Source organism: Zootoca vivipara, chromosome 3 (genome assembly GCF_963506605.1).
Source record: "Zootoca vivipara chromosome 3, rZooViv1.1, whole genome shotgun sequence".
Classification (NCBI taxonomy): Eukaryota; Metazoa; Chordata; class Lepidosauria; order Squamata; family Lacertidae; genus Zootoca; species Zootoca vivipara.
The window spans coordinates 10742533-10806829 of NC_083278.1; the positions used below are offsets into that span (position 1 = coordinate 10742533).

A 64297-nucleotide genomic window follows, 5' to 3' on the forward strand; every position below is an offset into this window, starting at 1 on the left:
TTCAATAGCCTTCAGTGTCTAATGGCTTCAGGATCAAATGCAGCGTGTTTCTGAATAAGTCACCAAGGAACACTAGCATGTTCTACTTATCCTCATGTTCTACTTATCCTCTTCCCATAAGTACCTGGTTGGTCAGGTGGGTGCGAGAGATGCTAACCTAGATAGGCGTTTGGTCTAATCCAGATGGGCTCGTCTTGCAATTACAATATGTATCTCCCATGGTTATTTGAACCCCAAATCACACAAATATCATACCATTTCCTGGTTTGCTACAGGCACCAACAAGAGGAAGAGCTCACTACCGTAATTATGAGGTGGGGGAGAAAAGAAGATTCCGATGTGCAACCCTTTTCATGCTAAGGCTGCCTGAGAACTTCAACAGGCTGTTTAACATTGTGTGTATATTTTTCCCCTCTCTCTTTTTACTGTAAATTTGCAGTGGGTTGTAAAAATGCCACGTGGCTTATAAATGCTTCCAAAACAGCACTTTTTTCTCCTTAAAGAAACAGGTGCCAGTACTCACCATGAAGTTGTTACAGGTTTTTTAACAACAACAAAAAAGAGGTGCCCCCCCCTGGGGGGAAAAAGCACTGCATCCAAGTAAGTAAATAGCAGCAGCTCCTTCCCTACTCTTCTAATCAAGATTAGGATGGGGAGGAAGAAACTCTCCTGCCCTTGGGCGGGTGTGCGAAAGCAGCTACAGTATTTGGTCTCTCTTTTCTCTATGACTTCAGAGAGTTTTTCTAAAAATAAGGTTAGGTACAATTTACAAAGACTGTTGGAAGACAAAAGACACACTTGCTTTCAAATGACAGGGCAGCTGGGAATTAATAGTAGCAGGATGCACTCAATCTTCCCTGCTCCTGTTCCCTTAGTCTTCCATAATTCCTCGTTCCTCCTCTCCATCATTGCTTTTTGGACCTCCAGGAATTTTGACAAATGGCAACATCCTTTAGAAGCGCATGCTATTGCATTCAAGTAACGGATGTGTGCCAAGCACTGCTCACTTCCACCTCTTTCTTTCTTCTTTTGGCTGGGTTTCTACATTTACCATTCTTCTGACAGGAGGATGTGAGCCATTGAAATGAATGTGCATTGCTAACCCATAAATTGCGTTGGGTCTGGTCTATGAGTATTGGAAACAACCCATCACAATGGATTGCTTCAAAGTCATTTCATTCTGCATCATGTAAAGCGATTTTTAGACCGCTGCCCCATTTCCTCCTGACTTGTGCCTAATTTTACCTGACCAAAGATGGCAACCCTTTGGTTTCCATGGGTTTTGACACCCCCCTAATTTAGCATTTTACTGCTTTCCCATGCTTAATGGTGCAACTGTTTACTCCAGCAACTATAGCAACACAAATATATATATATTTAAATGTTTATAACTGCAGTATTTCCCAGGTGTCAAAAAAGGTTATTTATGTACCCCACTACTGCGGCCCGTGGAATTTGTGCAGCTTGCATATAGAATAAGAAGAACATATGTTTAAAGAAGACTGGAAAATGTTTATTGAATACATGGGGGGGAAACACTTGAAAACGTTGGCAGCGTTAAAATAAATTCAAGAGCGTAAATAAGTTTTGGTGGATGTAATAATGGAATGCTGAATGGTTTAGTTTATATAACATATGCAGGGATTTAATTTATGTTACGCAAAATGAACCATGGAAAGAGAAGAAGGGAAGTCACTGACATTTTAAGTCAGTGTGGAGCGCACACAGCGCGGGCGGAAAAGGCTGCTGCCAGCAGCAAAAATGGCTCCCGCGGCGTCACTTTCCCCGCGAGAAAGATGTCGGGGGCGGGTGCTGCGCTGTCATTTCGGTTCCTGCCTTTCCTTGCTCTGCTACGGTGGCCGCCGAGGGTCACGCGGAGCGTTTTCCTACCCCGCTTTGAGGGACGATGCAAAAAAGGAAAGGAAAGAAAGGTCCGCTCAGTTTCAGCTCCGCTTCCTTCACTCCGCCCCGGGAAAGGCAGCAGCGCTTGCCTGTCATAATTCAAAAGGTATTCTGCCCCTGGATGTGGAGGTTCCACTGGTAGAGCTCACCGCTTGTTGCTGGGAGGGGGCAGAGGGGAGGGGATACGTCCTTGCAGATCTCAACGGGCAGGGAGTGCTAGGCGCCGCTGCACTAAGCGACTGGGCTCTTAGTGCAACTTCAGACTGTTAGAATCATAGAACTGTAGAGCTGGAAGGGTACCAAAGGTCATCTAGTCCAACCCCATGCAGTGCAGGAATCTGTAGAGCATGATGTCTTTAATCTCAGGGTCGTGGGTTCGAGCAAAGATTCCTGCACTGCATGGGATTGGACATTCTGTGTTAACTGTGAATTGACTGAGAAAGTGAATTCATTTATTTCTTTTAAAAGTGGGGTTTTTGTACAAGCCAATGTATCACCATTCTTTGACACCCCTTCTTTTTGATAGGATGGAGAAAAAGAAAATTTTAATGAAATCCAACACGGCTGCTTCCAACCTACTGAAAACCTTACATTCTCTCTATCAGTTTGGCCACTTCTGTGACGCAATAATATACACAGACCAGTTTGGCATCCAGGAGGAGTTTTTTGTTCACAAAGTCATATTGGCTGCTTCCAGCAATTACTTTAGAAGCCTGTTTCTCACCGAGGAGATGCTGAAAGCCAGAGATTGTCGGGTGACTCTCCAGGGTGTTCGCACTGAAGAATTTGCCTGCTTTCTAAAGTTTGCCTACACAACAGAAGTAGAAATTGAAGAGGACAAACTGCACCGGATAAAGGAGGTAGCCGAAAGACTTGAATGCCAAGATCTGCTTGATGTTTTTGAAGAAATGAAGGCTGCAGGAGAAGACTTGGATCTGGGTGTTCATTCAGAAAGACATGAAGGCGGTAGGTCTGTCTGCAGTAAAACAGAACAAGTAGAGAACAAGGAACAGAGTGCTTTGTCCCGGATTTTGGCAACGCCCATGAAAAGACAGCTTTGGGACCGAAAGAGGCATACAAAACTAACTGCCGTCTATGATGGTAGTGAAGGTAAACCTGGCCATTCTGGCAAATATGGTGTTGTGTTTGAGGGGCCCAAAAACAGCACAGCAGCGTCAACTGGATGTCATAAAATAGACCTGCACAGCGCTCATACTATGAAGAATGTCAGCCCGGCGGAAAATGAGGCCAGCCATCTGTCACTAAATCAGGCGGACTCCGAGGAAGCCTGCATTGTTACAAGCAATATACTACCCGGCCAGGAGGAGGGTGAAAACGGCTTGAATCTTAGCGAAACCAAACTCAGGAAATCGCCGCGCAATATATCGAAAGTCTTGCCCCAAATATACACATGTGACAAGTGTTGTCATTCCTTCCATTTTGCCAAGGAGTACCAGTCGCACATGGAACAAGAACATGACGCAGATCTGGTGGTACTCTTCCCCAGTTGCCAGAACCTAAGTCAACATAGGCTCACTGTTCACGACGAGGAAAAGCAGTTCCCTTGCTTGTTGTGCGACAAAAGGTTTAAGTGCCAGAAAGACATCAGCCATCATATTCGGAGAGTGCACGAGAAGAAAAAGAATCCCCAGAGGTGTCCCTACTGTGACAAGGTGATCAGCTCTAAATGTGGGTTGACAGTTCACATTCGAACACATACGGGAGAGAAGCCGTATAAGTGCAGAGGCTGCCCGGCGAGTTTTGCTCAGAGATCTGCCTTCACTACTCATGTAAGGTAAAGTCTTTGTGCATTTCAGTATATTGGGAGATGGTTTTCCGTCTTCATCTCTTTGCTGTTAGAAACTTTATCCAGAAGCGAGTAGAAGTCTGCCACCTTTAGAGGATTTGCTATAGGTGTAGTGGTTAAGAGCGGTGGACTCGTAATCTGGTGAACCGGGTTCGCTTCCCCACTCCTCCACATGCAGCTGCTGGGTGACCTTGGGCTAGTCACACTTCTCTGAAGTCTCTCAGCCTCACTGATCTCACAGAGTGTTTGTTGTGGGGGAGGAAGGGAAAAGAGATTGTTAGCCGCTTTGAGACTCCTTAAGGGGAGTGGAAGGCATGATATCAAGTCCAAACTCTTCTTCTTCTTCTTCTTCTTCTTCTTCTTCTTCTTCTTCTTCAAAAAGGTAAAGGACCCCTGTCAGTTAAGTCCAGTTAAGTCTCGTTTTACTGGCCGAGGGTGCCGACGTTTGTCCGCAGACAGTTTTTCCGGGTCATGTGGCCAGCATGACTAAGCCACTTCTGGTGAAACCAGAGTAGCACACAGAAATGCTGTTTACCTTCCCGCCGGAGCGGTACCTATTTATCTACTTGTGCTTTGATGTGCTTTCGAACTGCTAGGTTGGCAGGAGCTGAAACTGAGCAACGGGAGCTCACCCTGTCGTGGGGATTGGAATTGCCGACCTTCTGATGGGCAAGCCCTAGGCTCTGTGGTTTACACCACAGCGCCACCCACTTTGCTGCATGGCTTCCACATCCAGTCCATGAAGCCTACAGGCAGCACAAGAAACTTTTCTTCCTTCCTTTTATAGCCTGGACAACATGTGGCTCAGCAAACCAAACTTAGCCACCGTCAGACAAACAAAGGTGCTGTGCTTCTCAGTTTGCTCTCCTTGTCAGCCAGCTTGTACAAACTGCCTTGGAGTCTTTATGCCCTGTGCGTTGCTAGGTGTGAGCAGCATATTATTATTCTCAGACTTTATACTCGGCTGCTGCTGCTACTCAGGACAAAATTATGAAATGACACTTTTCATCACAGTCTCCAATGCATCTCTTACTGAGAATCATTGCGAGAGGTGAGGTTGCAGGGAACCAGCCTTCTCGGTAGTGGCACCCGCCCTGTGGAACGCCCTCCCAGCAGATGTCAAGACAATAAGCAATTATTTTACTTTTAGAAGACAACTGAAGGCGGCCCTGCTTAGGGAAGTTTTTAATGTTTGATGCTGTACTGTTTTTAATATTCTGTTGGAAGCCACCCAGAGTGGCTGGGGAAACCCAGCCAGATGGGTGGGGTATAAATAAATTATTATTATTATTATTATTATTATTATTATTATTATTATTATTATTTATGAGAAGCAAACCCCACTAAGATCAACCGAACTTACTCCCAGGAATGTGTTCTAGAATTGCAGTCTCTGTCTTTAACTTTGCCCTCATGATGTGCATTTGTCAATTTCCATTTTATTTTTACTAAGCATTTCTACCCCATCTTTCTAGAAAAAGAAACACATCCATTGCGGCAGATGGTAAGATGGTAGCAAACAGTAATTAAATACCATACCTGGAAATGCCTGCTGGAAAAAATAATAATCTTAGAATAGCATCTAGTGATGGGGGCAGCAATACCCTATGCATGTTGACTTAGAAGTACGTCCTACTTAGGTCATTGGGACTTACCCCATAGAAAGGAAGTTAGGATTGTGGCCTTACATGCTTTTCAATTGAATTTGCCCGTGTATGAATATATGGATTATCTAGTATAGCCTGTGGAAAATTGTATCTAATTCACAGGTGGCATTACTCCCCCCCCCCCCCAACAGAAAAATACATGAATCAAGCCAAGACAGGAAATTCGTGCCAGATTACTGGATGATAGCCCCGCCAACAAAAAGACCAGATGTTACAGATGGCGAAGTTGACATGAATAGCAAAACATATCCGAAGGTACCAAACAGCAACTTGCAAAGAGAGCCTGTGGATGAAAAAACTCGGGAGCTTGAGGGAGAATCCAGGAAATCTCCTCCGTCGTTGGAAGCAGAGTCTGAGAGTAAAGAGGAAAGTCGGGAGCAATGTGGTGATGCTGATATTCAAAGAGAAAAACCAGGTGGTCACAGGACTTTGTCTGCAGAAGACTGTGTAAAAGGAGAAAGGGACTGTGAAGCAGAAGGAAGGGGCAGGGAAGATAATGAGGCAGTCTCTTCTGAAGACATCGATGAGAATTCAAGTGATCAAGACACTGAAGAAAGCAAACCGAACGCTGGTTGCAAAGCGAGGGGCGTTGTGAACAAAAGCAAGGGAGCCAAAAAATCTGCCTACGTTATAACGTGCAACAAATGTGCGGAGAAGTTCGTTTCGCGGAAGAAGTACACCGACCACTGCAAAAACGTCCACCATTCTTTGCCTGGTAAAATTTATCAGTGTGACGTTTGTAGCAAGTCCTTCGCGAGTTACAACAGCTGGAAGGAGCACAGGGCGAGCGTCCACACAGAGGACAGGCAGTTTTCCTGCACCCTCTGCAACGCCACTTTCAAAAGGAAAAGGGACGTGAGGACCCACTATATGCGGAAGCACGAAGGGAGAGTCAAGCGTCCCCTTTGCTCTGTCTGCGGGAAGATCTTGAGCTCAAGAACAGCGCTAGTGTTTCACATGAGGACCCATACAGGCGAGAAGCCGTACCAGTGCAGCATTTGTTGCTCAAGATTTGCTCAGCCATCGCAGCTCAAGATTCACACCAGGTCAGCCTGTTCTCTTTCTTTCTCTCTTTCTCTTTCTCTTCTGTCTTTAGTTTTGCAAATTCTGCATATTGCATAGTTTTGCAAATTCATATTGACCATGCATTGGCCATGAGTGAAGGCGACAAACATTTTTTTTTTGGGGGGGGGGGGGAGCGTGTAGCTGGCAACCTTCAGCAGTAGTTGGGAGACAATACAACTAGAACTAAATAGTTCTAGCATTTATTAAAAAGGTGACACACCACTTAAACCAGGCATCCCCAAACTTCAGCCCTCCAGATGTTTTGGACTACAATTCCCATCTCCCCTGACCACTGGTCCTGTTAGCTAGGGATCATGGGAGTTGTAGGCCAAAACATCTGGAGGGCCGCAGTTTGGGGATGCCTGGCTTAAACACACAAATCTACAAGTTACAGGTAGGTAGCCGTGTTGGTCTGCCGTCAAAACTGAAGAAGTGTGCATGCACACGAAAGCTCATACCAATGACAAACTTAGTTGGTCTCTAAGGTGCTACTGGAAGGGAATTTTTCTATTTTATTTTTACAAATACAGTATACAAAGCAGCTCTTGGACCAACTCTAAACAGGAGCAGAGGTGGGGACTGATTTTCCGTGCTTCGAAATTGCTGGTAATCTACTGCTACCTCAATGGGGGCAGGTTTAAAAACCCGTTTCCTTGAGCTGGGGCTCTCTTCTCTATTTGTTCTCTGGAGGTCTTAAATCGGGAGAACTCCCAGGTGTTGCTGGACTTACAACTTCTGATTGTAATTTTGTCTGGTGCATGCCATTTTGTTGTATTTTTGCAAAAGTGTGGTTTATATATAACTAAATCAGCCACCCCCAAACTGCGGCCCTCCAGATGTTTTGGCCTACAACTCCCATGATCCCTAGCTAACAGGACCAGTGGTCGGGGAAGATGGGAATTGTAGTCCAAAACATCTGGAGGGCTGAAGTTTGGGGATGCCTGATCTAAATAAATGAAAACTAAAACCCCTCAGCATTCTGGCTGACGGCTAATGGAAGTTGACTTGCAGGTTCTCCCATTCCATCTCAAATTATCATGTACTGATTTTTTAAAATTTATTTTAATTAAGTCTACTGTTATTGGTTGTACTGAATGAGAAACCTGACTTTTTCTTTTCTCGTTTGATGACTTTATCTTTGATTTTTTGGGGGGTGGGGTGGGGGCATGGCTTGGCTGTAGCCATAGAATCGTATAGCCAAAAAGTGCCTGAAGATCAATTAGTCCAAATCGCCATGAATTTCCCGACAAGTTCTCTATCCCCTTGCCTTGGGTGGTGGCAGGGAGGTGAGGGAGAGGGGTGGAATCTTGGCAAACTATTTGTAATATTTACTAAGCGGGAAGTGTCACTCTTAACACGTTTTGTCAGCGTTTTCGTATTTCTTTGACTGCAGGTCCCATACAGGTGAAAAGCCATACATCTGTGAGGATTGTGGAGCTTGCTTTGCAGATAAAGGCAGGCTTACTGCCCACAAGAGGACACATACAGGTAAGTGTTTAAATCCAGTCCTTGGATGTGGCAGAGGTTAATGCCTATCCGTGCATATTGATTTCTTCTGATTACAATCCTGCATTGCAGGGGGTTGGGCTAGATGACCCTTGGGACCCCTTCCACCTCTACAGTCCTATGACTTTTCATGAACTGCAGATAAGTAGTTGAAAAGGATGGTGGTGGGGGAGGTTACCAGATTTCCCGTGCGGCATAACTCTTAAGCTGCTTCTCATTCACTTACTCCAACCTGTTCTCTCGGGTCAAACGACATGTTACACTGCGATCAGGAATGAGGCAGCACACACATTTCTACACTCTCCAGCACTGCTACAAATGGCCACCTGCCTGGGGCTTCTGCGGCATTGACAACACAGAAAAAGATGTGTAAATGTTGCAGAAGAGGCTTAAAGGATCATATACCCCAGGAGTAGAAAGAGAGGCAACTATGCTTGGGATGCTAGAGAGTGTAGAAGAGTTCTCCTGGACCAGGGAAGGGGAATATGTGGCCCACCAGCGGGAGTAGATTGCAAATGTATGTCTGAAATATCAGCACTGTGCGACGACAGCTACACAGATGCTACTAGCCCAGAGATAGAAAGGAGAAAAAGTCCCTACCAGAGAAGATTGGCAAACTCAGCTGTTGGAGTACATCGAAATGGCAAAACTGACCCGAAAGCTCAGGAACCAAAAAGACCAAATCTTCAATAAAGAATTTATAATTTACTTGGGAGAGCACTGTAAGCAGATGAAAAAATTAGCAGGGTTGCAATAACACTTGTAATGTAGCAAATTTTATGGAGAGACATAAAATATGGATTACGAAATAATATGCAGTTGAAAAGGTTGGCAATAGGATCCATGGAAGGGAAGGTGGGAAGACCAGAGATTCAGAGGAATCTCTAAACATGGGTATGTATTTTGTATTGTTATAATTCTATACAGTCGTACCTCGGGTTACGACCACCTCGGTTTGCGAACAGTTCGGGTTACGAACTGCGCAAACCCGGAAGTGTTTTCGCCGCGCGCGCGCGATCGCGCAATTTGCACATGCGCAAAGCGCAAAAAACGCGCTTTGCGCATGCGCAAAATGGCGGTGCCCATCGCGTTCGGTTTGCGAACTATTCGGGTTACGAACTGCGATCCGGAACGGATCGCGTTCGTAACCCGAGGTATTACTGTACTTCTAAATTCAAATAATAATTTTTTTTCTCTCTCTCTCTCTCACACACACACTGGGCTTTCTAGTGTCCCACTGAATACGTGGCTGTTCAAAAATTGTTGGACTCCCAACTGCTGTCCTGGGCCCAAAGGAAGAGTGGGGTAAAAAGTAAATAAATGGCACGCCCCCCCCAAGCGGCCTAGCCAATGCTCAGGGATGATGGGAATTGTAGTCCAACAACATCTAGTGACGTTATTTGGATGTCTCCTGTGGGAGATCATCAGCGTAGGTAATGGTCAGTAACATAATTCTACCACCATTCATTTCCTTTACAGGAGAGCGTCTGTTCAAGTGTGATGTGTGTGGAAAACATTTTTCTACCAACGAATACTTGAAATGCCATGAGCGCTGCCACATGGGAGCCAAGCCATACAAGTGTGATGTGTGTGGGAAAACATTTGGACTGAGGGCCTCATTAGCCCAACACAGTAACATTCATGCAGGTAATAAATCCGCTCCCTGGGGGGTGGGGGTGGAGGAGGAGATGGATTGTGTTGATGGAAGTCGTTGCCACATCCAGTGTTCATTCTGTGCAAGTACAGTGTAAGAATCCAGAACCTGCCCCATACCACAGTTGGCAATGTTGCCTTGCATATCTATTTAAATATGATGCAAGAATCGTCATGTGGAAATACTACGCTAGTTAAATACTCTCAGTACAATTTATGTTCTAAGCAGGAGATTGATACATGTGTACATGAGCAAGGGTGCTCCAGGCTCAATTTCAGACTTTATTTCACACCAGGCAAAGGGAGACAATGTATTTCCTTGAGAGTCACTGAAAACTAAAATAGACCTGTGTGCTATAGCTTCCCTGAAGGCTCACTTTTCAGAACCTTGAGTTCTCGTTGACAACCGCAAAATCTTGCATTTTCAATTTTTCCTACTTGGCATTATCTTTCCTTGATGAAAGCCAAGTTGTGTAGAGTCTGTGGGCAAGCAGCTTCACCACTGCACAGATCTTTGCTTCCAAAAGGTGGACATATATTCCTTCCAGCAGCACCTTAGAGACCAACTAAGTTTGTCATTGGTATGAGCTTTTGTGCGCATGAAGAAGTATGCATGTACACGAAAGCTCATACCAATGACAAACTTAGTTGGTCTCTAAGGTGCTACTGGAAGAATTTTTTTATTTTGTTTCAGCTACATCAGACCAACACGGCTACCTACCTGTAACTCTTATCCCAGTCATTCTTGTGAATCCTGGGAACTGTAGCGCTGAGAGTTGGAAATCCCTAACAGGGCTACGATTCTCAGCCTTGCATTTAACAGCTGCTGTGTCTGTTGGCTTCCGTCTCTCTCCTGTTTCAAACATACTTTGTTTTCTGATACCAGTATGTGTTTACCTTTACGAGCCACTACGTAGACCCAAAATGGGTCTAAAGGTGAGAAAGAAAGAGATACTGTATTGGAAATGCAACTCCAACATTAGTTAGGTCTGTTTTGTTTTCTCAGAGACTCCTCCTTATTTCTGTGAGCAGTGTGGAAAGACCTTTACTCAGCAAGGAGCCCTGAGGCGTCACCAGCGCATTCACACTGGAGAAAAACCGTACAAGTGCAGGGCCTGCGAAAGAACCTTCACGGATCTGTCTACCTTGAGGAGGCATGTCCTGGTGCGTTCTCCAGTTTGCCCCATTCATTTTAATAGGGATGGCCAGGCAAACAAGCTTTAATACTATTTGAGCATAAAAAATATTTGCAATGACCTTTAAAAAGCTTAGAAACATCCATGTTGCTTTGGTGTCTGTCTAGGGGCGAATTTACTATCAGAGCCCTTAATCCCAGAGGGGCCTTTAGTCCACATTGCTTTGTTTTTTAAAAATGGGTCTAGTTAGGCACAGTTTAAGTTGCATGACTCTAATTGATTTTTTTAAATTGTTTTAGAAGGTCCTTATGATTGCTCTAGGGACGCAGGTGGCACTGTGGTCTAAACCACTGAGCCTAGGGCTTGCTGATCAGAAGGTCGGCGGTTTGAATCCCTGCAATGGGGTGAGCTCCCGTTGTTTGGTCTCAGCTCCTGCCCACCTAGCAGTTCGAAAGCACGTCAAAGTGCAAGTAGATAAATAGGTACTGCTACAGTGGGAAGGTAAACGGCATTTCCATGCACTGCTCTGGTTTGCCAGAAGTGGCTTAGTCATGCTGGCCACATGACCTGGAAGCTGTCTGCGGACAAACGCCGGCTCCCTCGGTCTATAGAGCGAGATGAGTGTGCAACCCCAGAGTCGTCCGCGACTGGACCTAATGGTCAGGGGTACCTTTACCTTTATGATTGCTCTAATCAGGTCAGAACTTAAATAATAACAGTATTTTTTGTCTTGTTTTGTTTTGTTCCCCTGCTATAGGTACACGATCGGAATGCTCATTGGAGGACTTTCTTAATAGATCTTACCATCAAAAAGGATCACAACTGGTCCAAAATAGAGACTTTTTCTAATATCCGTATGGGAGAGGACTCTAATCCGATTTTGTCCGGAGGCCAAAGTAAACTTTATAAACCAGAAAGCACCAGTGTAAAAAAAGCGGAACACATATCATGTGGTACCGGTAGTAGTGCCAGAGATTCTGACCATTCCCTTATGTATTTATAACTCTGAACAGTGAAGGCAAAATGTAGGCACAAAACATTCTGCGTATCTCTCATGTGCCCCTTATTGGGGAGTATCCTCCCTCTGCCCACAAGTTCTACAGAGAAGTTCAGCATCTTCAGAGCAGAGAGGCAGGCACTGGGCAGCACAGACCTAGTTGTGGAATTGCTTTTGAATGGGTCATTTCTTAGTAGCTTGGATGCTGGCTTCACTAATAGCTATTTAGGAGTCAGGAGAGATGCTTTCAGAGCTCAGAATGAGTAGACATGGTGAGAGATGCAAAACTAGCACAGTATAGAAGCATCTTCATAAGTTTTAAAAAATCCAAGACCCTTTTATAATGCTGCCAAGGAGGCTGTGGGCCATGTTCGATTCTAATAAAGAGGGATGTCTCTGCTCAGGGATGCATAAGATGTACCTATGTGGGGACAGGTTCTGGTGCTGAGGGGAATTGCTCTGCACTACTAGAAGCGCTCTTTATTATTATCATTTCAGGTTTAAAAGAAATGGCATGGGCAAAGATGGGAATGAGCTATGCTTAATGCGGGTGGTTAAAGCTGGGAGTTGCAGAGGATAAGACAAGACCAATAAGGCCCCTCCAAACTGGCAAAACAAAATATTAAAATAACAAAAGCAGTTTAGTGCATGCAAGTATAGGGTGATGCACACAAGAGGCAAAGCACTTCACATTGCACTTACGGGGTGTGAACTGGTGTTGACTGACCAGAAACTGGTGGATAACTCAACGAAAAGCTTGACTCGGTGTGCAGCAGCAGGGACGCAAATAGAATAGAAACAGCCGATATCATTCATGTATTTTTGTCACAGATGGGTGTTGGCTACTCCCGAGTAAGCACTCCACACATCCTCTGGATTTTCAGAGTTTTATTGTGCATGCTATATACAGTGGTGAGATGTCTCAAATCATGTCTGCTCTGCATGGGGCAGAAGCCCACAATGGCGTCTCGTGGGCTCTGACCCCCCTTTTAAGACTGGGCATCCAAACGCCCCTCCTCCTTGCTCTATGGGTCAGGGGCGTAGCCAGGATGAAAATCAGGGGGGCCAAGGGGCGGGGCCAAGGGGCGAGGGCGGGGCCACATCGGATCAGCCCGAAATCAGGCTGCTCCGACTCCCTCCTCCCCCTCCACGATCGGAAGGGACGAGCGGGAGCCAGGATCAGCCCAAAATCGGGCTGCTCCGACTCCCTCCTCCCCCTCCGCGATAGGAAGGGACGAGGGGGAGCCAGGATCAGCCCGAAATCGGGCTGCTCCGACTCCCTCCTCCCCCTCCACGATCGGAAGGGACGAGGGGGAGCCAGGATCAGCCCGAAATCGGGCTGCTCCGATCCCCTCCTCCCCCTCTGCAATCGCTGGGGCAGGTGGAGGGAAAGCCCCAGAGCCGTGCAAAGCGGTTGCCTGGCTTTCCCTCCGCCCGCCCCACAGCCAGCCGGCTAGAAGGGACGTCTCCCTTCTCCCTTGCTGGCTGTGGGGCGGAGGGAGGGAAAGCCAGGCAAACGCTTTGCGCGGCTCTGGTGCTTTCCCGCCGCCCGCCCCACAGCCAGCCAGGGAGAAGGGAGACGGCAGCGGGCGGGCAGTGGGGCAGGCTGGCCAGTGGCCCTGCTTCTAGGGGGGGCAATTGCCCCTCCTGCCCCCCTGCCTACGCCCATGCTATGGGTCCTCCGTGGTCCCAAAACAGGCTCCTGAGGTGCCCTTCTACTTACTCCCTCCTTTCCAGCCCCTGCTGAAGCTAGCTCCTCCCCTGCTTCCCTGCTACCAACCTGGAGCTGAGCCACCAGGACTCTGCAGAGCCCTGGACCCGTCTTAACCCTGCCTGTTCCTGATTTAAACTCCCAGACTTGCTGCTGCTCTCCCATCTGATGGAAGTAAGCAGAGTGGGCTGCTCTCTGCAAGCCCTCTCGCTTACAATTTTATATAAATCTTTGGGGTGGCCGCACTTTGAATACTGTGTACAGTTCTGCATTGTGAAAAGAATATTGTGGAACTGGAGAGCGTGCAGAAAAGGGCAACCCAAATGATCGTGAGGCTGGAGCAATGCCTCTGCAAGGAAACGTTGCAATATTTGGGGCTTTTTGTTTAGAAAAAAGGTAAGGGGGAATATGAAAGAGGGGCATGTGGAGAATACTGCTAGAGCTATCCCATGAAGATGCAGGACAGACTAAAATTGGGTATTTCTTCACACAGCACATTGTTAAATTACTGAATTCTCTCCCACAAGTTGTAGTAAAAGCCACCAAGTTTTAGATGGTTTTAAAGGGGATTAGTCTGCAAGTGATTACTAGTCATGATGGCTGTGTGCCGTCTCCAGGATCAAATGCTGTGTACCACCTCCATGTCTTTGAATACCAGCTGTTGAGGAAACAAGATAAGAAAATAACGGTTGGGCTTATGTCCTGCTTTGTGGGCCTCTCGGATGCTAAGCTAGGTTAAGGCATGTGTAGGCAAACTAAGGCTTGGGGGATGGATTCGGCTCAATCGCCTTCTAAATCGGGTCCGCAGACGGTCTGGGAATCAGCGTGTTTTTACATGAGTATACAGTCATACCTCATGTTACGTCCGCTGCAGGTTACGTCTTTTCAGGTTGCGTCCCGTGCCGAACCCGGAAGTCCCGGAACGGGTTACTTCTGGGTTCGGTGCATGCGCATGCGCAGAAGCACTAAATCGCTCTTTGCACATGCGCAGAAGCGCCGAATTGCGTCACACACATGCACAGATACGGCGCTTCAGGATGCGGGCTTTTCATGTTGCAAACGGGCCTCCGGAACCGATCCTGTTCGCAACCAGAGGTACCTCTGTAATGTGTCCCATTCCTGTCCATTTTAGTTCACTGATGCCCAGGATGTCAATATTTATTCTTGCCATCTCATTTTTGACCACATCCAGCTTACCAAGGTTCATGGTTCTTACATTCCAGGTTCCTATACAATATTTTTCTTTACAGCATTGGACTTTCCTTTCACTTCATCAGCTCTGAATCTACTTGTACTTGTCCTCTGCTCTTCCTCAGTAGCATGGTGGACACCTTCCGACTGCATGGGCCATTAGCACTTGCTAATATGCTGAACAGAACAAGTTTGATTTTTAAAAAGACCCAAACCTCTAGATTTGCTAGAGGGACACTCAACAACGGCCTAAGACCAACAGACTTGAAAACTGTCCATCTCTTAGGTGTATTTGCTATTTTATAACTGTAGCTGAGGATAAAATTTCACACCTGTTTAGGGAAGTTTTTAATGTTTGATGTTTTATCGTGTTTTTCATATTCTGTTGGAAGCCACCCAGATTGGCTGGGGAAACCCAGCCAGATGGGCAGGGTATTATTATTATTATTATTATTATTATTATTATCCAGTTATCATTTATGCCACCTGTTTATAGGCCTGCTGCTTTGTAAATGGCGTAGCTTTCCACAATAAATAGCCATTTCATATGGTTTGCTCTGAAATGTATATATGCCCTTTTGTTCTGAAGATAATGGCCCTCCCTGCATGATCAAACGGTGCGACTTGAGCTAAAAAATGGGAGCTTATAGCTCAAAATCCAACTGCACAGCATGTTGGCCCCCTGGTTTTAGCTGGATAATTATTATATTATTTTATTGGTTTTAGCTGATTTATTTATTATTATATTAGTTTTAGCTGGATTATTATTATTATAGTTTAGCTGGATCATTATTTTTATTATGTTATATTATGTTGGTTTTAACTGATTATATATTATTTCATATTAATTATATTGGTTTTAGCTGTATTATTATTATTATTATTATTATTATAGTTTATTGGTTTTAGCTGGATCATTTTTATTATATTATGTTATATTGGTTTTAACTGGATTATTATTAATTTTATTTTGTATTACTGTATATAAATTTTAGCTGGATTATTATTATTATTTTATTTGCCTGTTTTAGCTGCATTATTATTATTATTATTCTCTCCCCACCCCCACCCCGAAATCTCCCTGCCTCCATTTCCCAAACCTCCCCCATTCCTGTTCCCGCCTCCTCCTTCTGCCCCATCTCCCAACGAGGCATTCAAAGGCCTTTTTTTTTTTGAGCGAACGCCAACCAACCAGAGATGTCCCCGCCTCATCCCTCCGCGGTGCTCCGCGCAAAGCCTTCCCCCCGGCAACCGCGTCCGCTTCCACTTCCCTTCCCCCCGCCTCGCGTTCCCCCTCGCTCCGCCTCCTCTCGGCGTCGCCCTGACCCGCCGTGGAAGATGGCGCTGAGCTGCCAGGTTGGTGCCTGTCGGGCTGGTGGGCGGTGGAGAAAGACTTTGAACCCGGCCTGCCGACGTGGGGAGGGGTGGTCCCTAGGGGAGAAGGAGGGGGCGGCAGCAGCACATCCCCGTGGGGAGCGAGGGAGGGATTGTGGGTGACTGGTGGGGTGGGGGGAGGAAGTGAAGTGTTGACCCCCCCCAACCGACCGACCCCGTCCGTGTGGGATGCTTCAAAGGGGTCTGAAGGCAGGGCTTAGCTATGGTGGGTGGGGTGGCCGGGGGTAGGGTTTGGGGGCACGACCCCAGGGTGACTATAGGGTGCGTTGCAAGGGAAGGGGTGGGGGGCCAGGTGAGCCATGGGGAGGGGAGGGTGGTGGTGGTTTGGCCAGGTAGCGTGTTGCCCAAGGGGGAGGCCGGGGATCTGAGGATCGGGGAAAGACCGGGTATCCATCAACTTGAAAGGTAGCTTTCTTATATGGTTATCGTTTATACCCCGGCTCTCCCCCCCCCCCCCCCCCGGCGCAACTCGAGGCAGGTCACAGATTTTTTAAAAAATTATGCACCTCTAAGAAAATAGGAAAAACGGGAATTGAAAGACCATGAAGCATGGTATTTCTAAGGGAATCGATTTTGCTATTTGTTTGTACAGCGTCAGGTGGGAACACTGTTGGAAACTCAGATAAATAAGCTAAGCACCGAACGGCACCTCAAACCTAGGTTACGGTAGCCACAATGGTATGTCTACGTGCCATTTCCCCACCACCCACGGAGTTTATTATGATGATTATTTTATTTCTATGCCGTTTTGTATTTTAAAGAAAAAAACTCAAAAGCTGTTTGCAGTGCATTGAAAGGTCAGATAAAACAATCCAGAGTATAACAAATTCAAGGAAAATATTTGAGATCCTTCTCTTAAGTGACATTTTGCTTTCCCCATATTTATTTACCCCTTAATTTATATGGCTGCCCCTTAGCAGAAGTACTCTAGGAAGCCAGTGTGGTGTAGTGGTTTGAGTGTCAGACTAGGTCCTGGGAGATCAAATCCCCACTCAGTCATGAAGCTCACTTTGGGCCAGTCACAGTATCTTAACCTACTTCACAGGGTCCTTGTAGGGATTAACTGAGGAATACATTTGCTGTCTGGCTAATTTCTAACATTGGGTGGAAAATCCTGTACAGTAGTAAATAGGAAGCTATCAGGATGGGGGGGGGGGGAGATATTCAAATGTTGACTAAGGGCAGGGAGAGATTTAGTTAGAATTTTGTGCTGTGCATAAGCAGATTTTGTCACTGCTCGTATGTTCAACTTTAGTAGTTATCAGTGTCAGCTCCAGCCTGCCTTATCTAGAACACAGGAGCTGAAACAGTTTTCCTTAGATGACTGGTGGTCTCCAAGATCTATTCAGCTGGTCTGCGGAAAGGTTGTGGAACAGTTGGGAATATCTGTACTTGGCTCTGCACTGATTTCTCCCCTATTTGACCAGGGTCTGGTTTTAAAACATTTTTTCATAATGGCTTTGACTATGGTACTGGTGGCTGAAGGAATATGCTTTATATTTCTTTATCCATCACATTAGAAAGGCAAGACTACAATTATTAAAATATAAGCTGAGCTAGGTGTGTGCTTTTATTTATAGAACAAAAAATGTTTATTAAGCAGTTCACTGAACCCCCCCCCCCCTTTCTAGTGTTCTGTGGAAAAAATAAGCTCATGGTCCACCAATCTAGAGAAAACTTTGCCTCCTTTTAATAGCCACAATGCTTTCATTTGTGCAGTCTCAACGACATATCCTTCAGAGTGTGAACATGGCTCTGTGATCTTCATTTTTTGTCATTTAAGAAACACCCAGACTGGTTTGGACAAAATTACAGGAGGTATAAGTATCTTGATCAATCACCCCACCCCAGGATACAAATAAAGATGGAATGAATTATTTGATTCTTAGTTTGGTGCACTAGATATTCTAACAGAACCGCTGTCCAGAGATTGGGGGGGGGGGGAGTACCATTGAGATTGTCAAGACAAAAATACATGATTGATCATTTATGTGGGTTGCTAAGGCACCGTACAAGGTAGCATTTGCTAGGTGCTTTGCTTTATTTCTTAAGCCAAGGTGTGCATTGCATGTGTCTTGCTTTACCATGTCAGGAACACTGAAGTTCCCTCATTGCTGCATCTCAGGACTTCTTGGCTGTCTGACTGTCCCACTGTGTTTTTGGCCAAAGAAGACCACACATTGATCTGATTTCTACAATGGTTAGAAAAGAGGTGATGGGGGAGGGGTTAATGATGTCTCCTTTGTTACTGGTGACTCATTCTTTGTTAGGCAGCCTGTTAAGCAGCTCTTCCCCCAACAGCTGATGTATCATGCTGGCTTCATATCAGCCCTACAGATAACTTTTGCTGGTATGACCAGCTTCTTTACTCAAGACGTAGTCATTTCTTTGAATAGGGAATTGGTGTGTGGTTGACACAGTAACACCGATGTAAAACTGACAGCTGAAAAAGCGTGCTAGAAGCATGAAGTCAATTAAAAGCGAAATATAAGTTCAGCTGAAAGTTTTATTATTATTATTATTATTATTATTATTATTATTATTATTTATTAGCAGATTTATACCCATCCCTTCTGATGCCTTTACATTGCTCAGGGCAACTAACAGCAAACCAATAAAAACAAAATCATCCTAAAAGCTAACAACATGCAGTTATTGCATGCTCTAAATTGTACCTTTATTTAGCCTTTTTCTGTGCTTCCGAACATAATATTGATGCTTTTTTCATTCTACTGGATGTGCTTGTATTGGAGCAGAAGTTAAAATGTGGCTCATCTCTATTGCTTGCTGATATTTTTGCTAAGAATATAGGAGGGGCTTATTGGGATGTTTTTTGTTGCTGCCTCCTGTATAATGTTACGAGGCTCCATCCATAGTTCTTCAGGCACTCTGTCCACCAAATCTAAATCCTTAAACCTGTTCCTCACTTCCACTGTGTATTCATAAGGGATTTGATTTAGAGTGTGTCTTACTGGCCCAGTGGTTTTTCCTACTTCCTTCAGTTAAGCTGGAATTTTGCTATAAGAAGCTGATGATCTGAGCCACAGTCAGCTCCAGGTCTTGTTTTTGCTGACTGTATAGAGCTTCTCCATCTTTGGCTGCAGAGAATATAATCAATCTGATTTCAATGCTGCCCATCTGGTGATGTCCATGTGTAGAGTCGTCTCTTGTGTTGTTGGAAAAGAGTGTTTGTGATGACCAGCTTGTTCTCTTGAGAGAACTCTATTAGCCTTTGCCCTGCTTTGTTTTGAACTCCAAGGCCTAACTTGCCAGTTGTTCCTTTTACGGTATCTCTTGACTCCCTACTTTAGCATTCCAATCCCCTATAATGAGACGAACATCCTTCTTTGGTGTCATTTCTAGAAGGTGTTGTAAGTCTTCATAGAATTGGTCAATTTCCGTTTCTTCAGCACCAGTGCATAAACTTGGATTACTGTGATGTTAAAAGGTCTACCTTGGATTTGTATTGAGATCATTCTATCATTTTTGAGATTGCATCCCAGTACCGCTTTCACCACTCTTTGGTTGACTATGAGGGCCACTCCATTTCTTTTACGGGATTCTTGCCCACAGTAGTAGATATGATGGTCATCTGAACTGAATTCACCCATTCCTGTCCATTTTAGTTCACTGATGCCCAGGATGTCAATATTTATTCTTGCCATCTCATTTTTGACCACATCCCAGTAGCATGTTGGACGCCTTCCGACCTGAGGGGCTCATCTTCCAGCGTCGTAACTTTTGTATGCCTGTTGTCTTTGTCCATGGAGTTTTCTTGGCAGGGAAACTGGAGTGGCTTGCCAGTTCCTGCTCCAGGTGGATCACATTTAGTCCAAACTCTCCACTATGACATGTCCATCTTGGGTGGCCCTGCACGGCATAGCTCATAGCTTCTCTGAGTTATTCAAGCCCCTTCACCATGACAAGGCAATGATCCATGAAGGAGGAACAGAGATTAGTTATATGTTAATTATTTAGAGATCCCAAGTAAGTGGTCTTGATTTGTAAATATAAAATGCATCGGTGGACTAAGATTGTAATGTATTTTTAACAGATTAGCAAGTCTGAAATCCCTGCATTAATTGCTTTATATTAAAAATGTATAAATTGTACTTTATCCAGAAATGAATAACACAGACGTAACAATGCAGCAAAAGCAGAGGGATAAAGCTAGCCAACCATCTAAAAACATAATAATCTAAAATGCCTTGGCACATAAAAAAGTTTTTGCCTGGCGCTGAAACCAATATTGCATTGGTGCTATGTGTCCTTCCCATGGGAGGGTATTCCATAGTTGGCATTCCACTGCAGAGAAGTTAGTGGAGTGAATTCTCAGTGGAAGGCTGTGCTGTTTTCTCTTCTGCTTAATGTTGGGTTTTTGCAGGAGAAGTGGGGCACTGTTGGAGCTTTCTTTGCAATAGAAAAGGTGTTTCTTACATTCACAGAATGGGGAAGCAAGGAGAGGTTCTTTCGCTTCTGCTCATTGGCTTTTGCATGAAGCACCTGCACTAGAGAGCAATTGGAAGGGGAAGGGAAACCCGGCATAAGAGTAAAACCACCTTCTCCTTCCCCAGGTTCTCTGCATGGGCCGCAGAACTCTCCAAAGCGAGGAGTCAGTGGCTAACAAGTAAAATCTGAATTTATGGACCCTTGCTAAAGGATCAGAAAAAAAACTGAATGCCTTTCCTTTAAAAAATATATAAGAGGCTAAAATATTACTATTTTTCATTAACAGGAACCTTGGGGGGGGGGGGTTGGGTGGAAAAGGCAGAAAGCTTCCCCCACCCTTCTAGATGTTACCTAGTTAAGAAATACAGTCAAACCTTGGTTGTCAAACGTAATCCGCTCCAGAAGACCATTGGACTTCCGAAATGTTCGAAAACTGAAAGCGGAAGCCTCAATACAATAGGGAAACTAAAAACGGAAGCCGCATCAGACGTTCGGTTTCCCAAAATCTTTCGAAAACCAGAGCAGTTACTTCTGGGTTTTCAGCATTTGGGAGCCAGAACGTATGATAACGGAGGCGTTTGGGAACCAAGGTTTGACTGAATTACTGAAGCTCGTCGTGTTTTTATGTAAACTGCTTATGTATTATAGTAAGTAGTATAACATGTAAATAAAACAGAACTAACTAAATAAAAAAGCTGCCTATTATGCCAACATTTTTGAACACTTGCTATTAATGAAAAATGCTAGATCCACGCAGTCTAGCTTACAGTAATGGAGAGAGTTCTGTGTTCTGTATAGTTTTTACAGAGCAGGATTATTTTGTCATTTAAATGATAATTAGGGTATTCATTTCCCATTACCTTCGATATCCTTTTTCCCAGCAGGCAATTAACATGCGGTTATGTTCTTCATAGGTTTCAGAAAGGAAGAAGATGCACAGTAATGCTGTTCTCTTGGAATCTAAATCCTCGCCCCTCAACCTTCTAAATGAAATGCAGCAGCTGCGTCTCCTAGGACACCTTTGTGATGTGACTGTCAGCGTGGAATATCAAGGGGTCAAGGCAGACTTTGTTGCTCATAAAGCTGTCCTGGCAGCAACTAGCAAGTTTTTTAAAGAGGTGTTTCTCAATGAAAAGTGCATGGATGGACTAAGGACAAATGTACTCTTGAACGAGGTCCAGGTAGCGGACTTTGCATCTTTTCTTGAGTTTGTGTATACTGCCAGGGTAGAGGTAGAAGAAGATCGGGTTCAACGCATGCTGGAAATGGCCGAGAAGCTAAAGTGCTTGGATTTGTCGGAAACCTGCTTTCAGCTGAAGAAGCAGATGCTCGAATCGGTGTTGTTGGAGTTGCAGAATTTTTCCGAGTCGCAGGATGCGGCAGAGGACAGCGGTTCCCAGCCAGGCAACTTGCTTGAGCCGAGGGCGGTCGCTGAGACGCCGGGCGACAACACAGACCATGTTGCAAATTCTCCCCTCGGCAGACCCAGGGATGACGAGGGCCTCGAGGCTCCCGCTGCTAAATTAAAGGAGAAGCTAGATAAGAAGAAAGAAGCCCTGAAGACGTCCTGCGCCAAGATCAGGAGGGCCAGCGGAAGACTTGCTGGAAGGAAGGTGTTTGTGGAGATCCCCAAGAAAAAGTACACGAGGCGCTTGCGAGAGCAGCAAAAGTACGCGGAGGCCGTTGCTGAGGAGAGTAGGCTCTGCAAAGACCACAGCATCCATAAGGAAGGGGAGAAGAAAGAAGAAGAAGAGGAGGAGAAAGAACAAGTGGTTAGCGTTGTGAAATCTGAAAGCAAAGGGTGCGATGGTACCGACGACCTGGAGGAAAATGTGACTAAATTGGAGGACGATAAAAAGAACCGCGGCGGCAACTTCACCTGCAGCACCTGCGAGAGAGAGTTCCTGTATGAGAAGAGCTTTCTGAAGCACATCAGGCACAGCCACGGGATCGCAGCCGAAGTTATTTACCGTTGCGAAACCTGCAGCCAGACTTTTGCCAACCGGTGCAACCTCAAAAGCCACGAGCGCCACGTCCACAGCAGCGAGCGCCACTTCCCTTGCGAGCTCTGTGGTAAGAAGTTCAAGAGGAAGAAGGACGTCAAGAGGCACATTCTGCAGGTTCATGAGGGTGGTGGGGAGCGACATCACTGCCTACAATGTGGAAAGGGTTTGAGCTCCAAAACGGCCTTGAGGCTTCATGAAAGGACACATACAGGCGACAAGCCTTATGGGTGCACAGAGTGTGAGGCTAAGTTTTCTCAGCCTTCGGCACTTAAAACACACATGAGGTATGAACACACTTAACTGGCCTTATTAGTTAAATCTCTGGGCAAAGAAAAGAAAAGGTAGCGTTCCCCCAAGGCGGCTTGCCAGTGGTCAAATAAGAAAGCAGGGTTTTATGAGTAGCGTTTACTCGTAAAATGTTTGGTAGTGTTTGTTCTTTCCTTTTGAAGAAAAAGTTTGAGACTGCCGTGCAGATGGCACCAAATCACAGGCTCAGACTCCTCTTGAATTGCCTTTAAAAGAGCTGGGAGTGAATTGAAGCCTTTAGAGGAGAATTGGGGGAGATGATAGTCTTGATTTCATCACACCGATGCTCAGAATTGTAGTTAAAACAAGTGGCAAAAAAGACTTCAAACAATCCAGTCTGACTTTTGCCAGTGAATTTGGATAAAACACATTACAGTGCTTCATGATATGAGTCCTTGGGAATAATAATGCTAACTAGAATGCTTTCTACCTCTACATATAGAGCATTCAAATTCAATGGGAGGTGGCAAGTTCTGAGAACTGAAATTAAATTCTGCAGTCATTGTTTCAAGTGTTAGTTGAGTACAAACAGTAGCATAATCCTTTGGTTCCAGACAGTTTCTCCCACTCATCTTCTGAAACTTTTTGCGATACGTTTGACAGCAGAACTTCATTGATTTTGATGGGTCAGTTTGCCCCGTGAAAAATTCAACGACATGTGTGTTTTTCAGCTGTCAATATCATGGGCAAATATTTTCTCTTGATGAAAGCCGAAAGCTCTTCTGAAACTTCCCCAGGGCTAATTTCAATGCCCTGCATCATCAAGGAGAGAGCCACAGGGACCTTTGCGGTCTCAAATCTCCGGTAATAGAAGTGGCACTTCTTTGCTAGACAAGGACTTTGAATTCTTGGATTCTATATAGCCACTCTTTAAATAGGCCCCCTGCTTTAGTGGTTAATATTGTTGACTAGATGGGCTTTCACTGCTTTCAATTCTCCCCACTGTGGAACAGCTTTTGAAACCTGCAGAGTGAGGAACTGAGTCCTTCCCTATGACTTACCTTTCTTTTTAGATAGAACCTGCTGTAAAATATCTTGTGTGGGGGGGGGGTAGAGAGTCTCTATAAAACACAGAAAAGAAACTATGGGCTTGCAGGGCCCCTAGATGCTTCAGGTTCAATTCTTAGGGGTAGAATTCATGTTTTGATTAGGAGGGTGAAGCTCCTTCGTTGTTATCATGCAACAGTAATATTCTTAGTGGTATGTTTTGTAAAAGCTGTTATGGGCTTGTAGAGGGAGGGTGATCTCTAGCCCATCTTTTAGTATGTTGAAGAATTATGCTGCCACCTTGAGGAGCCAGGAATATCAACCATTGTAGAGCAGTGTTTGGTCCCAGCAAGCCGGGGGGGGGGGGACACAAGGTGTGCAGGTAAAGACACAGCTTGTGCTTAATTTTATATGTGTTAGTGTTTTAAACTGAGGGAATGGAATCCAAAAGGTAACTGTTCTAAGGCTTCCATAAGCAAAACATCTCTCTCCTCTGCACATACATGCACACACAGTTTTGAAAGCCAAAATATTTGTGATCCAGGAAACACTTCTGGATCCCTCTCCCCGCCCCGGAGGATCCAAATTTACTGGAAAAACATTGTTGTTCCTGTTGATCTAAGATTGCAGGTGGCTTTACACAGAACAAGAAAAAAAATGCATTCTTTAGTACAAATAAGTACAAATAGTATCTGAAAAATACAGCTTTTTTCCTTTTAGTTCTAATTTAAAGCATCTTATTTTTTTTATTCTGCTTTTATTTTACCTTACTTGCCATTGCCTTGCTATTATTACTGCTAGCTAGGCTCAAAAGACAGCAAACATGCAGGCGACTGCTTCTGTTCAGCTGGGAGCCCCATACACGAGCATATGCTGTGCACTTGGCTTTCGGGGGACAGAGGAGAGAGAAAAAGTCCCATCCATGGATAGGCAAAGACAACCTCAAGAAAGAAAGTGCCCACCCCTGGTTACTGCTTAGTTAAGAAGCAGATCAAGTTACTATGATGAAGTGCTGTAGTTGTGTTGATTTGTATTATTTTCTCATTTCAGAATCCATACTGGTGAAAAGCCTTTCGTTTGTAGCGATTGTGGAGCAAAATTCACGCAGAATCACATGCTTATCTATCATAAAAGATGCCACACAGGTATAAAAGTATTTTTGGTTTTGGTTTTGCTTTGTACTGTTCTCTTTCACTCAGCGTGTCTGATTTCCTGTACATTTGAGAGTTTGGCCACATTGATCCCAAAGATCAAGTAATTTGGGACAGGTGTTCTGTTTCTGTCTTTGCTCCAAAGCAGGCATCTCCAAACTGCGGCCCTCCAGATGTTTTGGCCTACAACTTCCATGATCCCTAGCTAACAGGACCAGTGGTCGGGGAAGATGGGAATTGTAGTCCAAAACATCTGGAGGGCCGAAGTTTGGGGATGCCTGCTCCAAAGCGTTGCAGGTTTATCCTGTGATGCTGCACTGGTGCCAATGATTGCTGTACCATCCCCTTTTGGTAATTATTGTCGGACCAATAGCAGTTAAAAAGAGGTGAGGGGGAGAGTTAAAACTGCCAATGCACTGTTTGGTTGAAGTGTATCTTGGCTCTCTCAGTCCATATCCTTGTTTAGTGCCTTAAAATAACCTCTTCCCCTTTATTGTGTCCTCTAGGGGAACGGCCTTTCATGTGTGAAACGTGTGGGAAGAGCTTTGCCTCTAAGGAGTATCTGAAACACCACAACCGAATCCACACGGGGTCCAAGCCATTTAAATGCGAAGTTTGCTTCCGAACGTTTGCACAGAGGAATTCATTGTATCAGCACATAAAAGTTCATACAGGTAGGAAGGCAAAAGGGTCGAGCTGAGGGCAGGAGGGAGAGCCTCCCGTTTGCAAAATTTTGGTATGAACTAAAGAAGAGAGGCTCTTACCAGTTCATGGCATTCAAACATTTAGTTTCGCTGGTGATTCTGTTTTATAAAACATAGGGCAAAAGCTGATTCGAGAAAGGATTTTAATAGATCTCTTCCGCTCAGATTTGTTTTTTGGTCAGGTGTTTCATCGCTAAGGAGACCTTGCTAACTCCCCGCAACATTAGTAATCCTGTCACTAAACTCTGTTTGCTCCAGTTAGTTTGCCATGTTTAGCTTTGACTTCCCCACCCAATTCTTTCCTGAGGAAATTTTACTCTTTGGCACAGCACCTTAAAGTATATTACCGGGGGTGGAGGTGACCTGAAAATGGGCATTTCCCACCATTGTCCCTGCACTCTGGAATGCCCACCCCTCTGCCATATGTGATACCTCATGCAGCAGTTGTTCCAGGTGTCTTCTAAAGACATATCTTTTCCCCCAAGCTTTTCCTAACCTGTAAAATACTGGAAACTGTTTTTACGGAATTACAGTGGTACCTCGGAAGTCGAACAGAATCTGTTCCGGAAGTCTGTTGGACTTCCAAAACATTTGGAAACCAAGGTGCAGCTTCCGATTGGCTGCAGGAAGCTCCTGCAGCCAATCAGAAGCTGCGGAAGTCGCGTCAGACGTTCAGGTTCCAAAGAACGTTTGAAAACTGGAACATTCACTCCCGGGTTTGCAGCGTTCGGGATCCAAGATACTACTGTACTGTTTTTCAAAATACAGACATAAAGACAGTGAAACAGTGTCTCTCTCTTTAGGATATTGTATTTTTGTGTACCACTTTTAAAAATATTAAGTAGTTCAGAAATGCTTCCGATTACATAATTGTGCTTTCTGATAATTCCTCTGCTCTGATCAGCGTAAGGACATCCAAGTTTCTGTGGCTCTGTTTGCCAGGTCGCCAGCCTGGTGGAAGGTTTCTGCTTTAGCCATGCCCATGCCATGTTATTCTTGGGCCTTTCCTAAGCAAGGCTTCCGTGTCAGCGTCTAATTAGAAACAAAAGAAAAAAGAAAAGAAGGAAATTGGTATCTCCTTGTTCAGATCCTACATAAACCAGCTTCAGCCTCTTCCAAAGTGCCTTGCAGACTTGAATTCATTTCATGTTTTTGAGGACTGTTGTTCCTTCCTGGGGAAACCTGCCTGCTCCAGTGACTTATACGTTGGCCTTGGACCTGTACTTCCTGGGTTTAAAATCCCACGTCTGGGAGTTCCTGAGGCCACATTGAAACCCTCTATGTCAGGTCTTCATCTTTACAATACAAATAATTGTGAACAACCTCCGTGGGTAGAGGGAAGGTGTTGTGTTGCATGTTCCTAATGCACTTTCAATTATGATTAGTACCAATAATTGTTTCCACCATAATGACCTTTTAGTTGGTCTTTCCTATTCTCAGCTTAAGCCTTTTGCTTGTTTTCACATTCCATCTCCTTCTTTCTTTTCCCTCCAGGTTAATATTAATATTTCTCTGCTTTTGTTTTCTCTTCACTTGCTACATTTTCCTCTTGGCTTTCAGTTTAAGATTTCTTTTATCTACTTTCAAATGTATTCCTTCTCTACCTCCTGTTTATTTTTCATCTCTGATTTTTCCATTTTGTCTCCTGTTGGTTGTTAAGCCCTCTATTCCATGTTGTGCTTTTTTTTCTTTATTGTTCCTTAACTATGGAACTCTCTACTAGCTAATGTTTGTGTAGTTCATTCTCCTCCTTTTTTAAAAGCACAGCATACTAATTTATCTTAGCAGGCCTATGCTTAATCATTCTTGACCTCTAAATTTCTAGCATTATTTTTTAGCTTAAATTAGATAAATTAAATTAGCCCCTGCTCAGTGGGGCTTGTCGTCCTATGGTTTTGAACAATACTTAGTTCCCACAGGCACTTCACAAATAAAGTATAATAATGCCGTTCATTTTACAAATGTATCTGAAAGTAATTTCTGCTGGAGGACAGAATAACTGTCTGTTTGGTGTAGATAGATTTAAAAAACAAAGTATGATTGATTCCAGAAAGGCTTTTTATTAATACAGTATATAAGCATGAAAGCATTTTATCCCATTTTCAGTTCAGTGTTAAGTTGGGAATACACAATTGAAGTTCATGACACCATTCCTATCATCAGAAGTTCTGACTTGTAGTCTTGAGGTCATTGTATTCTGGCTGATCTTAAGTTGTATTTGGTGTTCCTTAGTGGTTTCTTCCTTCACTTGGTTGCTGTCAAAGTCTGCAAGAGCAGCCCTTTTGCATGCAGTCAAATAGCAATAGTAACCACGTGCTCTGCTTATAGGTGAGCGTCCCTACTGTTGTGATCAGTGCGGCAAACAGTTCACCCAGCTCAATGCCCTCCAACGCCATCATCGGATTCACACAGGGGAGAAACCGTTCATGTGCAACGCTTGTGGTCGGACATTTACTGACAAATCTACTCTTCGGCGGCACACCTCTGTAAGGAATTTTTTTGATTTTCTGTTTCCTAACAAGCCACATAACTTAAGGGCGCGGCAGGTTTGGCCCTCCAGATGTTGCTGACTACAACTCCCATCATCCCAGGCTGTTGGGTCATGCTGGCTGCAGCTGGTGAACGGTTGAGTCCTACAACACCTGGAAGGCCAGAGTTTCTCTATCCCCAATGTAAATGGTGTAGTTACTGGTAGAGGTGGAAAACATTGTGTAAACCCCACATAGCATGGCTCCACCTGAAGTTGAAGCATTGAATTAGACTCACCTTATACCCTTTTTAAAATGCTGGCTCTTTGGGGGGGGCAGTTGGGTTGTTGTTTTTGTTTTAATTTTATGTATCCGGTCTTGAAAGATCTACATTGGCTCCCAGTACGTTTCCGAGCACAGTTCAAAGTGTCGGTGCTGACCTTTAAAGCCCTAAACGGCCTCGGTCCAGTATACCTGAAGGAGCGTCTCCACCCCCATCGTTCTGCCCAGACACTGAGGTCCAGTACCGAGGGCCTTCTGACGGTTCCCTCGTTGTGAGAAGCCAAGTTGCAGGGAACCAGGCAGAGGGCCTTCTCGGTGGTGGCACCTGCCCTGTGGAACGCCCTCCCATCAGATGTCAAAGAGAAAAACAGCTACCAGATTTTTAGAAGACATCTGAAGGCAGCCCTGTTTAGGGAGGCTTTTAATGTTTAATTGTTTTATTTCATTTTTCTGTTGTAAGCCGCCCAGAGTGGCTGGGGAAACCCAGCCAGACGGGCGGGGTATAAATAATAAATTATTATTATATTATATATTTGATATTTTATGTGAACTGCCCTGAGACCTTTGGCTATAGGGTGGTATAGAAATTAAATAAATAATAAGAAGAATTCAGAACAAATTGAAGGTGCTGTATGTAATGTGTGCCAGTGGTGAATTTGCATGCTTGTGGTTTTTCTTTCCCAGATTCATGATAAAAACACACCTTGGAAGTCTTTCCTTGTAGTTGTTGAAGGAGCTTCTAAGAATGATGAGGATCATAAAACAGAGGCAGACTATAACGTGACTCGTTCCAAAATATCCGAGAAGCTGCTGTCGTTCTCTGAAAATGGGCACTATCAGAGTCTGACGGCTATCCAAGGAAATATGACGGCGCTGCATGAAAATGGCTCATCCACAGTAACAGACTGCAAATCAAAGGGCGCTTCGGGGTCTCCAGAAACCGCCGTAGCTACAACTTTGCATGATCTCACAGTGTTGCACACCCAAACCGACTCATTTCAGCCTCCACTTTACACCTTGGTGACTATAGAATAGCACTTGCTACAAAGAAGAAAACTCTAGCTGGGGATAATCTCTGAAATACTGTAGTACACAGTATCCATTATCCATGTAAAGAAGAAGAAAGGGTTACTACATGGATGATCTTAATATCCTGGATTCTCAAAACCATTACTTTTTGAGTTGTCTTTCAACTGAAGGATTATCTCCCATCCCGTTTGTTAAAGAGAAAATTATTCTCCCTTTTGTATGCTGTCTCTGTAATTTTGAAGTAGATTTCAGATTACAGAGTCAGTGGGAAAAAGGGAAGGTTCACCGCTGTTTTAATCCAGATTTTTCCTTTCCTTCAGCAGAATGGTTTACTTGGAGAGATTGTTTTCCCTCTGAAAGGAGACTCGTTCTGTGCTGGTGGTGTTTAAAATCTCTTAATCGACGCTGATTTTACATTGTATGGAAACTAACGTGAGATCATATAGCGCAATCTCTGTGGGCCCAATATGAAATGCAGTTTTAATAAATTGCTGCTGCTGCTGTTGTTTTTAAACATTGGGGCATGCCTGACCCTGCTCTTTCAAGCTCTTGAATAAGTTAATTTGGTAAATGTTTGGAAAACCCGGTTTGTAAAAGTGCTGGAGCTCCACTGCAGTTCATATGCTAAATCCGTACTTTTATCAGATAGATTGTTCTACACAACTTGGTAGTGGATTTCAGAGTGGCGTTACTGGATTTTGTTCAGAATTTGTGGAGGGATTTCACAAGCTTTTTAAAAAAATACTCTATGGTCCAAACTTCCTCCTAAGTACCTGGCACTCGGTGAACCTTTTCTCTGTACTCCTTCCTGTCTCCTCAGTCCCACCTACAAACTCGCTGTCTTTTAATGGTCTCAACAGTCCGTTCTGTCACATGCGCGCGTACCCAAGCCACATGCGCATCTTCAGCTTCTGTTACAAAAATACCATTTCCATACATTCCCTGTACAGATAGGACCTTCACTAAATTGCTCTTCATTGCCCAGAGGACCTTAGTATTCTTCCCAGCCTCTTGTGATCCCAGTGCCCCACATATGGGAGTTGTGTGCTGGCCACGAGACAAGAAGTTCTGTCACGTTATAAATTTAATTGGCAGCATACTTCTAAAACAAATTGCTCCAAAGTAATGAATGCAGGACTGCAGGCCATCTGTTGTGGCTCCCCACTCCTCTTCCCCTTTGTGCTACAGCTGGTAAAATCTTCTTTGTTCAGGTTTCTGGCAACGGTTTCATTATCTGGGTGAGTACACTTCTTGCTTTTGTACTCGCTAGAATGTTTGTCCCAAAGGCTACAGAATGTACTGGGAAATTAAAATTATAACCTGAATTGGCATTCAGGGGAATGGCTAGCAGTCATTTAAAAGCTCATTGAGATTTCCAAGCTCAGCTTCTAAAGGTTTTGCAAAATGTGTTTTGCATGAAAAGAGAGTTAGCGGACATACCGTAGTTGGAAGTTGAAGCGAAGCAACTGCCAAAATTTTAAGAAATGCGTGTTTCTTTTTAAATGTTGATTTCCTTGTCATAGGGCTGAAGGAGGAGAATACTTAATTTGTTTTTGCTAAAAACGCATCAATACTGTGCCTTCCTGCTTTTAAATTCAGGAAAAATGAAGTGCCAAATGCAAAACTTATTTACGTTCCGACATTCCACTGGATTCCAGCAGAACTTGCTAGTGCAACTATTAGGAGTAATTGTAATTTATGAATATGTCACCCAGCTCACTAAAGCACTGGCTAATGGGATCTGTTTTTCAACCCCTCTTTCTGTCCTGAGATAAAATCAAGTTCAGTGTGTTTTAGCTTAGACAGTGTTATAACCGGACATGGTTTTATAAAACACAACTGAGAATGTTAACTACTTCTTTCAAACGGCTGTGATTTCACTCTCTTTAACTTTATAAGATTCATTTTGATGCATTTTTCCTTTTCAAGAAGTGATTGCAATGGTTAATTAAGCGTGCACATTCCCTGCTCTGGCTTAATTGCAGGATCGGCCCTGCACCCATTCACAATACTAGCATATGACTGAGTGTGCGCATAGTACTGTTATTTCCAAAGGAAGAGACATGTTTCAGAAAAGTAATCCAAGTATGTAACAGCAAATTATTTTCTCAAGGTAATGATGGACTCAGTTTATCAGTGTAAAGTGCTTTGGGTCACATCTGATCCTTTTCATCTTGCTGTATGTTTTGGCAAAGTATACTCTGGATTCACGCTTGGACTTTTCTAAAGCTCCCCCCCCCCCTTCATTCAAAAAATGAATGATGTTTGTTCAAAATCACTCAGAGGAGGAAAACAATCTTGGCTAACTTTGGTACAAGTATCACAAACAGATAACTTAGGATCCTGCTTTCATATTTTACTTGTTGAAAGGCAATGCAATAAAAGATCAGTCCAACTATGTATCAGTTTTGTTTTGTTTGTGAAACCCCTTAGTAGGAGTTTGTTACCATTTACTCCTTGTTTATTTTAATTCATTAAAAGGGGTCTTTTTTTAGAAAGACTGGAAGAGCTTCTATTTAAATATTTATTTTGTAATCCATGTGGCTCCATTTTGACATTAGAATTTTAACGACCAATTACAAAGAATTTGTAGTAAATATTTAAATCCTTATGTTAGTAAATATAGGTAGGGATTTTTATTTTTACTCTACGGAGATGTGAAAGTGGGTTCACTTGTATGAACTGGTAAACCCCATTAAAAGATTTTTTTTTCAAATAGTACTATCTTTGTTGTGACTCTTTTGGGGAGAGAAAACACACTTTACTTGAAGACTGCAGAGTTCTATCATGATATCTACTGTGATCCAGAGGAGTGAGCAATGTTTGTGCAGGATAAGGTAGGTATTTAACTGATTTATTTCAGCCCCATTAAGATACATAAATACATAACGCAGTATATATAGGTGTGCGGGACCAGGATGAAACATCAATATGGATTAGCTAAACTGCAGACCTTTCCAAACTGTGTCACAACACGTTAGTGTGCCGGCTGCAGTGTGTAGGTGTGTTGCACAAACACTCCTCAAGCTCCTACCGGGGCTGGAAAAGGCCTAGTTTAACTTCCGGTTTGCTAGTAAAACTGAATTACTGTGTTGCGTAATGTCCAAAAAGTTAACTGGAAAAGTTTGTAAAGCTCCAAGCTAAAGGTTAAAGAGTAATCCTAAACATCTGTACCAGTTCTACAAGGTCTTACCTATTCAAGCATCGCAATGGGGTGAGCTCCCGTTGCTCGGTCCCGGCTCCTGCCAACCTAGCAGTTCGAAAGCACGTCAAAGTGCAAGTAGATAAATAGGTACCGCTCCGGTGGGAAGGTAAACGGCGTTTCTGTGTGCTGCTCTGGTTCACCAGAAACGGCTTAGTCATGCTGGCCACAGGACCTGGAAGCATAGCTGCCAAGTACCCCGTTTTCTCAAGGAAAACCCCGATTTTACTTACCTTTTCCCGGTGGTCCCCCATATCACTTCGTCTCCCGTTTTTCTCCGTTATTTTCTCCTGCCGGCGGCCATTTTTTTTCTTTCGGATTTGCCCTTCTATGGGCACCAAAAATGGCCACCACCGGCTTCAAAAGTTGCATCTACGCATGTCTGGAAGTGCATAGATGCGACTTCCGGTGTCGGTGGCGGCCATTTTTGGTGCCCATAGATGGGCGGAGTGACACCGGAAGTTGCGTTGACGCACTTCCTGACATGCGTACAAGCATCTCTCGAAGCCAGCGGCGGCCATTTTTGGTGCCCATAGAAGGGCAAAGCGACACCGGAAGTTACGTCGACGCAACTTGCGGTGTCACACGGCTGCCGGTCCCGGATTCTGCAGTCCGGGACTTGGAAGGTAAGCCTGGAAGCTGTACGCCGGCTCCCTCGGCCAGTAAAGCGAGATGAGCGCTGCAACCTGAGAGTTGTCCGCGACTGGACCTAATGGTCAGGGGTCCCTTTACCTTTACAGGTTCACCAACCCTGAAATAAAGGACATAAACCTTTTCTGTTTTGTAGGCCTTGGTGAAAACTCACTGGGCAGGTGTTGAGGGTGAATAAAAACTCTCACATTTTGTTTCGGTGGGCAACACACTCTTTAATGACAATTCTCATGATAAAATAGCAATGCAAAAAGCCAAAAGCCTCGTATCCAGCCACAGTCCCTGTCAGTTAAGGACCAAACCCAGCCCCCTGGTGGTTGCTGCCATTATGGTAGTATTTTCCAGCTGTTGAGTCGAGTGCAAAGACAAGACAAAGGTTTGCCATTTATCTGCATCTTGTTACAAAACAAAGCAACCCTACAGTGCCTCTACAACATCAGCAATGAATGAATCTTCTGTTACACATTGACTATAGTTTCAGAGATTCCTAAACCACAATAGTACGTAGGAACATACGATGGCTGTTTACATACAGGTAAATCGGAAATAGCTCCTTACCATCGCGGGTAGTCTGACGATTAAAGCAATAGAGGGGAATTTCGTCTGAAACATTTCTTGAGCTAGACACGGGAAGCTAGCTGAAAATCACGAGCCTGGAAAGCTGGGCCGGTGCCAGGAGTCAATTCTCTGCGCACCATCAGGCAGACAAATGATGCGCTTGGCATCAACCTCAGGTTCGGGAGCAGGGGTTGGAGCTGCAGTCTTCTCAACCAGTGATTGACACTGCAAAATTGACTACAATGACCATGTGAATGTAGATTAAATGCACAGGCAGCGCGGGAAGCCATGGGGTGTGGATGGGGACAGGGACAAGAAGGTTCCTCATGTGTGGCAGTGTTTTGATCTGCTCTGAATAGTCAGAGGAACTTGCTTTTGTGTGCATATTACCCACACAGAACGAGAGCCATTTGCTTAAAGGAAGCCCCACAGAAGTCAACAAGACTGGTTCCCAAGTACGTTTGGGGTGCGGGGTTTGTGTGTCCTGCTGTAATGCCGTAACCTCTTAAAGAACAAGGACCGGAAGAAGCAACGTTGCAACAAGTAGCACAAGTGCGGTTTTCGGAGACATGAGTAAAAAGGGGTGTGCCACAATTTAAAGAACAATTAGGTCTGTCTGAGAAAGAAAAATAGAAATCTACATATATATTTTATTACACGTACAGCTGGTCTTTCTGTGAGGAGGGAACCCCACCTGGGCACCGATTCGCTCCAAACCTTAGCTTAGGGCTGCCATACACCTGGAATTTCCTGGACATAGCTGATTTTCGTCTGTTGAAAATGGCGTCTTGGCGTTCCATATCCCAAGTATTGTTTTTTTAGTGTTCCCCTCCCCCCCAAAAAAGTAAAGATTTTTTTTTTGAGATTTTGCAAAAAAAAAAAAAAGCTCAGCAACTCTCCCCCCGACCAGCCCAAATCTCAACAACTTTGCCAAAAAAAAACAAAACTCAAAAACTTTTGTGTCCAGATTTATATGGCAACCCTAGCTGAGCTTCAGCAGGTTGCTACATCATGTACCTCAAGACTAGGAATGGGAAACGTAATTCTTCCAGATGTTGGTATGTTGGTACATAGCCAGTACAGCCAAGGATCAGAGATGATGGGTAGCTAGAGTCCAACAGCACCTGCAAGGCCACAGGGCCTCCAACCCTACTAGAGCCAGACCATGGATATAGTATTTGCACAACCATGCATAGCCTTTGCAAAAAAAACACTTGCTCATTTCCCACCTATATAGGAGCCTCTCTCTCCTCTCGCCATCAGCTACTCAGCACTGACGCCCTGCAACCGCTGATCCATCGCAACGCCTGCATTCCACAAAAGGCCATCTGGCGAAAGCTCGCTGCTGTTTCCCAGCAGAAAGACACAGCGGGTTGGATCCAGACCAGACTGGTTGCGCTAAAGCAGGCACCCCCCCAACTACGGCCCTCCAGATGTTTTGGCCTACAACTCCCATGATCCCTAGCTAACAGGACCAGTGGTCAGGGATGATGGGAATTGTAGTCCAAAACATCTGGAGGATGCCTGCGCTAAAGCCTCACTGAAATCCAGGTGAAAAGTCTTTATTCAATTGAGTCCTGTTGATTTCAATGGGAAGGAAGTTCTACGAACCTAGCCTGGAACCAACCCAGCATGAGGGTAGCAGTTAATGGGAAAGTCAGTGGCAATGAACTCTTTTGAACAGGTCAACTGATAGCTGAACTGCTACAGTAGGCCAGCAGTAAATTACTAAGGCTATATGTATGTATGTATGCGCGCACACACACACACACACTTTGCAAAATATACAGCAAGCTAGGTTCAGATTTGGGCAGAATGAGACAAGTAGAGTAGACTGCATCCCTCTGCGTTGCAGGTGATAGGGGGTGCCATTTATTTTTAATTTTTTTAAAAACCCTAGCCCAGCAAGCAGGAGGATCCTAACCCTGCCTGCTGGCTAGCACCCTTTGCTTGTAGAGAATTTATACAGTGGGAAACCCCACCCCTACCTGCAAACCGTAAGCCCATTCAGTCATGCCATTCCCTTTATTCTGCTGCACCTGTAGAGCAGCTCTGGAAAAGCACACTGGCTCTTCTGCTATGGAAAGGCTGACAGCATTTGTCAACCTGGATTTATATTTATTTATTTGGTAGTTCTACATGCTACAAAGTACACGCCCAGAGACACACATATAAAAACGCAGCATATAAACCACAGGCTTTCCACCAGCACGACTGAAAACGCACCAAAACTCACAATTTCACACACACGCATACACACACACCCCTGAAATAGCAGTCTAAAATACAGCTCGTTTATGACTGTCGTTTATGTCATAAACAGTCTATACGCTCTCATGGATCAAAGGTGTAGAACAGGCATAGGCAAACTCGGCCCTCCAGGTGTTTTGGGACTACAACACCCATCATCCCTGACCACTGGTCCTGTTAGCTAGGGATGATGGGAGTTGTAGTCCCAAAACATCTGGAGGGCCGGGTTTGCCTATGCCTGGTGTAGAAGCTCCCAGTTTGGAAAAGAAAAGAAAATGTCACCACAGAAGGGGAAGAGGGGGAAGAATCTGCTTGTTTGTCACTTTAAAAAATGGTAGTATTCACACACACACCTTCCCACCCCTTTTGAAGTGACTCATAGTGTTTACGTTTCTAGACCCCCACATATTCACAACCACCCTGACTGAAACTTTCGCAGGGCACCTCCAACGCACGTAGGTTTGTGTGAAAGCCAGAACTGTATCACCATCACTGTGTATGTTCAGATCTTTTCAGACTACTGATGCGGGTGGAACGCACTGAATCAGCGCTGCTGATCATAATTGGTCAAGCAGGAGGAAGCAAGGAAAGAGCAGGGGAAACGCTTTGAGAATTGCACCGCCGTCAGTAGTCGCAAATTATGTAACAAACATTTAGAAGAAACCCTTCTCATTCATTCATGTCGTCTGGATAGACAGACGTTCCCCTGTAAGTCGTGTAATCATTTCGGCTAAGGTCAATTTTGCATTCCAGGTGGTTCATACGCTTGCTTTTTTTTTTTTTTTGAGCCAGAGGAGGCTTAATATAAATACACTTTGAAAGCTGGATCCCTACAAAGCAGTAAACCCCACTGAAGCCAGTGAGACTTGACTCAACAGGAATAGGATTGCACTAGGCAGGGATTGCAGATTTTGTCATCTCAGCGTTTGTGACTCGGCCACATTTCCTAAGCCGGAATGGAAATCACACTTAAAACAACACAATTTGATATCATATGCTATCTATTAATGCAAAAGAAATCTCTGAAGGGCCCAAATAAATTTTAGCTAATGAACTTATTTGTCCAAAAATAACCATACTCTTGGAGGGAGACTCACAGTAAGTGTGCCTAAATTTCGAATTGGCTGGCATTTCATGTCAAAAGACTGGATTTATAAGACTAAGACCGCAATGAGTAAGTCGAGAGAGGAAGCCCAATTGAACACAGGCCTGGGGGCTTCCTTCTAAGTAAAGATGCGCAGCCTTGCACTGTAAGGCAGCAATCCTACGGACAGTGATGCGGGGGGGATGCCGATCTCAGTGGGTCTTACTTGCAAGTAAATATGCATAGATCAGGCCGCATGTCTTGCATTTCGAAGTAAAACATAAACATGAGGGCTTTAAAAGATATATAGTTCATGTCCATAGTTACACCGAACGAGCCACAACAGGGTACTAAACAAGACACCAGTCAGTTAAGCTAGAAGCATTGAGCCAAGTATCCCATAATGGTCCTTGGCCACAATACAGTATACTTCAGCAGACATGTCACGTGCCACAAATTGTACTGACAATTCACTTGAGGTCCCCGTCCGTGTCTTCCTGAATGGATTTCTTAATGCGAAGTAACATGGTCGTCAGCCACTGATCCAAGCGAGATATTGAATCAAACTCCTTAACCTAATTGGAAGAGGGTAACATAACCGGTTAGAAAAGCATGTACAGTTGTACCTTGGATCCCAAACGCCTTGCAGGTTGAACGTTTGGCCTCCCGAACGCTGCAAACCCAGAAGTGAGTGTGCGGGTTTGCGAACTTTCTTTGGAACCCGAACGTCCGACGTGGCTTCCGATTGGCTGCAGGAGCTTCCTGCAGCCAATTGGAAGCCACACCTTGCTTTCTGAACGTTTGGGAAGTTGAACAGACTTCCGGAATGGATTCCATTAGACTTCCAAGGTACCACTGTTGTTTTCAATTATTTTCAGAATATGACCCAAAAGAAAAATATAAGGGTTCTGTTTTGTACCCCATGAATCCATCCTGTGGGGCAGCGGGGAGGGGGGGAACAAAAACTTCCATCGGTGCAACGGGACTTCCTTTCCCCTCATGCACCCCCAAACCAGATTTGGGGGAGCAGATTTGAGGGGGGGTGCTTTCTTGCGCCACTGAGATGACTTCGTTGGATACAAGTCAATGTTACTTTGGTCTTTCGCTCACTAACATACTGGAGATCCCGAGTCACAAGACGGTTAGGCTGGCCTCGACCAGGACCAGGGCCTTCTCAGTACTAGCCCCGACCTGGTGGAACGCTCTGTCTCAGGAGACTAGGGCCCTGCGGGATTTGTCATCTTTTCGTAGGGCCTGCAAGACAGAGCTGTTCTGCTTGGCCTTTGGACTGATGCAGTCTGACCCCGGGGCTACCCTCCCCTAAGGTTTTATCTTATAATGGTTTTATCTTATTTGTAGATTTTTAATTTTAAAATTGAATTTTAACATTGTATTAATCTGCATTTTAATTGAATTGTTTCTTTTATATTTGCATTGATATTTTTGTTGTTAGCCGCCCTTAGCCCGGTCTTGACTGGGAAGGGTGGGGTATAAATAAAATTATTATTATTATTATTATTATTATTATTATTATTATTATTAACAAATCATAAATAGATACGGGAAATTAACTCTTTTCCACTATAAAACAGCTGCACAGTGTAAGTGGCCTTTCTCTGCCCATGTGCAAGTATAGCTTTGGAGAGTCTAAAAAATGGGAAAGAGCCTTGCCTCCCTGTAAGACAGGAAGCAAAAATGTGTCAGGCTTCCTTGCAGCTTGTATTTATGCACCTGCGACGAGGAATTCCATGCAGGCAAGTGAATGGGCTTCCATGTTTTAAAAGACACTTAGATTGGAACAGATTACAAGTCAGTCATGACTCAGCTCATGTCCCACTGATTCATTCAACTAATTCTATACAACAGGCATGTCCAACTTCAAGAAGGCTGTGATCTACTATCCAGCATCAAAAACTGGCAGTGATCTGCCACACTCTCCCTTGGTCATTCTTCAACTTAACCATATTATATTTGGCTGAGCTTATGATAAAAATAATAACAAATGATAGTCGCTTCCATAAAACCTGAAAAGTTCATTACAAATCAATATATTTTTTTAAAATACATTGTTTTGTATACTTGTAATTCATAGCTGCCAAGTTTTCCCTTTTCTCGCGAGGAAGCCTATTCAGCATAAGGGAAAATCCCTTTAAAAAAGGGATAACTTGGCAGCTATGTTGTAATTGTGTGTTTCTATAATACTTAAATATAATAATAATAATAATAATAATAATAATAATAATAATAATTTATTATTTATACCCTGCCCATCTGGCTGGGTTTTCCCAGCCACTCTGGGCGGCTTCCAACAGAAAAATAAAATACCGTAATCTATTAAACATTACAAGCCTCCCTAAAGAAAATAACACTGAGGACCGGGGCCTCCATAATCAGAACATGACACACAGACTGTGGTTCACAATAATAATAATAATAATAATAATTTATTATTTATACCCCGCCCATCTGGCCGGGTTCCCCCAGCCACTCTGGGCGGCTTCCAACAAAACAGAAATTCTAAAATACAAAAGCTCGTGCCATAATAAATGTGTTAAGTCTTTAAAGTACCCAAAGACTCTTGCTGTTTTTCAAATGAGTCAGGGGCACATGTCAACCACAGTGGTTTCCCCCATCGTTTGAAACAGAAATTGGGTCCACCCCTTCCTTTCGAGTAAACCTATATCAGCCCTTTCTCTCTCTGAGGAGCCAGCGTCCAGGGCTTCTATCTTTCTAGCCCGGTCTCTCAGTCTGCCTGTTCCTCCCTGCTCCCGCCTAGCGCCCATTCACTTCTCCTTCTGCCTTTGTTGTGTGCGTGCGTCTTTCGTCTTTCGCACCTGACTTCGGAGCCGTCTCCTTTCTGGCTGGCAAGGAGCATCCTGTGCTCTCTTGGGCTGCCTTGGAGAGGAGCTGGGCTTGTGGGGGCGGAGGTGAAGGCTTTTTTTCTTGGCCTGTGATCAACAGAAATCAATCCAGCGGCTCACCAGTCGATCGCGATCAACGCATTGGACATGTCTGCTATACAATTACCTGAAAATGCACTCCACTGAACATCCACACAACACATTTAAAAGAGCACTGCTCCCCCCAGAGCTGTAGTTCACACCTCAGAGTTTCCAGCACCCTTAACAAGCTACAGTTCCCAGGATACTCTGGTGAAAAGCCGTGTGCTTTAAATGGATGGTGCAGAGGTAACTGAAGTGACCGCCTAAGATTGTATTGTTAATCTGGAACCAACTCTGTTGCGTCGAATGCACTGTGGTTACAAAACTGCCGGCTATTTTGCTTTTTTTAAAGTCGGCCCTATGAAACCAGACCTGTGTCCAAGTAAAACAGAAGTCTACTTACCGCTTCAGTGTAAGCTTCACAGTTTTGTTCCTCGTGAGCTTCCAGTAATTTCTAGCAGGATGACATGAACAGATTAAACAGCGGAAGTGGCAAAGTTACTGCATCTCTCAAGGAAGACGGACTTGTTAAGTAATACTGTTTGCGCTCTGTAAAATTGAAGGAGGCCTTTCGCAACTTGAAGAGGCGTTTAGAAAAACTACCCGGGGAATGTGTCCCTTCAATCTAGCAATAACCTGGTGTAGACAAAGCTTTTTACCCCAGGGCTACGCTGGATCTGAAAGACTGGATGGAGTGCCTCCGTCAACCATAAGCACCCATCATCACAGCAATTGTGACCTCATAGTCAGGCAGATATAGGCATGTGGGGAGTTGAGGTGTCAGAAAATATCCACATGGCGCTGTGGTCCCCATCCCTAGGAACTAGCTCTATCTATGTCAGGGGAAGAAAGCTGTCTTGTTCTGCATCAGAACCTTGGGTCATCTAGCTCAGTACCAACTAGAGATGGAAAGGCCTTGGGGAAACCCCAGAAAATTTGAAGGGGGGGGGAATCCAGGTGTTCCCCCGCCCTCAATTTTCCAGAAATAAATAGGGAAGAGACAGAAATATAGGGGGAGGGAGAATTGTGTCCTTCCCAGTTTTTCTTTTTTAAAATTTTTACTTACGATTTTCAATTTTATACATTTCAATATTTTTACAATCATTTTAACATTTCAATGCTCGATTTCCTTCCCCTCTCTTTCTGCGGTTCCTTAAATTTATTTTTTTATATTTTCTGCATATTCCATATTAACATAATCATTTATTCATCTACCATAAATGTACACTCTGATAAAGCTGGAGGTTATTACAATAATCCTGCCAACCTATCTGTTTATAGTTTGTAAATATTCAATAAACCATTTCCATTCTTTTATAAAAAGTTGGTTAGCTTGATTTCTTGTTTTTCCAGTAAGTTTCACCATTTCTGCGTATTCCATAAGTTTTTGTATCCATTCTCCTTTCGTCGGGACTTCTTTCCATTTTGGGGCAAATAACATTCTTGCCGCTGTAGTTGCATACATGAATAAATTTCTATGCCGTTTGGGTAGTTCTGTCTCTATAATTCCCAAAATTATAATTCCTTTTCTCTAGAGTAGACCTTCACACCTCTAGTCCTGCTCAGAGTGGTTTCAGACACGAGTCTTTCCCAGCCTACCTAGAAATTCCAGGGATTGAACCCAAAAATCTTCTGCATGCAAAACATATTCTCTTCCACTGAGCTATGGCTCAGAAAGATGCTGCTGCGGGGAAAGTCAAGGGATGAAGTGAAGAAGGGGTTGGGTGAACACAAGACTATCAAAACTGTGGGCTGAAGTGGTATCCCGATCAGGAGCAGAGCCTTTAATAACCTTGTGTGTGAGGAAAGGGCATACCGATAAACAAAGGCCTACTTGTGACTATCAGAGTGGAAGAGGAAATGAATATAGCTTGGAGATCTGTTTACAAGGCCTAGTATTTATTTTAAGCCCTTGAAGCCATAGGCAACAAGCAGGCATGGTAGGCATGGAAGGGAAGGGAAGCCCCTTCTTTGCACCTAGCACAGAAATGTTGCAGGCCACTGGAAAAAGTCCCTAGTAGGCTAGCAAAACCATTTTTGAGGCTAGCAAATGTGGTGGGTTTATTCAAAAGGGGTGAGGAGGAATGATCTCTGGAGCTTCTCCAGAGCCAAAGGAAGCACAGAAGTGAGGAGGAGGAGGAGAGAAACACGGACCCCTTTCCCTCTTTCTGAGGCTTATGCCAGGGTGTGGAATCTTTAGCCTGCCAGATGTTGTTGGGACTACAACTCCCATCAGCCCCGGCCAGCATGGCTGATGGTCAATAATGGTGGGAGTTGTAGTTCAAGAGCATTTGCACCCCCTCCCACCCCAATTTTCACTTATTAACAACAACCGGTACAGCACATCTTCAACTCCCACCAAAAGAGGCTTTTTGTATATGACAATCGCCATTCTTTCCCTCTGTTTGTAGGCTTGGTATCTCCTTTATTCACACGCAGGGAATCTGGCAATCTCCATGTGACAATTAGAACGCTACAAGAGGAAATCCAGCAGCGCTTTTCTATTTTTAACCCATTCAAACACATCCCGTTTCACCTACTTTCAATAGTTTACACTCCCTTGAATCTGAGAAGGCCGGGAACAGTTCTTCATATTTCTCCAGAGCAAGCTGAAAGAGAGCAGAAAATTTTAAGCTTCCTATTTCACCGAGCCGGGCAGATTCCCTGCATATCATCTAGTTTAGCCCTTAAACCAGGGGTCCCCAGACTTACCGGCGTTTGGGCCGGTTCCCACCGCGCCGATCGCGCGGCGGGCCGGCGGGCGGGGGCGCTTACTGGCGCGGCGGCGCGCTTCCAGGGTGGGAAAAGCGCCGAAAATCCGTTGTGCGCATGTGTGTGGGCCTCCCCCGACCCGGAAGTGCACCAGAAATGACTTCTTACGGGTCGGGAGAGGCCCATACACATGCGCAGAAAGGATTTTCGGCGCTTTTTTCCCAACCCGGAAGAGCGCTGCCACGCCGTAAGAGCGGGCGGCGGGCGTCGTCGCGGGCCGGATTGGCAGGCTAATTGGGCCGCATCCGGCCCCCGGGCCGTAGTCTGGGGACCCCTGCCTTAAACCTACCAGAAACTGTTTCTTGGAAATGGATCACAAGGCACGGGTTTTTAAAAATTAAAATTACTTAGCATTTGGAGAAATGCATTTAGAATTTGAAAGGCTATGGCGAGAGGCACTTGTATTTGCTATTTATAAATAGGACAGTCCTGTGTTACAAACTTACAGCGGTTTTATCTCGAACCTGAAACTACAGCTCCATACTTCAAACAGACAGGACTGGCTTTAGACATATGTGATTGCCATCAAAGGTTTAAGGCAAGAAAATACAAGGCAATTGTGATGACTCTTCTTGCCTCATAGTCTCACATTACCATAAGCAAGCATAGAAAAGGACATTCAAGTAGGGCTTGTACAGTGATCACTTGTCATTGCAGAAAGAACAGCAGTATGAGCAGATGGTATTGATCAGGAGTCAGCAAACATTGGTACTCAGTGAGTTGCACTAACCTTAGCATTCAACTCATCAACTATAAAGTGACACAGGGCAGCTTTAAAGAAGTAATCTTTTGCACTGTGCTTGAGTAATGGATTATCCATAGTGCTTGTTCCAACCTAAAGAGAGCAAACAGACATTTAGCCCAACTGTGAGCAGTAAAATCCAAAACGCAATGCTATTATACCATCCAGTCCCTTGTGATTCCCTTTCATTGTATTTGAAATGCCAGCATTTTGTTGTCCCTGAACTCCAAACTTCACTTTGTTTAATAATAATAATAATAATAATAATAATAATAATAATAATAATAATAATATACACATTAGTTTAAAAATATTATTTCAATTTCACAACACATTTCACTCTGCCACAAATATGAGAACTATATTTTATACGCCAAGAGTCATATTTTCAGTACCATACTGCGCAACAAAATAGCCCCATATTGATCAGTAAAGATGATCCAGTGTTGTTTTGGTACTGAGCTTGTCAGCAGAGCGTGAGACTCTTAATCTCAGGGCTGTGGGTTTCAGCCCCACGTGGGGCAAAAGATCCCTGCATTGCACGGGGTTGGACTAGATGATCCTCGTGGCCCCTTGCAACTCTACGATTCTCTGAAAGCACCTGGAAGTGATCCCATTGGGGAAAGTACGTGGGAACTCATAAATACTGAGGTGGCCTGGCACAGACTTTGTCATCCTTCTGGAACCAAACAAAGACATTTGTACTCTTCTGGGCATTTGGGCAGCACCAATGGTCCAACTTTGGGTCATTTATTTTTGCTGTTCGTTCTTATGCAGGTGGGGTGGTTATTTGATGTGGTTTTTGAGGATCAACACTTACATTTTGTTTCATTTTAAGGCCGATTAGCCTTAACAGGCCAATTCGTTTAACGTCTATTACAGGAAAACTGGTTTAAAACAGAATTCCCAAGCATGTAAAACAGCAGTTCTTGCTGAAGCAGAACCAGCAGCATGGCTTCTGCAAGAGTAAGTCCCGCCTCACTAACCCTTTCTCTTTCTTTGAAAGTTCCAATAAGCATATAAACACAAGCGATCCAGTTGACATTCTGTACGTAATACTTTCATAAAGCTTCTGACAATAAAGACTCCCAAGCAAGCTTAATAATCATGGGATAAGTGGAGAGGTCCTCCTGGGGATCAGTAACTTGTTAAGAAATGGGAAGCAGAGAGCAGGAATAAATGGACAATCCTTTCGATTGTAGGCCTTTGGTTTATTCTCTCCTTCTTGTAACATTGAATGTAGCAAACCTACCTGTTCAAAGAGTTCAACTGCCTTCTGATATTGCTCTAACTGAGCAGCATACCCAGCCACCTTCAGCAGACATTTGTTAGCAGAACTAGAAGCGAGAGGTAGAATTAACTGAATTGCACAAAAGGATTTCTAAACAATAATAATATATAATAATAATAATTTATTATTTATACCCCGCCCATCTGGCTGGGTTTCCCCAGCCACTCTGGGCGGCTTCCAACCGAATATTAAAACAGTACAGCATTAAACATTAAAAACTTCCCTAAACAGGGCCGCCTTCAGTTGTCTTCTAAAAGTAAAATAGTTACTTATTGCCTTGACATCTGCTTGACATCTACAGGACGGGTGCCACTACCGAGAAGGCCCTCTGTCTGTCTGGTTCCCTGTAACCTCACTTCTTGCAATGAGGGAACCGCCAGAAGGCCCTCAGTGCTGGATCTCAGTGTCCAGGCTGAAAGGTGGGGGTGGAGACGCTCCTTCAGGTATACTGGACCGAGGCCATTTAGGGCTTTAAAGGTCAGTACCAGCACTTTGAATTGTGCTCGGAAACGTACTGGGAGCCAGTGTAGATCTCTCAGGACCGGGGTTAAACAAATGCAAAATGGAGCAATGTACGATGAAGGAACTTCAACTGCTTAGGAAATTATTTGACCCCATGCATACAGATGGAAGAGCACTGGTGTTCAGTCATCATATGATATATCTATATCAAGGAAAACCTGTGGCCCTCCAGGTGTGGTTGGACTACAAATCCAATCATCATTGACCAATGGTCTGGGGATGATGGGAGTTGTAGTCCAAGTGCATCTGGAAGGGCACAGAGTCCCCATCCCTGGCCGATCTCCAGCGGTCATCACATCAATGGGAATCTGGTGTGTTGATACTGAAGTTGGCAGCTGGGCAAACAGAATGCCAATCCACAAAAGCTATTTTAGGATTTGGATGTTATGTTGCACCTTACAGCATGGGAAAGAGAGAATGCCATTTTAGTGTCAAAATAAAAGCCAAAACAGAAGTACAGTCGTACTTTGGTTCTCAAATGGAATCCACTCCAGGGGTCTGTTCGACTTCCGAAAACATCTGATCAACAACCAAGACACAGCTTCTGATTGGCTGCAGGAGCTTCCTGCATGCAATCGGAAGCTGCATCGAATGTTCGGGTTCCTAAGAACGTTGGCAAACCGGACCACTCACTTCTGGGTTTGCGGCGATTGGGAGCCAAAACGTTCGAATCACAAGGTGCTCGAGAACCAAGGTACGACTGTAATCTAGATTTATACACTGAACACTAAGAGTAGCTTTTTATGAAAACTTGCCTGTTGGATTCTTCCCCCTTGTAGTAATCTGCAGCCTGTTCATAATGGGCAATAGCCTAAAGAAAACAAAACAGAAATAATTAAAACATATTTACATTCTGCTGCTTTTAGGTTTGATGCTTCATGGAGGAGGCTGTGCATGCTATCCATTTTCTCTTTCCATAACTTATGCAACACTGAAGAAAACAAAAACAAAAAACTAGAAAAAGGACAGAAAATAAAACAGCCAGTGTCATATGGGGAGTGGCTGTATTTCTAATGTACTTTTATTACCTTTGCTAAAAGGATTCCTCTTTTTTTCATCTGAAAATATATTCTTGTATACTTCCCACTACCGCTGCCATCATTTCAGTAAGCTAAGAGTATTCTGTGTGGCTTGCTGGGCTATTTCTGTGCTCAGGGAAGTGTGCACAGGGTTGCAATCTGCCGTATTTTTCGCTCCATAAGACGCACTTTTTCCTCCTAAAAAGTAAGAGGAATGTCTGTGCGTCTTATGGAGCGAATGCGTGGTCCCTGGAGCCGAATTGCCCAGGGGTGAAAAGCAGATTGTGCTTTTTTTTTCTTTTTAGAAAGAGCTAAAGGCTAACAAGAGGGGGAGAGGGTGTTGGAAGGAACCCGCTCAGCAGCTGATTGCAAGAGATCGGGGAGGGAGATAAGAGACACTAGCCCCCCTTCCCGCCCCCGTCCCCTTGCCCAGGCCTCCATTGTTGTGTTTCCCCAGTGACATGTGACTGGCTGATTAGATTATCTGTCTGGAAACTGTAGAAATGGCTCCCTTTCCTTTCCTAAAGAAGCTGCAGGACTGTGAGTTGAACCCCATAAAAACAGGATTTTTTCCCTTGCAAGGTAAGCTCAACAACTTTGAGCTGATCCCCGCAAAAACGGAGCTTTCCCCCTTTGCAAAAGAAGCTGCACAACTATGAGCTGATCCCAAAAAAACCCAGGGCTTTCCCCCTTTCCTCCTCTAAAAAATTAGGTCCATCTTTTAGAACGAAAAATACGGTAAATATTTTCAGGCGATCCTGACAGTGTCTTAACATGTACACAAGGGACTCAGATAACTTCATGGGCATACCTTTTCAATGTCCACAAGCTCAGACTCATAAATCTCCGCAATGGTAATGTGATGCTTGGCCGCAATAGTAAATCGGCCCTAGGAAGAGAAGTAGTTGACCTAGTTATTCTCTTTTCAACGCTGACCGCAAAGACAGCTGAACCAAAGAGTTAACACCAATCAGCACGGTCACGAACCGGAATCCCAACCCTAGCACCTAGGGTTTCTTACCATGTCTGTGTAAATATCGATGGCGGCATTTAAGCAGTTGATAGCCTCTGTACCGTATGCATTTTAGGGGGAAATAATGAATAAAATCAGCTCAGTCATTCAAACATGGTTTATTTCACAAGTACAAGGAACTAGCTTGCTCAGATCATTAGATTCAGCATTCGGAACCTCAGCCATTCTTAAATTCCAATAGCAACTCAACCCATTCACCTCTGGCATATGCATAAGATACTGATGCCCCTTGCCAGAGATCCCTTTTGAGCACAGATGCTCTGACAGAATTACTGGAAGTCTCCCATCTTCAAGAGCTTCTCCATATACTTCCACTGAGGGAACTGGCTGACAAAGACACCAGCCACCTCCGCTGAAGAGAACATGGACACAGGCGGGAGTCCCATATGGATTTGGATTTGATATCCCGCTTTATCACTACCCGAAGGAGTCTCAAAGCAGCTAACAATCTCATTTCCCCTCCTCCCCCACAACAGACACCCTGTGAGGTGGGGCTGAGAGACTTCAAAGAAGTGTGACTAGCCCAAGGTCACCCAGCAGCGGCATGTGGAGGAGCGGAGACGCGAACCCAATTCCCCAGATTACGAGTCTACTGCTCTTAACCACTACACCACACTGGCTCTCTGTCACACTGTCCCATATATGCGCCCCAGCACTCATGTGCAATGCAGGTTGCTCCCTTATGGTAAACAGGCAAATGGCCCCACCGATTTCAGTTTGCCCTCAGTCAGCCCCCACCTGCCTGCCTTCTTATAGCCAGTTGATGAAGCAACATGGGCTGTCATTTTTCTCCTCCTTAGTCTTACTTTTTCCCTTGTAGAATGCAGCAGGGAGGAGGAAGGGGCCAAAACTAGAATTAGTTGGCTGAGCCTGTAATTGACTCTGGCGCCATCTACTGCTGTCCTCCCAGCCGTACCAGTCCTATCTTGTACTACTGCTGCTACTACTACTATTACTTATACCCCGCCCATCTGGCCGGGCCTCCCCAGCCACTCCGGGCAGCTCCCAACAGAATATTAAAAACACAATAAAACATTTGTAGGCTGCAAGATTTGCATCTTCAAACTGAATTAAGGCATAGAGTCAATTCATACAGGCCCTTGTATACGTGACGTGTGTGTGTGTGTGTGTGTGTGTGTGTGTGTGTGTGTGTGTGTACTATTGCAACAAGCCTAAGACTCATTCATTCTCTCCCCACCACATATAGGACCTTTAATATAAGCCAGGATCTATGCATGTAAATATCCACATGAGCATGGATAATCTTAGCTGGAATACACATGGTTTGGGTGTTAGTAAAACCTTTAAAATGGCATGAACAGTCAGAAAAAAACTGTCATTGATTAGCAAATGTTTAGGCATATTTTGTTTGGGGAAAACATTAAGATTTATTTTTTAAAAACAAATACCAAGATATAGTATTATTTTTCACTATTTTTAAGGGGGGAAACAGTTCGGAAGGATTGTTTTATTATGCATTGTAGCACGATATACGTACAGTAAACCCTATGCATGTCTACTCAGAAGCAAACCACACTAAGTTCAATGGGGCTTACTCCCAGGTAAATATGTATAGGACTGGAGCCTTACACACTTTTCAGTATCCTTAAAAGTCATTCAACAAACCCATTCATATTCCACAATTATTACTGACCCCAATGCACATAAAACAAGTGTGTGGAATGGACCTAACGCCACATTTATTCCAAGCTTCCCATTGGACCTTTCAGGACTGCTCATGATGATACATTCTTCTCAGGAGAGTACAGTTTCATTTGGCTGTGTTGGCTTAGGAAAATCTCAAAGCTACAAACCGTAGATCTTTATAAGTTATCGTCCTACCTAAATGCCTTGCTCAACATGGGCAAATAGACAGCTGTACTATGCACAATATGCCTCTTACCTTGGGGATCCGCCTTCTTGAAAGCATTGCCTGCGTCTACAAAACAGGTTGCTGAATCATGTTTACTCTGTAGTTGCATGTGGAGCTTGGCTGCCTGACAAAATGCATTTCCTGCAGCTGGAAAAGAAACAGTCCCCAAATCACATGATCTCTAGACAATGTTATAAGAAGCCATTTGAATGACAAAAAGGACAATGATCTCTCCCACATAGCGCCCCAATATTTTCCTTTGTAAATGCAGAATTCAGGCTCACACGGAATGAGAGCCTATTATTTGCTCCAGCTTGGAAGAGTGCAGATGTTTCTGAAGGACAGCCTGCAATGATTGTTGTAATTTTCTCTGTTCTGGATCTGTCTCTGAATTAATTACAAAGCCCAAGATGTTCTTATGTTCTTCAGGGGTGGAAAACCTCTGGCCCTCCAGATGTTTTGGACTACAATCCCCATCATGCCTGACCGCTGGTCCTGTTAGCTAGGGATCATGGGAGTTGTAGGCCAAAACATCTGGAGGGCCGCTGTTTGGGGATGCCTGATCTAGAGGGCCACAGGCTTTAAAAACTTTTATAAGAGTTTTAATTGCCACAAATAAATCCTCTGTAACAATGCGATTGTTCCAGCTAGAAATATACTACGCATTCACAAAGACCGTGAGAAAGGTATAGAAGAAAGGGAAACATTTGAAATTATGCTACATTTACAAGTATACAACCCTAGGGTAAAAATGATGGCTGGCGGACCAATGCAGAGAAGGCATCTGTTTATAGATGACATGCAAAGGGCTACAAGGGAAAACAAGACGCATTGATTGCTTAAATGAATTGTACTAGTGTGCAGCCAATCCCTCTACAAGTTTCTGTGAAATTAACTTATCCAGAAATAATGAGTTCTTAACCAATCAAGGGGTGAGCTGAAAGCAAGGGAAAGTAAGGGCTTCTGAATCACCTCCACTTCATCTTGGGAAAAGGGAATGAATCATCAACAAACAGCAGAGTCATTATCTAGCATACACAGAGATGAGTGGCTCTAAAAATTCAATGCAAGCCAACCATGACTTGGGCTACCAGCCAAAGGGGAATGGCTGCATCATACACCGTAAGTGCCTGCATGTGGAATTAAGGAGTGTTAATTCTGATCAAACAGCTGGACTAAATTACCACTTATATCTATGGGCCATCATAAAGCTATATAGGAGCTCTACAACTATACATTTCCATACATACCATTCCAGTTTTTGGCTATCTTGAACATATTTGCAGCTCTGGTATACATTTCACATGCTTCTTCTACCTTTGAGTGTCCTCTATTGGGGGGGGGGGGACAGAAAGAGAAAAGGAATTGGAAAGAGTCAGATATTTCTAATGCTATGAAACAATCAGGTATGAAAGGGACACAACCACCAGATTCCATGGCATAAATGGTTTACATTACACAACAGCGAGTCCTTGGTAGTTGTCTGCACAATGAATGCTCTACCTTGCACAATGAAAGCCTGAAGACAACAGAGAGATATGGGCATTTTTACTAATGTGACCCAGACCCCATTATCAGAGGAGGGGTCCAATGAAGAGGGGTCTTTCAATGAAGAATTGGGAAGATCAAATTCAGGGATCATCTGAGGAAACAGCCTCCAAATGAATTAACCCCACCACCAAATAAAACTTTCAAAGGATAGCTCCAGAATCCAGGTACACCTCTATCCTCTCCCCCAAAGGAGGAAGCTCTCAACCCTAGAGGACTTATCCCAGAACTACCTGCAGCTTGGAAGAGTCCCCTTCCACTGCCGCTCTACCTCATCCATGGGCAACAAGAGGCTTCTCAGTCCTACCAGAGCTTCAGACTTCAAAACAGTATATGGTCCCTTTCAGCGTAGGCAACTTTGCTCTGAGGAAGTGGGACTTGAGATACCCACACAGCTGCAGCAGTCCAGAAGCAACCCTCTAAGGATACTGATGCTTTGACCTTGTATTGAGCCACCACAGAGAGCTGTCCGTGGTCCTGACCACATTTAGCCCTTGAAGCCTGGTCTCCCAGGTCTCTGTAACTGCTATTCCACCTTGACTCTAGTGGTGTATCTTTTGCTGTGGACATACCAGTGTCTCTCTCTCTCTCTCTGTGTATATGAGTTAATGCCAAAAATGTCTTTTGATGAGTTATGGTTCCATTATATCATTATTTCACATTCCCTTGAGCAACAAAAAGTTCAGGTGTCAGGGACCATGCTGAGATGGACTGCACTGAGGAGGAATGGTGGGAGCCCCCCCCTCCCCCTGACTCTGAATCTTCCCAGGAGGAGAGTATAGATTTAGAACAGCGGTTTGCAGAGGGACATAGTCCAGAAGGCAGAAGCTGGGAAATACTGGTTGGGGAACAGCTAGCAGAAGAAACACTGGAAGAGAGTGAGTTAACAGATCCACAGTTTCTGGACAGCATTTTTTCCCCACCCCCCACCCCACCCCCAAGGACACAGAGAGCTCAGTGAGTGTTAGAACAGAAAGTGCAGAGGGTACAAGCTCAGATTACAAGACATAGGAGTGACGTAGATTAATAGGAACGGGGCGGGGTAATGGAAACCTTAATTGGGAGCACCGCCATTCTAGGGAGATATTTTCTTTTGTCTCTCACTGTGTAATTAAAGAAAACTAACTGGTAAGACTTTCCTTTCATTTGATCTGATTATTTACTGCCATGGGGGAGGAAGTCGATTCCCCGAAGCCTGACAGAAGGATTGTCTGGAAGTTTCCTTTGGAAGAAAGAGCACAAGAGTTGGGTTGGGTTGGGTTCTGCCCTTTATTCACACATGGACAGGCTGAGAAGGTACCACATGAGTGTCCAAGCAAGCACAAGAGGGTGTTGCTAACCCCAGTGGATCATGTATCCTGTCCTTCAACTCAGCTTTCTTCAAAGCAGCTGGCAGCCCACAAAATCTTAACCCTTAGCCCTTCCAGCTCAGCATGACATGAATTCCGTATCCAATGACCCATGGGTGCAATTGTCCCTTCCAACAGCCAAGCAGCACCCAGGCTTAAGAGTCAGCATGGCTCAACTTCTAAGGGCTCACCCCCACTTCCACTTGTCCCACTGCTTTCCCCTGGGAAAACCTGCTCTTTACTACAGGATCGCAGCAAACGTCAATCCGATTTTCCATGGATTGACGTTTGCTCTGATTCAGCACTAAAATGCGGGCTTTCCTGTGTAAATTGCTGGGGCAAGTGGAAAGCCTCTCGGACCCATGCTTCCAGGCATGAGACCCGCAGAAGTGGGGACAAGCCCTGAAAAATGAGGTACGTGTAGAAAAGGCACCTAAGTTTGACAATCCAAAGTTGCAAACACATCTTAAAAACAACCTATGGCATTGGAACAGTAAGGACGTGGGTAATTTTCTCGCAAACATGTGCTTTAGTAGCTGATTTAAAATTTGGTGTTTCTACAATAGTAGATTAAGTCCTGGTCTGCCATCTTCCACAGCAATCCAATATAACAAAGAGCTAGAAGACAAAAGCATATTGGGAAATATGCAGAACTGGCTTAACTGCAATTAGAAAACTATATCAAAATGTTACCAGTGAAGAGTTATAGGGAAACAGTTGAAGAAACAGGTAGCCATTGTATTCCCTTATATCAATACTTTCATGTCCCGTCCCCCCCAGGACCTATTGCAGTCATCAGCAGTCGTTAACAGCTATCAACAGGTTCACCACTCCTATCAGCCCATCACCCATTCCCACCCCCCACCCTCTGAATATAAATAAGGGTCTGGTTGATTCTGTTTCGGTGTATCTGACGAAGTGTGCATGCACACGAAAGCTCATACCAAAATAAAAACTTAGTTGGTCTTTAAGGTGCTACTGAAGGAATTTTTTTATTTTGCTTCAACTCAGACCAACACGGCTACCTACCTGTAACTAGAACATATAATTAGTAACTTACTTATTAGTAACTCTCCGTAGCTCACTGAGCATCTGTACAAATTTCGGGGTAATGATTTCTAGCAAGCCAGCTTTAAAAATCCTGAGCCAAGTATATAAAGTCACAGCAGATCTAGGCATTATGAGGCACGCCCATGGATTACTGTGATTAAAAATTTCATGCAAATTATGGCACAAGAAATGTGAGTTTGGGTGTGGAAAGGCATCCTACACCATGCACAAAAATTTATTAGAAATGGCTATTTAAACGGTACCGGACTCCACATAAGATGAGTCAAATACAGAAGATAAATGTTACAGATGCAGCTCGAATAGATTGAATATTCTTCATGCATTCCGGATTTGCCCGAAATAAATCAGGCTTTCTATAATAAATTATTTTTATAGGAAAAAAACCAGGTCTTTAATTACCAGTGGACCCTTTAGTTACCCTAGTGGGATATGTAAAGGATATGATACTTCCAGACAATATAGAAATGTAATATATTTACTAACTGTGGTCCATTCAACCATTAGTTATGGCTAGAACAAATGAATATTGGATATGGCCTACATCAGGCATCCCCAAACTGCAGCCCTCCAGATGTTTTGGCCTACAACTCCCATGATCCCTAGCTAAGAGGACCAGTGGTCAGGGATGATGGGAATTGTAGTTCAAAACATCTGGAGGGCCGAAGTTTGGGGATGCCTGGCCTACATGGTTGAACTTGTTAATAGCAAAATGCTATGTTAAAAGTAAAAGAGGGAGGAAAACAATAAAAGCAATTTATGCAAAAATTTAGTCATTGTATTCCAGAGGTAGCCAACACTGTAAATCAGGCACCCCCAAACTCAGCCTACCAGATGTTTTGGGACTACAATTCCCATCATCCCTGACCACTGGTCCTGTTAGCTAGGGGGTGCCTGCTGTAAATTAACCAGTAATAAGAGTCTACAGATAAATGAAGAGGTGCTTCTGTTAGTTAGCATCTGCACTTGTCAGCCAGCCCCCAAGTCCACCTCCACCCTCTAGAGAGAAGAGTCTGGAGCCTAAATTATGTCATCATCTGCCAGAAGCCAAAAAAGAGGGCTATAATCATATCCACTTATCCTCAGTGTGTTGGGGAAGGTCCAAAACTGAGCGGCAGAGCATCTTCTTTGCATGCAGAGGACTCTAGCTTCAAACCCCAATATTTCTAGGTAGGGTTGGTAAAATTCACCATCTGAAACTTGAGAGAGTGTGTGAGTGTTGACAATACTGAGTTAGATGACTGTTGGTCTGACCTGGTATAAGGTAGTTTTGTATGTTCTTATGTTCCAATATTATAACTCTGTGTAGACTTTTTAAAAGCAGAAATGAAATAAAGGGTGAGTTTCTACAACTATCTTTCTTACACCTCTTATTAAAATAAAGACAATAAAACGTTTATCTTCCTAAATATAAACAGAAAGGGGAAAAAAGTTAAATCAGTTCTGTAGTTATCTATTGGCAAAAATCCGGTTATACTTGACAGCTCGTCTGCTGAAGAAATATTGGAAGAGAATTATTATGATGGACTGATATCAATAAGTCTTATGAGCACAGTGTTCCCTTGAAATAATGTCATCATAAATGCTCGTAATAGCAAAATGTAACATCAAAGCAGCCATGGCTTCCTAGTAGGGCAATGGGAACCTCTGACCCACAAGTTTTAAAAAAGAAATGTTTTTAGAACCCAAGGTCAATTGTAAGGACCCAAACTGATTTGACAAGACCTGAGCACATATTTTCTCTGTAAAATTCACCTCCTTTCCTAGAGAGTAGGCGTTCGTAAATCCAGTTGCTTCAACAAACCTGGCACAAACTGAGGATCTAATCTCTTTAAGAACAAAATCAGATATACATTTGAATTAACGGATTAGCGGAATCAGATGTATGATTACTAATTAACCAATAATCTGAGAAGAACTTCTTCAAGGTTTGCCTGATGCAATGTAGAAATCAGGTGCTACAAGGTGCATCACCAAATATCCCAGTAAGAAGAAGAGGTTACAGAACAGCTAAACGATTTTCAGCACTATGCCCTGCCTAGTAGAAACCTCAGAAGTAACAGATGAAGTAGCAGACATCAGACTCTTGAATTGCAGGTGGTTGGACTAGATCAGTGTTTTCCAATCAGGGGCCGCAGGATATTCCAAGGGGGCCACATGTGAAAAATGTGTAAATTGGGGGGGGGGCGCACAGCATGAGGCTGGGGGGGGGGCACAGAGGAAAGTGAGACGTGAAGGAAACAATAATTTATTTATTTTTTTAATCCTGATTAGCTGGCTATCATCTCTCTCTGTGCAGAGACAGGCAGGTGGGCAGAAATACGGTACATTCTGGCGACGGAGGCGAAGCCAGATCCAGATCCATCCCTGGGTGGGAGAAAAGCGGGATCTGATCGACGGTCACTCGGCCGCAAAAAAAAAAACGGGAGGGAGATCCGTTGCCCCTGGGCTCTCCTCTAGACCCACCCTGTCTAGATCCTCTAGATCCATCCCCCCCCCCCAAAAGCAGCAGCAGACGCGGATCAGTCCACCTCCCGCACCCAGCGGGGCCTAAACCGAGCGGCGGGTCGCCGCCGTGAGGGAGGATCCTATCCTTCCAGGATCCCGAGGGGCGATCCCCTCTGCCCGATCCCCTCGCCCGCTCTCACCCGAAGAGGCCCCTGAGGAAGGAGTGCGAGGACTTCATCCTCTTCTCGGCCTCGGCCAGGAGATGCGCGGCCTCCCGCTCCTTGCTGACCGCGGTGGCGGCGTCCATCGCGGTTCCCTTGCCTTCTGCTTGTGGCGCGGCGGCGGCGGAGGAGGAAGAGGAGGAGGAGGAGGAAGAGGAGGAGGAGGAGGAGAAGGGCGGCCGGCGACCAGGCCCCTCCGGATCCAGCTCCGCCTCCTGCGGCTGCGGCGGCTACTTCAAACCCCCCGGCCTAGGAATCTACTCGGCGTGTCTCCGCGGCCGCGCAGGGTCTTTCGCGTGGGATGGGATCCCCCCCCCCCGTTGGAAGGGATCCAGGGGGTCATCTAGTCCACCCCCCCCGCTTTTCCTCGGGTTGCGCGATGTGGGCACAGAGGTGGATCCTGATCTGGCCTCGCCGCCAGGATGTGTTTCTGCCCACCTCACAGAGATAAGTAGTAATCATCATCATCATCATCACCATCAATAGTTACAGGTAGGTAGCCGTGTTGGTCTGACATAGTCGAAACAATTTTTTTTTTAAAAAAAAAAATCCTTCCAGTAGCACCTTAGAGACCAAGGTGCTACTGGAAGGAATTATTATTATTATTATTTGTTTCATCATAATTAATAATACTTTTTTTGTGGGCATCATCCTGGCACTCCAAAGGCCTTGGAACGGCAGAAGCTGTGACACAGAGATGCCTACAAGCAGTGCCGGATTTACATATATGCTAAACAAGCTATAGCTTAGGGTGCCACTCCCTTGGGGGCCCCACAAAAAAATAAAGGGGGAAAAACTGAGTGTACATTTCCAAAATATAAGATAAAAAACCAAAAATTAAAACCTACAAACATGTTTTGTGTTGTGTTGGATCCTAGGATGTAAGTCATGGGCCCTGCCTGCTAGCCTGCTCCCTAAAATATCACTGGTTTGCTCATTTCTATATATAGGGTGCCTACATTCTGCATGTGAAAATGGCTTTAGATACCTATTAGTTCCATAAATTACCATATAGCATATATTCAACCACATGGGTCAAGGCATTGAGGGCATCATCCTGGCACTCCAAAGGCCATGGAATGGCAGAGTCTGTGACATGGCGATGTCTATAAGGCAAGGACAGATTGCTGAAGAGCATCGCACTTTACCTGGGAGCAATTCTTTGTTCAATTCAGCAGGACTTTCTTCTGAGTAAACACGGCTGAAGTTGTGCTGCTCCTGCGGAAAAATAGTTTTGGGCTGCTTCCATGACTTAGGGGAATTATGGCAGCATCGCCGCCCACCGTGTTTCAGTATGAATCCACACATGGGATGGTGTCCTTTTCTCGGTTGGCAGGTGTGGTGGGTTCAGTAGGGAGGAATAAACTACAAAGCCGTACTAAATCCACCCTGAGATCTATCCATGAGTGAAGGGTGGTGCTATACACGTTTAATGAATTCTCATCATCGGCTCAAATGGAATCGTAGAGTTGGAAGGGACCTCCAAGAATCATCTAGTCTATCCCCCTGCAATGCAGGAGTCTCAACTAGATCATACATGTCAGATGGCTGTCCAACCCTATGCTTAGGAACCTCTGAGGAAGGAGAGTCTACCACTTCTCTTGGGAGTCTGTTCCATGGGTCAAACAGAAATTTCTTCTTGACGTTGAGTTAGAATCTCCTTTTTTGCCACTGATGCTGGTCCTACACTCTGGAGCAGGGGGGAAACAAACTAGATCCATGCTCCACATGACAGCCCTTGAGATATTTGAAAATGGCTATCCTATCTCCTCTCAGTCTCTCTCCCCCCCCCCCCCGCCTAAACATACCCAGCTCCTTCAAACATTCCTCATAAGGCTTAGTTTCCTTCCATTGTGGCACCAGGAATTGGACATAGGACTCCAGGCGGGGTCTGACCAAGGCAGAATAGAATGGGACTATGGCTTCCCTTGACCTGGACGCCAGCGCATGGCTTAACACAAAATGGCTGCCTCCTACCCAGTTGTCAATGCCAGGCTCAAAGTTAGTTGGGCAAAGGAAATTGTAGGATATTCTGGGAAGCCATCTGGAAAGTAAGGGAAAGAATATCTCACCACTTAAAATATTCTAAATGATGCTATGGCACTCTTAAGACAACCGAAGCCCTCCTCATAAAATTAATTACGGATGAGGGAAATATTGATTGCCACATATCCTTCACTATACCGGAGAAAATTATTAATAATAAGGATAATCATAATTTATGAATATGCTTACCCATCTGACTGGGTTACCCTAGCCACTCTGGGTGGCTTCCAACAAATTAAGACACAATATGGCACCAAACATTCCAAACCTCCCTGTGCAGGGCTGTCTTCAGAAATGCTCTGGTTTATGTATGTGACTTAGCACCAGTGATGTCATATATCCGAGGTGGGGAACCTATAGTCCTACAGATGCTGCTAGACCAGGCACCCCCAAACTTTGACCCTCCAGATGTTTTGGGCTACAATTCCCATCTTCCCCGACCACTGGTCCTGTTAGCTAGGGATCATGGGAGTTGTAGGCCAAAACATCTGGAGGGCCGCAGTTTGGGGGTACCTGTGCTCGACTATAGCTCTAGTATCATCCCTGCCAGATTGACCAGAGAAAGTTGTGGTGAGACAGTTATTCATGGGTACCAAGAGCACTGATGGCACTGCCCAATTTATTTCCTGGACACAGCTTTTGAAGAGGATGGCAAGGATTGGACAAGAGGTCTCTTGCATCACAATGACATCACAATGGCTCTGAGGTGCTTTTTGGCCCTGAGATCACAAACTCAATGGGGAATATGATCTCCTCTCCAGCCTCTCAGTTGTGAGTGAGCTAAGCAGAGGGCAGGACTATATCACCACTATTTCAACAGGTTTCAGGGAGCAGAACAACAGGATGGCAAAACAGAATCTAACATGCTGGAATTTCTTCAAGTGCTTTGACAGAAATAAAAGGTATGTTCAGGATCAAACCAACTCTTCCTCTAAAGGGAGAAAATTGGCATCATAGCTGGAGGGGATGTCTGCATGCAAATTACATTTAAAGGGCATGCCTTTCCCCAAAGAATCCTGGGAACAGCAGTTTAACTCTCGCAGAGCTACAGTTCCCAGCACCCTTAACAAACTAAAAGTCCCAGGATTCGGAGGGGAGAGTTATGGGTTTTAAATATACTTTAAACATATGATACCTAGGTGAGATGTGTTGTCCATCCATCCATTACTGGGTTTCATTAAAGAACCATTTGACCAACTCATCGGTGTGCTAGGAAATCATTGAAGCCGCCTTATAAAACAGGGGTGGATTGGGCTGTTGGAAAGAAAGATGCTGTTGCTTCTTGGACAGGGCAACAAGAGTGCTTTAATCCACTATAATTGTGCAAACCTAAATTTCCTGGTCTATGCCTGAATGGCTCCTTCATATTTCTGACAGTCTGGAGGCTCTCACGGATGTACATACAAGACTACCAATTTGTTCTCAGCCAGTTTGTGTGAGGCAGGGAATATTTTTCCCTCAGCCATACAACTGGGGAAAACACTCTGTGGCTTTATTTTTAAAACACAATGTGTTTGTATCAAATGCAATACTCCCCATTTCCAATTGTTCTGAAATGACATAAGAAAGTGTGTGTGTGCGGGGGACACTTTTAAAAGCAAGGAAAAATAAGGAGGAACAGGAGGATGGCGTTTTGGGTACTTCCATATGACCTGATTATTGAGCATTCATTTTGATTTTGATTTTTTTGCTGGCAGGTTAGATTGTCCTTGCTACTTTCCTTTTCACTTCAATTTTTTTTTTGGGGGGGGGGGAAGTGCTTTTATTTTGCAAGACTTCCTGTTCTACTATAGTTGCACGATCTGAATTTGTTGCACATGATTGAATCCCGCCCCAAAACAATGAGAATCTGTAAGCAGTCTCTGATGGCATGGAAGAGCAGGGCAACTTCAAAGGTGTCAGGGGGTGCAAAAAAAGTCAGGATTTGGGCTGCAGGTTGCCCACCTGTGCTTTAGAAGGCACGAATCATAGAATCAATTGCAGAATTGTACAGCTGGAAGGGACACCAAGGGTCATCTAGTCCAACCCCCTGCAATGTAGGAATCTTAGCTAAAGCACCCATGACAGGTGGCCATCCAACCTCTGCTTAAAAACCTCCAAGGAAGGAGAGGCCACAACCTCCCAAGGGTGACCATTCCACTGTTGCTATTGCTGCTGGTGGGTAGGGATTTATTTTAATTAATATCCATGCATATACAGAGCTAAACAGAGACCAAGAATCATGATCCACCACCCCCCCACTCATCCTTTCTTTTTCTTCCCTCATTGGCAATAGAACCTCTCAAGAAGAGTAGCTTGACTCAAATGTGTAGAGAACTCTTTGTATGCCTCCCAACTTTGATCTCTTTGCGTTTCCAGGAGAGACATCCTTGATCTGGCAATTTCTGATGAGGAATCTCAGAACATGGAGAGACTGAAGATGGATAATCTCTCCCATTTTTTATCGGACAAGCAGAGGATCGATGGGCACTGCCACACCTTCACCATTGTAGCAATGGTGCACATCACCAAGGACGATGGAGATCTTCTGCAGGATGTGAAGCAGGGGCAGAGAGAGGACCAGACTGCGATGCAGAACCTTTCTGACATCCCATGCAAAGGGGAAACAGATGCAGATGGAGAGCACCTTGAGAGATCTGATGACAGGCGACAGGAGGACACTGGCGCACAGCAGACCCACAGAAATGGCCTAATGGGGAAAAGGATAGATTCCAGGGTATCGAAAGGTCAGTGGGGAGTAGGAGAATTGAAATAAATGGCTTGTCACAATGTATGTGCCATCCAGCCAGCTGATCTGTCTGCCTAGGCAGGATTTGGCTTCTGGTTGTACCACTTCAGCAGGAAGATGAGCAGAAATATATTAAGGGGGGAGGGAGGCACAGCAATCACCACTGGCAGCTAAGGGTGGACCCCCAAGTCACCTCTGGTCTAGGAGATGCTCTTCTTACGAATAAAATAAATTTGGCTGTATCACCATCCTTGCCACCCATTTGAGAGAAGGTAGGTTGTTCTGTAGGGACCCAGGTGGCGCTGTGGTTAAACGACTGAGCCTAGGGCTTGCTGATCAGAAGGTTGGCGGTTCAAATCCCTGTGACGGGGTGAGCTCCCGTTGCTTGGTCCCAGCTCCTGCCAACCTAGCAGTTCGAAAGCATGTCAAAATGCAAATAGATAAATAGGAACTGCTACAGCGGGAAGGTAAACGGCGTTTCCATGTGCTGCTCTGGTTTGCCAGAAGCGGCTTTGTCATGCTGGCCACATGACCTGGAAGCTATACGCCGGCTCCCTCGGCCAGTAATGCGAGATGAGCGCGCAACCCCAGAGTCGGTCACGACTGGACCTAATGGTCAGGGGTCCCTTTACCTTTACCTTTAGGTTGTTCTGTGTAGCTGCACTCCTCAGCAGCCTGCTTTTATGAGAGAAACATTTTCATCCCAAGGCCTGCTAGTGCTTTTCTAAAACCTTTTTTTTAAGCTATCATGTTCCCACAAATTATCATTATTTCCAGAGAAGAGATTGCTGTGTGCTTGTTTCTTTCAGATCAAGAAGATAGGAAGAGTCTCACGCCAGCCTTTTGTTTTCATTTCCTCAACCACCATCCCAGGAAGGTGCCCAGCATAAAAGAGACTGAGTCATCCCAGAAAGCTGCATCAACAGTCGCCCATTAAAAGTGCCTTGATCATCGACAGGCATGTCAGCATGTGGATGTCCTTGTTTCAGAAATGCTGGCAAGTGGGTCTCCCTGCACGGGGTCAGGTTAACTCATAATTATCCTCCCAATTGCAGAAGATGTGTAGATCCCGCAGGCAGCCTTCAAATGAAAGCTGAACTGAGAGACAGGAGGGAGCAGGAATATGGAAAGGGTGCCATGGCTGTGTTTGAAAAAAAATCATGAAAATATGGCAAATGGGCATTCCTCCTCTCTTTTAGTGGTGCAATTCCCCCAAACAGGCGTGTTGCTGCATATGAAGGTATTCTTGGCCTAGAAACAGTGTTACTAAATGGAAGCTGGTGTAATCCTGGGATCTGTAGTTTATCCCCCACAAAGCAGAAATTCCTGCTCCCTTAACAAACTAGCTACTGTACTGGGATTTGAGGGTCAAGTGGATCAGGCGGTGACCCAAAGGAAAGCTGTTTGTTTATTCTTTGGCACACTGCTGTGCTATCATTTCCCTCTTTGTTATTACTGGCAAAAGGTTCAAGTCCACCTCACCCCGGCAACATTGGCAGAGTTCTTGTTTTAAGCACATTAACCTGGGTATATATTAAATGTGAAGGTTCTTTGTGTGTCTCCCTGACTTCCTGCTTGCAAAGGAATGCTTCAACCTGATCACATTGCTTGAAGTGGGGGCTGGGTTGCTGGTGACTCTCCAGATTTTGCTGACTCTAACTCTCGGTGAAGTCTTCACCTGCAATTGATGAAGGCCTTTCTATTCCCCCAGGCATTTAAAGTAAATGTCATTAGGCCAATTTTTCGTTTTTATTACGCACCATATTACTTGATGGATGCATTTTTAATTTTTGCTTTGTAAACAACTTTGAGACCATTTGTGGTGAAAAGTGGTCTATAAATACTGGGGGGGGGAGGGTGGATAAGAAATATTTATTGATTTAGCAACATTTATATTCTGCTTGATCATTAAAAAAAAATCCAGCCTCTAAGCTATTTAGAGAGTTAGGATAGTAAAACTAAAATGATCAATAGTTCTGACGCTTGGTAAGGTCTCTTTCAAAAGGGATTACCGTATATGTCTCACCTTTTCCCCCAAATTCCAACCGAGAAAAGTTAAAGTGTGGCTAAAATTTACAACCTTTTTATGACTTTATGATTTCGCTGCTGAAACAAGACATGTGGAATGGGGTGAGAGTGCCTGCGGAATTTTAAGGGAGCAGCTTATATTCGGGTATTGTCTTTTTCTCTCCTCCCCCCCCCCTAATTTTAAAGGTGTGGCTTATATTCAGGCCAATACAGTATTATTCAGGTTTCCTCCTTCAGCTATGATACAGCTAGAGTTTTCAGTATTGTTAACATTAATCTTGTGTAAAGTAGCTATGAATCCAAAAATTGTTGTAATGTTGATGCTTTGAAAGTGCATTTCAGCTCCTAAAATTCTTTGTGATTTCAGTGGAAGTGAAGGAAGTGAGGAGCTGCCATATAAATACCATTGTCTATGTTGGCTGGGACAGATGTGGAGCCCAACAACATATGGAGCAGGCACCCCCAAACTCCGACCCTCCAGATGTTTTGGACTACAGTTCCCATCTTCCCTGACCACTGGTCCTCTTAGCTAGGGATCATGGGAGTTGTAGGCCAAAACATCTGGAGGGCCGCAGTTTGGGGATGCCTGATCTGGAGGGTCACAGGCTTTAAATGCTTGCCACAAAGGTCAGCCTTGGGTTAGAAACATATTTGTCACTCTACCCCCTTTGCTGCTTTTCATCCATCAGTCTTAAGAGTAGACTTTGAATCTTCCCGTGCTTGCTCAAATCAGGGGTAAGGACTGTGGTCCACCAGTTGTTTCTAGACAACAGGTCCCACCATCCCTGATGGTTGCCCATAATGGCTGGGAGCTATTGGGAGTTGGGAATTGAACACCTGGGGGGATACAGGTCCCCTAACCCTGGCTTAAAGTACTGCAACAGTAGCTCTTTATTTAGCAAATGTGAGAAGAGAACTAAGGTGTAGCCTCCAGCTGTCACACACAGACACAGTTACCCAGGATAAATATCTCCACTTGGACAGCTTGTTGAAAGAGATATATTCAAAAAGCACTGCAAAGATGGTAGAGATGGCACTTGTCTGATATCTAATGGGAATTCCAAAGGGAAGGTCCAGTTCTGGAATTGTGCAGAATGTACTTCCTGAAGGATGCCATCTCCTTGCTGAGTGCAGTGATCGGTTGGGCACATAGGGGATGAGATGATCTTTCAAATATCCCGGCCTCAAGCTGTACAGTCCTTTGTACCCCACTACTAGCTCATGGAACTTAGCCCAGTAGCTAATCATAAGGTGCATTTTGAGACTCCTGGAATACCATCTTCTCACTCACATCCATGAAGCAGGACTAGGAAATGTCCATGAACCTCCCCTGAATAAAGTTGGTCAACGTTTATTGCGATGTTTTTGAAATTCTCTGAGTGAAACTGCCTTGAACTCTTTGTTCTATTCCCCAACTTATACCATGAGTATTCAAGGGTACTGCCAAGCACAGTGCTGACTCCAGCATATGAAAACAAAACTCTTGAGGGGGGGGTGCCAGTCAGTACAG

At 44.5% G+C, this 64297-nt stretch overlaps 3 protein-coding genes across 4 annotated transcripts; 2 read left to right on the forward strand and 1 right to left on the reverse strand.

The window, feature by feature from the left end:
* Nucleotides 1-1830: 1830 nt before the first annotated feature.
* On the forward strand, nt 1831-12760 carry LOC118082510 (GDNF-inducible zinc finger protein 1). Its single transcript, XM_035110142.2, has 7 exons — nt 1831-2008; nt 2429-3697; nt 5508-6422; nt 7835-7929; nt 9427-9594; nt 10607-10764; nt 11494-12760. Exons 2-7 carry the CDS (start codon nt 2430-2432, stop codon nt 11737-11739), a joined length of 2850 nt encoding a protein of 949 aa, XP_034966033.2. The 5' UTR covers nt 1831-2008; nt 2429; the 3' UTR covers nt 11740-12760.
* Nucleotides 12761-15813: 3053 nt separating this feature from the next.
* On the forward strand, nt 15814-32123 carry LOC118082509 (GDNF-inducible zinc finger protein 1). The gene is made up of 6 exons (XM_035110137.2): nt 15814-15991; nt 21394-22769; nt 24829-24923; nt 25436-25603; nt 27962-28119; nt 29068-32123. Exons 1-6 carry the CDS (start codon nt 15833-15835, stop codon nt 29416-29418), a joined length of 2307 nt encoding a protein of 768 aa, XP_034966028.2. The 5' UTR covers nt 15814-15832; the 3' UTR covers nt 29419-32123.
* A 1175-nt stretch (nt 32124-33298) lies between these two features.
* LOC118082508 (beta-soluble NSF attachment protein) lies at nt 33299-56080 on the reverse strand. Of its 2 annotated transcripts, none has more exons than XM_035110135.2 (11): nt 55965-56080; nt 50602-50681; nt 49382-49498; nt 47467-47513; nt 47257-47334; nt 46182-46237; nt 44866-44950; nt 43602-43706; nt 42640-42708; nt 40503-40553; nt 33299-37732 (listed from the first exon to the last, which is right to left on the reverse strand). In XM_035110135.2, the coding sequence occupies exons 1-11, from the start codon at nt 56069-56071 to the stop codon at nt 37628-37630; spliced, it is 900 nt and encodes a 299-aa protein (XP_034966026.1). In that variant the 5' UTR covers nt 56072-56080; the 3' UTR covers nt 33299-37627. The 2 variants fall into 2 exon arrangements, with proteins under 2 accessions (XP_034966026.1, XP_034966027.1); XM_035110136.2 differs by having other exon boundaries at nt 49382-49530; nt 50598-50681.
* Between the last annotated feature and the right edge of the window lie 8217 nt (nt 56081-64297).

What these genes read in the sequence shown, in the direction of transcription:
- LOC118082510 (XM_035110142.2), top strand. Translation starts at nt 2,430, where the DNA reads ATGGAGAAAAAGAAAATTTTAATGAAATCCAACACGGCTGCTTCCAAC. An exon ending in CAGCTCAAGATTCACACCAG is followed by an intron (nt 6,423 to 7,834) that starts GTCAGCCTGTTC and finishes CTTTGACTGCAG; the next exon opens with GTCCCATACAGGTGAAAAGC. An exon ending in CCTTGAGGAGGCATGTCCTG is followed by an intron (nt 10,765 to 11,493) that starts GTGCGTTCTCCA and finishes CCCCTGCTATAG; the next exon opens with GTACACGATCGGAATGCTCA.
- LOC118082509 (XM_035110137.2), top strand. Translation starts at nt 15,833, where the DNA reads ATGTCCCCGCCTCATCCCTCCGCGGTGCTCCGCGCAAAGCCTTCCCCC. An exon ending in TCATAAAAGATGCCACACAG is followed by an intron (nt 24,924 to 25,435) that starts GTATAAAAGTAT and finishes TGTGTCCTCTAG; the next exon opens with GGGAACGGCCTTTCATGTGT. An exon ending in GCACATAAAAGTTCATACAG is followed by an intron (nt 25,604 to 27,961) that starts GTAGGAAGGCAA and finishes CTCTGCTTATAG; the next exon opens with GTGAGCGTCCCTACTGTTGT.
- LOC118082508 (XM_035110136.2), bottom strand. Translation starts at nt 56,071, where the DNA reads ATGGACGCCGCCACCGCGGTCAGCAAGGAGCGGGAGGCCGCGCATCTC. An exon ending in TTCCTCAGGGGCCTCTTCGG is followed by an intron (nt 50,682 to 55,964) that starts GTGAGAGCGGGC and finishes CCCCCCCAATAG; the next exon opens with AGGACACTCAAAGGTAGAAG. An exon ending in AAGGGGGAAGAATCCAACAG is followed by an intron (nt 44,951 to 46,181) that starts GCAAGTTTTCAT and finishes TCTCGCTTCTAG; the next exon opens with TTCTGCTAACAAATGTCTGC.